The sequence below is a fragment of the Engystomops pustulosus genome, unplaced genomic scaffold, assembly GCF_040894005.1.
Source record: "Engystomops pustulosus unplaced genomic scaffold, aEngPut4.maternal MAT_SCAFFOLD_185, whole genome shotgun sequence".
Taxonomy (NCBI): domain Eukaryota; kingdom Metazoa; phylum Chordata; class Amphibia; order Anura; family Leptodactylidae; genus Engystomops; species Engystomops pustulosus.
In genome coordinates this window covers 13,454-85,542 of record NW_027285065.1, presented here as the reverse complement: position 1 = coordinate 85,542, position 72,089 = coordinate 13,454, and the positions used below count along the sequence as shown (strand labels likewise).

Here is a 72,089-nt window from a genome sequence, read left to right as displayed (position 1 = left end):
GCAGGTGCTCAATTATTGTCCTGGGTGATAACATTTCCATTCTATGAGGTTATATTGGGCACATTCCAGGTGATGTGACGCAGGCTGTGGGTGCGCCTGTGTCACCCTGTCAGCCTCTCTCTACACCTGGGAAACTGGTCCAACCTGTTTGGCCAACAGAGCAAGGAGAAGGACCTGCATATAAGGGGCTGGGAGCTGCAGGTGAGGGGTTGGGATCTACATATTAGAGGGAGGGAGCTGCAGGTGAGGGGGTGGGATCTGCATATAAGGGGCTGGGAGCTGCAGGTGAGGCGGTGGGATCTGCGTATTAGAGGGAGGGAGCGCAGGTGAGGGGGCCGGAGTAGTAGCAACAGGTATGGGGCTGATGGAGGGATCAGCAGGTGAGGGAGGGGTCATCAGGTGAGGGAGGGGTCATCAGGTGAGGGTGGGGTTAGGGAGGGGTTAGGGTTTTGTAGAAGGAAGTTATTTCACTTCTCAGTAACAAGCAGGAAATCGCAGGAGTCAGAGACATCAGCAGGTGAGTGTTAACACCCCAGGATCATAATATAACATTGCTAACCATTATAACCAAATCCTTTTATTCAATGTGCTTATACCCTGTGTGTAGCGTTGTACCGGTGTATACCCTGTGTGTAGGGCTGTGCCAGTGTATACCCTGTGTGTAGGGCTGTGCCGGTGTATACCCTGTGTGTAGCGTTGTACCGGTGTATACCCTGTGTGTAGGGCTGTGCTGGTGTATACCCTGTGTGTAGGGCTGTGCCGGTGTATACCCTGTGTGTAGCGTTGTACCGGTGTATACCCTGTGTGTAGGGCTGTGCCAGTGTATACCCTGTGTGTAGGGCTGTGCCGGTGTATACCCTGTGTGTAGCGTTGTACCGGTGTATACCCTGTGTGTAGGGCTGTGCTGGTGTATACCCTGTGTGTAGGGCTGTGCCAATGTATACCCTGTGTGTAGTGTTGTACCGGTGTATACCCTGTGTGTAGCGTTGTACCGGTGTATACCCTGTGTGTAGGGCTGTGCTGGTGTATACCCTGTGTGTAGTGTTGTACCGGTGTATACCCTGTGTGTAGCGTTGTACCGGTGTATACCCTGTGTGTAGGGCTGTGCCAATGTATACCCTGTGTGTAGCGTTGTACCGGTGTATACCCTGTGTGTGTAGCGCTGTGCCGGTGTATACCCTGTGTGTGTAGGGCTGTGCCGGTGTATACCCTGTGTGTGTAGGGCTGTGCCGGTGTATACCCTGTGTGTGTAGGGCTGTGCCGGTGTATACCCTGTGTGTGTAGGGCTGTGCCGGTGTATACCCTGTGTGTGTAGGGCTGTGCCGGTGTATACCCTGTGTGTACATATGGTCTTGCCCTGTATATATGGTCTGTATTGTCTTCTCATGACTCTGTATCGTGTGATGTTGTAGCGTTAGTCTTGTATTATGTCCCTGGTTTCTCTCCCCATGTTTGGGGCCTTCCTCAGGTGATGCTGGGGCATTAGTCCAGACCTCTGGGGTGATAGTTATGACCCATACAACTCTTCCCAATTATTGCACATTTGCTGCCATCATTTATCTCCTTCTAGAAGGTTACACAACCCCTGAAGGTCCTGAGACATCAAGGAGCCTTCACCCCAGGAGACCATTGTATAGACCTAAAGAGACAACAAAGGGCGGAGGGGGGTCCTAGTGAGATAAGGGGGGGGGGGTCCTAGTGAGATAAGAGGGGCATCTGACTGAGCTGCTATCACTGGAGATAAGGATGGAGAGGCTAATCTTCTACTAGAGCCAAAGAGCTGATGGGCCAGGGGCTGGGGTTGGGGGTTGGGGGCCGGTCTCCATCTGGACCAGAGGGACTTATTGACCAGAGGAGCGCTCCATGTTTTTGCTCTGTCTCATCTCTCACTATTTTATTGAGTAAATTGTCGCTAAATCTGCTCGCAGGTGTAAATCTACCACAGGATGTGGCTCCAACTATTCCGCACATGTAAAATATCTACAAATTATCTGCAGCTTCATGTATTTCTATTACAAAATAAAATACTGAGACCAATTCCCAAATACAAGAACCAACGAAAGCTCCAAACCAGAGGGAGACGTATGAGACGTGTGTGAATGGTTAGGTACCTGCAGTCCCCGGAGGCTGTTCCTTCTGGTTTGGCTTAACCCCCCATCATGTTTTAGACGTCCTGTAGGTCAGACTTGGTGGTAAAGGGGCGGCCGATCAAGGTAGCAAAAGGAGGCGTGGATTTCCATTTAACACCTTGGAAAACGTATTTGCATACTTCCCAGACCTGTAGGGGAGTTGTGCCCCTGCGACCTGTGGGGGACTTGTGCCCCTGCGACCTGTGGGGGACTTGTGCCCCTGCGACCTGTGGGGGAGTTGTGCCCCTGCGACCTGTGGGGGAGTTGTGCCCCTGCGACCTGTGGGGGAGTTGTGCCCCTGCGACCTGTGGGGGAGTTGTGCCCCTGCGACCTCTGGTGAGGGATGTAGAAGGGACTGAGGCGCCTGGATGCCACAGTTATTGCCACCATTTATCAGTAACGTGGTGGTGGTGGACCATGGACCAATGTCTGGTTCTTCTAGAAGATCTTCCATCTTTGTATAACATAGAGCAAATAGCTGCAATAATGGAGATGACAGAAGCATCTAGTGACGTGTAGTGACCGATGTTTCCTGTCAGCCACTTCCTCATTGCCACCACACATCACAGACCGATCACCCTGATACCAGCCACGTCCTGCGCCGTATCCTGGAGAGTGTCCTGCTGACGTTACCTGCAGCCTCCTGACACTGAGGTGGAAATGTATATATACAGTGCACAGTACTACTACTCATGTATATATGGACAGTGCACAGTACTACTTCTCCTGTGTATGTATATACAGTGCACAGTACTACTTCTCCTGTGTATATACAGTGCACAGTACTACTTCTCCTGTATATATACAGTGCACAGTACTACTTCTCCTGTGTATATGGACAGTGCACAGTACTACTTCTCCTGTGTATATGGACAGTGCACAGTACTACTTCTCCTGTATATATGGGCAGTGCACAGTACTAATTCTCCTGTGTATATATATACAGTGCACAGTACTACTTCTCCTGTATATATGGACCGTACCATTTGGTATTGTATGTTGATGATTATTAGGGGTATATAGTTCTGAATTCTAGTATATGGGGATCAGGTTTGTGGGGGACACCACATGTTTATCCTGTTCTTCTCATTGTAGCTGGACCAACCCTCCTTCTTCTCATTGTAGCTGGACCAACCCTCCTTCTTCTCATTGTAGCTGGACCAACCCTCCTTCTTCTCATTGTAGCTGGACCAACCCTCCTTCTCTTCCACCTCAATATTCAATGGCCGCTCTGCCTCCTGGGGTCCGCGTCTTCCTCTCGTTTTCTAGAGACCAGTGGTAAGTCGCCCCGCATCCCCTGCAGCGGTGGTAGGTCGCCCCGCATCCCCTGCAGCGGTGGTAGGTCGCCCCGCATCCCCTGCAGCGGTGGTAGGTCGCCCCGCATCCCCTGCAGCGGTGGTAGGTCGCCCCGCATCCCCTGCAGCGGTGGTAGGTCGCCCCGCATCCCCTGCAGCGGTGGTAGGTCGCCCCGCATCCCCTGCAGCGGTGGTAGGTCGCCCCGCATCCCCTGCAGCGGTGGTAGGTCGCCCCGCATCCCCTGCAGCGGTGGTGGGTCGCCCCGCATCCCCTGCAGCGGTGGTGGGTCGCCCCGCATCCCCTGCAGCGGTGGTAGGTCGCCCCGCATCCCCTGCAGCGGTGGTGGGTCGCCTCGCATCCCCTGCAGCGGTGGTAGGTCGCCCCGCATCCCCTGCAGCGGTGGTAGGTCGCCCCGCATCCCCTGCAGCGGTGGTAGGTCGCCCCGCATCCCCTGCAGCGGTTGTAGGTCGGCCCACATCCCCTGCAGCGGTGGTAGGTCGGCCCGCATCCCCTGCAGCGGTGGTAGGTCGCCCCGCATCCCCTGCAGCGGTGGTAGGTCGCCCCGCATCCCCTGCAGCGGTGGTAGGTCGCCCCGCATCCCCTGCAGCGGTGGTAGGTCGCCCCGCATCCCCTGCAGCGGTGGTAGGTCGCCCCGCATCCCCTGCAGCGGTGGTAGGTCGCCCCGCATCCCCTGCAGCGGTGGTAGGTCGCCCCGCATCCCCTGCAGCGGTGGTAGGTCGCCCCGCATCCCCTGCAGCGGTGGTAGGTCGCCCCGCATCCCCTGCAGCGGTGGTAGGTCGCCCCGCATCCTCTGCAGCGGTGGTAGGTCGCCCTTGTCCAGTGCGTCTCCTTCGGGTGGCTCATGGGTGACGGCTCCTGTTGGCTTTTTGCCCAGGTAACACATTCCGGTACGAGGAGCCTGACAATAACATTCACTCATTATTCTCTTCTTAGGTTTCGGGCCCTGGTTTTGTTCCTGACCTATTTGCTCTATTGTAGCTTCCATTTGTCCAGAAAGCCAATCACCATTGTTAAGGTATGTGGAGAAGGGGTGGGGGTGGGTGAGGAGAAGGCGCGGGGGTGGGTGCATGGTGGAATGTGATGGGTAGGTTTTGTATAGAATGGGTACGGTGAGATTGGAGGTCTTGTATACTATGGGTATGGTGAGATGAATGTGGAGGTCTTGTATACTATGGGACTGGTGAGATTGGTGAGATGAATGTGGAGGTCTTGTATACTATGGGTACGGTGAGATTGGTGAGATGAATGTGGAGGTCTTGTATACTATGGGTACGGTGAGATTGGTGAGATGAATGTGGAGGTCTTGTATACTATGGGTATGGTGAGATTGGTGAGATGAATGTGGAGGTCTTGTATACTATGGGTAGGGTGAGATTGGAGGTTTTGTATACTATGGGTACGGTGAGATTGGAGGTCTTGTATACTACGTGTCTGGTGAGATTGGTGAGATGAATGTGGAGGTCTTGTATACTATGGGTCTGGTGAGATTGGTGAGATGAATGTGGAAGTCTTGTATACTATGGGTCTGGTGAGATTGTAGGTCTTGTATACTATGTGTATGGTAAGATTGGTGAGATGAATGTGGAGGTCTTGTATACTATAGGTCTGGTGAGATTGTAGGTCTTGTATACTATGTGTATGGTAAGATTGGTGAGATGAATGTGGAGGTCTTGTATACTATGGGTCTGGTGAGATTGGTGAGATGAATGTGGAAGTCTTGTATACTATGGGTCTGGTGAGATTGTAGGTCTTGTATACTATGTGTATGGTAAGATTGGTGAGATGAATGTGGCGGTCTTGTATACTATAGGTCTGGTGAGATTGTAGGTCTTGTATACTATGTGTATGGTAAGATTGGTGAGATGAATGTGGAGGTCTTGTATACTATGGAGGTCTTGTATACTATGTGTATGGTAAGATTGGTGAGATGAATGTGGAGGTCTTGTATACTATGGGTACGGTGAGATGAATGTGGAGGTCTTGTATACTATGGGTACGGTGAGATGAATGTGGAGGTCTTGTATACTATGGGTACGGTGAGATTGGAGGTCTTGCATACTATGGTTACGGTGAGATTGGAGGTCTTGTATACTATGGGTACGGTGAGATTGGATGTCTTGTATACAATGGGTACGGTGAGATTGGAGGTCTTGTATACTATGGGTACGGTGAGATTGGAGGTCTTGTATACTATGGGTACGGTGAGATTGGAGGTCTTGTATACTATGGGTATGGTGAGATTGTAGGTCTTGTATACTATGGGTATGGTGAGATGAATGTGGAGGTCTTGTATACTATGGGTATGGTGAGATTGTAGGTCTTGTATACTATGGGTATGGTGAGATGAATGTGGAGGTCTTGTATACTATGGGTATGGTGAGATTGGTGAGATGAATGTGGAGGTCTTGTATACTATGGGTATGGTGAGATTGGTGAGATGAATGTGGAGGTCTTGTATACTATGGGTAGGGTGAGATGAATGTGGAGGTCTTGTATACTATGGAGGTCTTGTATACTATGGAGGTCTTGTATACTATGGAGGTCTTGTATACTATGGGTCTGGTGAGATTGGTGAGATGAATGTGGAGGTCTTGTATACTATGGGTACGGTGAGATGAATGTGGAGGTCTTGTATACTATGGGTACGGTGAGATGAATGTGGAGGTCTTGTATACTATGGGTACGGTGAGATGAATGTGGAGGTCTTGTATACTATGGGTACAGTGAGATGAATGTGGAGGTCTTGTATACTATGTGTACGGTGAGATTGGAGGTCTTGAATACTGTGGGTATGGTGAGATTGTTGAGATGAATGTGGAGGTCTTGTATGCTATGGGTACGGTGAGATGAATGTGGAGGTCTTGTATACTATGGGTATGGTGAGATTGGTGAGAAGAATGTGGAGGTCTTGTATACTATGTGTACGGTGAGATTGGAGGTCTTGAATACTGTGGGTATGGTGAGATTGTTGAGATGAATGTGGAGGTCTTGTATGCTATGGGTACGGTGAGATGAATGTGGAGGTCTTGTATACTATGGGCACGGTGAGATGAATGTGGAGGTCTTGTATACTATGGGTACGGTGAGATGAATGTGGAGGTCTTGTATACTATGGGTATGGTGAGATTGGTGAGAAGAATGTGGAGGTCTTGTATACTATGGGTACGGTGAGATTGGTGAGATGAATGTGGAGGTCTTGTATACTATGGGTACGGTGAGTTGAATGTGGAGGTCTTGTATACTATGGGTACAGTGAGATTGGAGGTCTTGTATACTATGGGTACAGTGAGATGAATGTGGAGGTCTTGTATACTATGGGTACGGTGAGATTGGTGAGATGAATGTGGAGGTCTTGTATACTATGGGTACGGTGAGATGAACGTGGAGGTTCTGTATACTATGGGTACGGTGAGATGAACGTGGAGGTCTTGTATACCATGGGTACGGTGAGATGAACGTGGAGGTCTTGTATACTATGGGTACGGTGAGATGAACGTGGAGGTTTTATATACTATGGGTACGGTGAGATGAGCGTGGAGGTCTTGTATACCATGGGTATGGTGAGATGAATGTGGAGGTCTTGTATACTATGGGTACGGTGAGATGAACGTGGAGGTCTTGTATACTATGGGTATGGTGAGATTGGAGGTCTTGTATACTATGGGTATGGTGAGATTAGAGGTCTTGTATACTATGGGTATGGTGAGATTGGTGAGATGAATGTGGAGGTCTTGTATACTATGGGTATGGTGAGATTGGTGAGATGAATGTGGAGGTCTTGTATACTGTGAGTATGGTGAGATTGGTGAGATGAATGTGGAGGTCTTGTATACTATGGGTACGGTAAGATTGGAGGTCTTGTATACTATGGGTACGGTAAGATTGGAGGTCTTGTATACTATGGGTACGGTGAGATTGGAGGTCTTGTATACTATGGGCACGGTAAGATTGGAGGTCTTGTATACTATGGGTACGGTAATATTGGAGGTCTTGGATACTATGTGTACGGTGAGATTGGAGGTCTTGTATACTATGGGTACGGTGAGATTGGAGGTCTTGTATACTATGGGTACGGTAAGATTGGAGGTCTTGTATACTATCTGTACGGTGAGATTGGAGGTCTTGTATACTATGGGTACGGTAAGATTGGGGGTCTTGTATACTATGGGTATGGTGAGATTGGTGAGATGAATGTGGAGGTCTTGTATATTATGGGTACGGTAAGAATGGAGGTCTTGTATACTATGGGTACGGTGAGATTGGATGTCTTGTATACTATGGGTACGGTAAGATTGGAGGTCTTGTATACTATGGGTACGGTAAGATTGGAGGTCTTGTATACTATGGGTATGGTGAGATGAATGTGGAGGTCTTGTATACTATGTGTACGGTAAGAATGGAGGTCTTGTATACTATGGGTACGGTAAGATTGGAGGTCTTGTATACTATGGGTCTGGTGAGATTGGTGAGATGAATGTGGATGTCTTGTATACTATGGGTACGGTGAGATTGGAGGTCTTGAATACTGTGGGTATGGTGAGATTGGTGAGATGAATGTGGAGGTCTTGTATACTATGGGTATGGTGAGATTGGTGAGATGAATGTGGAGGTCTTGTATACTATGAGTATGGTGAGATTGGTGTGATGAATGTGGAGGTCTTGTATACTATGGGTACGGTGAGATTGGAGGTCTTCTATACTGTGGGTATGGTGAGATTCGTGAGATGAATGTGGAGGTCTTGTATACTATGAGTATGGTGAGATTGGTGAGATGAATGTGGAGGTCTTGTATACTATGAGTATGGTGAGATTGGTGAGATGAATGTGGAGGTCTTGTATACTATGGGTATGGTGAGATTGGTTAGATGAATGTGGAGGTCTTGTATACGATGGGTAGGGTGAGATTGGTGAGATGAATGTGGAGGTCTTGTATACTATGGGTACGGTGAGATTGGAGGTCTTGTATACTATGGGTATGGTGAGATTGGAGGTCTTGTATACTATGGGTACGGTGAGATTGGAGGTCTTGTATACTATGGGTACGGTAAGATTGGAGGTCTTGTATACTATGGGTACGGTAATATTGGAGGTCTTGTATACTATGTGTACGGTGAGATTGGTGAGATGAATGTGGAGGTCTTGTATATTATGGGTACGGTAAGATTGGAGGTCTTGTATACTATGTGTACGGTGAGATTGGAGGTCTTGTATACTATGTGTACGGTAAGATTGGAGGTCTTGTATACTATGGGTACTGTAAGATTGGAGGTATTGTATACTATGGGTATGGTGAAATGAATGTGGAGGTCTTGTATACTATGTGTACGGTAAGAATGGAGGTCTTGTATACTATGGGTACGGTAAGATTGGGGGTCTTGTATACTATGGGTCTGGTGAGGTTGGGGGTCTTGTATACTATGGGTAGTGTGAGATTGGAGGTCTTGTATACTATGTTTATGGTAAGATTGGAGGTCTTGTATACTATGGGTCTGGTGAGATTGGTGAGATGAATGTGGAGGTCTTGTATACTATGGGTACGGTGAGATTGGAGGTCTTGAATACTGTGGGTATGGTGAGATTGGTGAGATGAATGTGGAGGTCTTGTATACTATGGGTATGGTGAGATTGGTGAGATGAATGTGAAGGTCTTGTATACTATGAGTATGGTGAGATTGGTGAGATGAATGTGGAGGTCTTGTATATTATGGGTACGGTAAGATTGGAGGTCTTGTATACTATGGGTACGGTAAGATTGGAGGTCTTGTATACTATGTGTACGGTGAGATTGGAGGTCTTGTATACTATGTGTACGGTAAGATTGGAGGTCTTGTATTCTATGTGTACGGTAAGATTGGAGGTCTTGTATACTATGGGTCTGGTGAGATTGGGGGTCTTGTATACTATGGGTAGTGTGAGATTGGAGGTCTTGTATACTATGGGTACGGTAAGATTGGAGGTCTTGTATACTATGGGTATGGTGAGATTGGTGAGATGAATGTGGAGGTCTTGTATACTATGGGTACGGTAAGATTGGAGGTCTTGTATACTATGTGTACGGTGAGATTGAAGGTCTTGTATACTATGGGTACGGTGAGATTGGAGGTCTTGTATACTATGGGTACGGTAAGATTGGAGGTCTTGTATACTATGGGTACGGTAAGATTGGAGGTCTTGTATACTATGTGTACGGTGAGATTTGAGGTCTTGTATACTATGGGTACGGTAAGATTGGAGGTCTTGTATACTATGGGTATGGTGAGATTGGTGAGATGAATGTGGAGGTCTTGTATACTAAGTGTACGGTAAGAATGGAGGTCTTGTATACTATGGGTACGGTGAGATTGGAGGTCTTGTATACTATGGGTATGGTGAGATTGGAGGTCTTGTATACTATGGGTACGGTGAGATTGGAGGTCTTGTATACTATGGGTACGGTAAGATTGGAGGTCTTGTATACTATGGGTACGGTAATATTGGAGGTCTTGTATACTATGTGTACGGTGAGATTGGTGAGATGAATGTGGAGGTCTTGTATATTATGGGTACGGTAAGATTGGAGGTCTTGTATACTATGTGTACGGTGAGATTGGAGGTCTTGTATACTATGTGTACGGTAAGATTGGAGGTCTTGTATACTATGGGTACTGTAAGATTGGAGGTATTGTATACTATGGGTATGGTGAAATGAATGTGGAGGTCTTGTATACTATGTGTACGGTAAGAATGGAGGTCTTGTATACTATGGGTACGGTAAGATTGGGGGTCTTGTATACTATGGGTCTGGTGAGGTTGGGGGTCTTGTATACTATGGGTAGTGTGAGATTGGAGGTCTTGTATACTATGTGTATGGTAAGATTGGAGGTCTTGTATACTATGGGTCTGGTGAGATTGGTGAGATGAATGTGGAGGTCTTGTATACTATGGGTACGGTGAGATTGGAGGTCTTGAATACTGTGGGTATGGTGAGATTGGTGAGATGAATGTGGAGGTCTTGTATACTATGGGTATGGTGAGATTGGTGAGATGAATGTGGAGGTCTTGTATACTATGAGTATGGTGAGATTGGTGAGATGAATGTGGAGGTCTTGTATACTATGGGTACGGTGAGATTGGAGGTCTTCTATACTGTGGGTATGGTGAGATTGGTGAGATGAATGTGGAGGTCTTGTATACTATGAGTATGGTGAGATTGGTGAGATGAATGTGGAGGTCTTGTATACTATGAGTATGGTGAGATTGGTGAGATGAATGTGGAGGTCTTGTATACTATGGAGGTCTTGTATACTATGGGTATGGTGAGATTGGTGAGATGAATGTGGAGGTCTTGTATACTATGGGTATGGTGAGATTGGTGAGATGAATGTGGAGGTCTTGTATACTATGGGTACTGTGAGATTGGAGGTCTTCTATACTGTGGGGATGGTGAGATTGGTGAGATGAATGTGGAGGTCTTGTATACTATGAGTATGGTGAGATTGGTGAGATGAATGTGGAGGTCTTGTATACTATGGGTACTGTGAGATTGGAGGTCTTCTATACTGTGGGGATGGTGAGATTGGTGAGATGAATGTGGAGGTCTTGTATACTATGAGTACGGTGAGATTGGAGGTCTTCTATACTGTGGGTATGGTGAGATTGGTGAGATGAATGTGGAGGTCTTGTATACTATGGGTACGGTGAGATTGGAGGTCTTCTATACTGTGGGTTTGGTGAGATTGGTGAGATGAATGTGGAGGTCTTGTATACTATGGGTACGGTGAGATTGGAGGTCTTCTATACTGTGGGTATGGTGAGATTGGTGAGATGAATGTGGAGGTCTTGTATACTATGGGTACGGTGAGATTGGAGGTCTTCTATACTGTGGGTATGGTGAGATTGGTGAGATGAACGTGGAGGTCTTGTATACTATGGGTACGGTGAGATTGGAGGTCTTGTATACTATGGGTTCGGTAAGATTGGAGGTCTTGTATACTATGGGTACGGTGAGATTGGAGGTCTTGTATACTAAGGGTTACGGTGACATTGGAGGTCTTGTATACTATGAGTACGGTGAGATTGGAGGTCTTCTATACTGTGGGTATGGTGAGATTGGTGAGATGAATGTGGAGGTCTTGTATACTATGGGTACGGTGAGATTGGAGGTCTTGTATACTATGAGTATGGTGAGATTGGTGAGAGTGATATGGGTTGGCTTGCTGGATCGATAAGACGAGGGCTGGTTAGTTGGCTGTAGGGTGGACATTACTCAATCATCTGAGATGGGTGAGTAGCTGGATAGATGGGACAAGAACTTAGTTGGTTAGTAGATGCTCAGGTAAGAGCGGCTCAGGTGTGGGACAGTTTGTGATGTTACCTGCTTCATTTCTAGGGAGAGTTACACAAGCACTGCTCCGAGCCTCATGAGGTTGAGCCACACAGCTACAAGGAGTTTGTCATCTTGAAGCCTCTGGCCCCATCCTCGCTCCACAATGCTTCCCGTTGTGGCTGGGCCCCGTTTGGTAAGTTCTGGGTCTTATTTACCCGATCAGGCAGGTACCTGGACTGTAGGAAATGTCTGACAAGTCTCGTCACCTTCTCTCAGATAAGAAGAATTATAAGCAGCTGCTCGGGGCCCTGGATTATTCCTTCCTGTGTGCATACGCCGTGGGGATGTACCTCAGGTGTGTATTATGTGTAGGTTAGTCTGTGTATAAGGCGTGTATGTGTAGTGCATGATGTATATCTATGCAGTATAAGGCCTCTTTACGGGCTCTAAGCCATTGTTTCCCATTTGTATGACATTGGGTATGAGTCGCTCGCATGCCGATATCCACAGAAAATGACTGCCCCGGATGCAAAACAGACAGGAATAGGACTGTCACAAGTGCTCCTGCGACCAACTGCACCCGTGCCCCTCTCTGTGATGCCCGCTCGCCCCAGGTTCACTCACCTCTCCACGCTCCTGTCCCGGCTTCCCAGCACTCATTCCCATTTCCTAGGGCGCCCGCTGGCACTTGTAGATTTAGCGCATTGCTGATTGGCGCTGGCCATTTCCTGGAATAGAATAAAAGCCGGCCTCTCCCAGCATTTCCCAACGGCTCCTCGTGCCATCTGACAGCTCCTCGTGCCATCTGGCGGCTCCTCGTGCCATCTGGCGGCTCCTCGTGCCATCTGGCGGCTCCTCGTGCCATCTGACGGCTCCTCGTGCCATCTGATCACTTGTTCTCTTGCCGTATATCTGCGTATTGATCTCCCGTTATGACCCCAGAGCTATTCCCGTTTACGCTCCTCCACTGCCAACCTCCTGCGTGTCCCCGACCACAGACTTACCTTCTGACTCTGTACCTCTCCCTGGCTGCCACCTGTGGAACGACCTGGTGGTGCCACGCCACAGCAAGTCCAACCCGCTTTGCGGCGGGCTCTGGCTGAGACCGGGTGCCACTTAGACTCCGGTCCCAGGTGTCGGTTTACGTCATCGTCCACAGTGGTCCAGGGGTCATTACATCTGAAGCCTGACAAGGACATGCTTTATCTTTGGCATCTCAGGCAGTCGGCTCATGCAGAGGGCGAATGAGGATATGTGCTTGATATAGAAAATACGACTAGCACACGTCTCCACGTCCTCGTTATGTACAGATGACCTAAGTGATTTATAATATCAGATACTTCACTGATGGACTATAAAAAGTAGTTGCATTAGCAAGAAACGTCTCGTGATGGGTAACACCAGGGAGCTGGCTCGAACCTTGTGATGGCGCTGGTTACAGAAGACTTTCCTTACCATTGAATGTACCAGTGATCGCTGCTGTAGCCATCATCCAGATCATTTCACCATTAACCAGCCAAGACCAGGAGCTCCACACAATATTTCACACGGAAGAGTTGTCAAAGAGCCAAGGAACCACGCGTGGTAGTTCCAGAAACTGGAATCAGCATCTACAACATTAAGTAGTGTCCCCATCGTCCACGGCTTGTAGGCACAAACACCATAACACACCATGTCTAGAGGCCAGAATGTCCCAGAAGTGGAGGTGAGAACGTCATGGTCCCTGTGTCACTTCTCTCTGTTATCATCTATGGGGATTTCTCTGCCAGTGTAGATAGGATGGGTTGTTACGGACATCTGGTGAGTATTTCTTGTCCGTAGCATCCTCAAGCCTCGTGTGATTTGGTCAAGAGCTGGCCGCAAAAACAGCCGCTAAATCCTGCACCATTGGTTTTTTATTCGGCTCGGTCCTGGTGCATGTAAACTACATCACCACCTGGTGGACATGCCGCCTGCCCGCAGGGCACTGATGTGACATTGGGGGGTGAGCTATCATGTGATGAGTCCGTACTCGCCAGCCGTGTGTAATACTATGTATATATGTAGCCTATAATGTGTGTGTATAGTTGGAGACCTTTCACTATATAGTTGCTTCTTCTCGGCCTAGTGGGATGATTGGGGAGCGCTTGCCCCTCCGCTATTTTCTGTCCTGTGGGATGGTAGCCAGTGGATTCTTCACCGCCCTCTTTGGACTGGGATATTTCTACAACATTCACAACCTGACATACTACATTGTCATCCAGGTGAGTTTATATCCCAGGTCTGGCCCTAAATAACCCCAACCCCCCCTCACTGGAGCTGTGGAACCACATAATTAGGCCATCTTATGAGTAAGTCTGGTAGAAGCTCGAGGAGGTGACCCATCCAAAGCAAAAGCTTCCAGGGTTTTCTGGTTGTTCAGGTAATATCTGGGTCAGATGCATCGTCCCTCCCTCCGGGTCACATCCCTGGATTTCGAGGAGGTATCCCGTGTAATGCTCTGTGTCACCGGGGTCAGATGACTCTTCTCATTTTCCATGTTCCCCTCATTCAGGTGATGAACGGTTTGGTACAGACCACGGGGTGGCCCAGCGTGGTCACCTGCATCGGCAACTGGTTTGGCAAAGGAAGGTGAGTAACTTATAACAGGAAAAAGATAACCCCCCCCCCCCCTCCCTGGTAGCAGCCGATGCACGGAAAGCCGTGTGGGATCAGCAACAATCAGGGAGAAATCCAAAAAGGAATCCAGCATCCCGGCAACACTGAGGACCAGGTCCGAAACGCCTCAGATCATGTGACTTCTCAGTATTAGGGTTTTAACCCTTTTTCAATAAAGTGCCGGATTTTATACTTTTACTTTTTGCCTGAATGCTGGATCCCTTTTTGGAGTAACTTATACCAAGATCTAAATCTGAATCATGTCCTTCCCTTTATACTAGGAGAGGTCTCCATATAGTATCAGGACTTGTCTCTTCACCCGTCTCCTCCTTCTCTCTGTATTAGGAGAGGTCTCCATATAGTATCACGATTTGTCTCTTCACCCGTCTCCTCCTTCTCTCTGTATTAGGAGAGGTCTCCATATAGTATCAGGACTTGTCTTCACCCGTCTCCTCCTTCTCTCTGTATTAGGAGAGGTCTCCATATAGTATCACGATTTGTCTCTTCACCCGTCTCCTCCTTCTCTCTGTATTAGGAGAGGTCTCCATAAAGTATCAGGACTTGTGTCTTCGCCCGTCTCCTCCTTCTCTCTGTATTAGGAGAGGTCTCCATATAGTATCAGGACTTGTCTTCACCCATCTCCTCCTTCTCTCTGTATTAGGAGAGGTCTCTATATAGTATCACGACTTGTCTCTTCACCCGTCTCCTCCTTCTCTCTGTATTAGGAGAGGTCTCTATATAGTATCAGGACTTGTCTCTTCACCCGTCTCCTCCTCTCTGTATTAGGAGAGGTCTCCATATAGTATCACGACTTGTCTCTTCACCCGTCTCCTCCTTCTCTCTGTATTAGGAGAGGTCTCATCATGGGAGTCTGGAACTCACACACCTCAGTGGGTAACATTTTGGGGTCCCTTATTGCTGGATTCTGGGTGTCCTCCTGTTGGGGGATGTCCTTTGTGGTCCCGGGGATCATTATCGCTGTCATGGGACTTATCTGCTTCCTGTTCCTCATAGAACGTAAGTCACATAATCCATTTGGGTTTGATGATTGGGTGAGGGGATAGAATGGACGGAAACATTTTAATTTCCTCTTTTCTTCCTTTATGTTTAGATCCTCGGGACATCAAGTCAGATTATCCTCCGCAGGTAACGGTCTGCTTCATCCTTCTGGCCGGGGTCTTGCCCTCCACCCACCATTGTCCACAATGTTTGAATAACTCTCATTCTTCTCCTCAGTCTCCTCCAAATGTTTCCTGTAATGGACTGAAGATCCAGAATCAGATCTTAAAAGCAGAAGAGACTTATCCAGAGAAGGTAAAGACTTGTAAGAGGGTTGGTATCTAGAGAGCAGTGGCGTAATAAGAGCCCAGTGGGGCCCCATGTACCTAAATCCTCACCACTGCCCCCATTTCACACAATATACATGTATTCTGCACAGACATATACACTATATGTGCATACATACATCATGTATACACACCATACATACATCATGTATACACACCATACATACATCGTATACACACCATACATACATCATATACATACCATACATACATCATGTATACACACCATACATACATCATATACATACCATACATACATCATATACACACCATACATACATCATATACACACCATACATACATCATTTACACACCATACATACATCATATACACACCATACATACATCATATACACACCATACATACATCATATACACACCATACATACATCATATACACACCATACATACATCATATACATACCATACATACATCATGTATACACACCATACATACATCATATACATACCATACATACATCATATACACACCATACATACATCATATACACACCATACATACATCATATACACACCATACATACATCATATACATACCATACATACATCATGTATACACACCATACATACATCATATACACACCATACATACATCATATACACACCATACATACATCATATACACACCATACATACATCGTATACACACCATACATACATCATATACACACCATACATACATCATATACACACCATACATACATCATATACACACCATACATACATCATATACACACCATACATACATCATATACACACCATACATACATCATATACACACCATACATACATCATATACACACCATACATACATCATATACACACCATACATACATTGTATACACACCATACATACATCATATACACACCATACATACATCATATACACACCATACATACATCATGTATACACACCATACATACATCATGTATACACACCATACATACATCATGTATACACACCATACATACATCATGTATACACACCATACATACATCATGTATACACACCATACATACATCATATACATATGCTACACACACATTTACACATTCTATATATGTATTAGAATACAATACAATCCACAGTTATGTGTACTCAATACAATACATAAATATCTGTACAATACTGAATGTATACCAGCAATAAATACACAAGACATTAATACCGATAGTGAATAAAGCACATAAATATATACCAGCAGGGAATATACTGCACAGCAGCTCAGCCGTCTGGCGGCCATAGACACTACTTACTGTATGAATCAGTCGCAGCTGTTGCCTTCTTCTTCTTTTCTGGCTTGGACAATTCTTCTCCATAAGGTATAGAATTCTTCTGGCCATTATTTATTGCTGCCCTGATGTGTCCAGCTCCATGCAGCACATGTCCTAAAGATGTCTAGTGCACCCCTCACCCCCTCATTTCTCTGTATTTACAGCAGCACTCAGAGTCATTAATATGTAGGACTACATCATGAAATATATATTGGCACAGCAGCAGACCCTTAGTAGTTAACGTAGCACAGCCCCCTCCAGTAATTAAAATGTAACCTCCGCCCATCAAATTATTTGTAACACAGAAACCCCGGCAAAGCCATAAAAAATCCGGATCTTCTAAATAATTTGAAGAAAAAGCAGCACATATAAAAATAAAGCTGAAAAAACGCTGCTTTAGAATCAATAGGTGGCGAGGTTTCAGCTCTTAGACTGAACTCATCAACTCAAATTGATGTAAGAGCTGAAACGTTGCCATCTATGGATTAATAACCAGCGTTTTTTCAACTTTATTAATTAATAGTGATTTCATCAGCCTTGTTAGTTTAGGAGAACCCTTTAAATAATCCTAAATTCATCAGCTCCTCTATTATAAATTAAAGTCAAGCAACAGCCCCTCTGGCTCACCCTCATTGTAACCCCAACGCAGGGCAGACCCGAGATGACATGCAAGGATGTATCAGGAGATTAGGAGAGATGTATGGAGGGGCAGGTCATGGACAGTTTTCTAAGGCATTCTTCTCTCCTTAGACCTGGGAAACGCAGGACATGCTGGGACCCACCCCCGTGTACCCCACACATCACGTGGTCATTCTACAGAGGGACACCAGTGCTGGGAAGAGTGGAACATCTGCTATTAGCTTCTTTGGTGCTCTACAAATACCAGTAAGTGTAAAAGGGTGGTCATAAAACCTGCCCTGGTCATAATGTCACTCACGATTATATCCCCCAAGCTGGAAATAAGACAAGATTTTGGTTCCCGAGCAGCAATTTGACATCACACGTAAAATTCAGATTTCCCTACTCCATATATTTACCATTGTGAGTAAGTACATGTGTTATTCATATCCCTAATAGGAAGGTCCAGAATTTTTTGTCAGTAGATAAGAATTCTGGATCTGTCCTGTGGGGCACCAGGACATCTGAGCTAGATATCCATTGTGATCCTGCAATCTCTTCTTCTAGAACGAGCTATGAGGTGATAACGCTGTGGGGGTGGGCAGCACCCTCGTCAGCAGGTGGTAACGTGTGCTCGGCTTGTCTCCTCTAGGGCGTCGTAGAGTTCTCCATGTGTTTGCTGTTTGCTAAGTTGGTCAGTTACACCTTTCTGTTCTGGTTGCCGCTCTACATGACCAGTGTGGGTAAGTATTACTTCCATGTAGCACCCTCTGTCTCCATATATCTCCACACAACCGTCATGCAGGACACCTGACCAGACCTTGACGTCCCTGATACACCATCCATTCTCCCTCAGTATGTTTGGCATCCTCCATTTCCCCCATTTCTTTATCTGTGTATGTCCCTTACACAACCTCCAGTTTCCATCCTTACGGCTCTTACATGTTCTCTGTCCTGATTCTTTATTTCAGCCTTACAAATCCTCCATTATTTCTTTGATCCCTAAAATTCTCCTGGGTTATCGCTCCACTATCTCCAGCCTCCATCCATCCACAATCCCTCCTCACATCCACAAGTCTTCTGTCCTTCCACATGGTCCATCAATACCTTTCCTCTGAACTCTCCATGTCCTCTGACCCCACACATTCCGCTGTAGTCTCTTTCATCCTCATAACTCTTGGTAACCCCAATCTTCAGGTAACTCTGTTGGGTGTATTTGTCTCCTTGCAGGTCATATGGACACTCGTCATGCCGGAGACTTATCAACATTGTTTGATGTTGGAGGAATTATTGGTGAGTTTCATAAACTGTTATGAGACCTTCCACAAAGGCAGAATATCATGGAAATACTTGGACTGCTTTTTAGGGTTGAACATGAGGAGTCCCCAAGTGGAAGACTAAACTTCTCTTTTTAATCAGGTGGAATTCTGGCAGGGGTTGTCTCTGATAAGTCCCACAAGCGGGCGACCACCTGTGGACTCATGTTGTTGCTTGCTGCACCCACAGTGAGTATAGCCAGGGAGGTGTTGATGTCGGCACTCTATCTCATCACTTGTGGTGATTCTCACTTGTGGACTCTTGTGTTTCAGCTTTACTTCTTCTCTGCTGTCAGTAAGACCGGCCCAGTATACGCTGTGTGTAAGTAGAGCTCTCCTGCCCGCACCTTCCCAGTCTTCTATGGTTCTTATGTATTTACTGTGTGATCCTCTCTCCCTCTAGTAATGCTTCTGGTGTGCGGAGCGCTGGTCAATGGACCTTATTCCCTCATTACAACAGCCGTGTCTGCCGACCTTGTAAGTGCAAACTTCTGGGAGCACAATATCAATGGCTGAACTGCCAACTCATTCCTATGTGATGATAACCCTAATTTCATGCTCCTTCACAGGGAACTCACAAGTCTTTAAAAGGAAATGCCCATGCCCTATCCACTGTGACCGCCATCATTGATGGGACGGGCTCTGTGGGTGAGACTATTATATCATTATGATGAAGCATGATCCACTCCTCCATTCTTCTCTTGTATCCCAAACTTCTATACCAACTTTTCTCTATTCAACAAAACCCAGAACTATCCTCCATCTCGCCTAAATGACCCAGATCCATCATCCGTCTCCCTTACACAACCTGACACCATCCTCCTCCTCACCTATACAACCCTGAGCCTGAAACCAACCTCTACCTCCTCAATCCAACACCATGGTGGTAACTGACTGGTAACCCTCTGCCTTTCCATCCCAGGAGCTGCCCTTGGTCCTCTTCTGGCTGGCCTCCTGTCTCCATATGGCTGGCACAACGTCTTTTTTATGCTCATGATCAGCGATGCATTTGCCTTGTTGGTGAGTGATCTGGACTTTAGTTCCATCATACATTTCACGTGCCAAGTATTTCAATAGGATTGAACTGCTGTAGATGACACACGTGGTCCTGTAGCTATCTGTCTGTCTGGTATTGGGGTGGGTTCTTTACAGAAGACATAAATTTACTTCAGAAGGGTCCCCAGTGTCCTCAATGATCCTTGACTCATACTCCGTTATTTTTTTATATTCAGTTTTTACTGCGTCTTATCAAGAAAGAATTGAAATGTGTCAGACAACCTGTTGTGGAGCAGACGGAGTAAGTGATGTCTCCTTCTTTGGTACAAATTGTGTGCATCTAAAATCGCTATTACTACCACCTAAGACGATGCAATATTCGCCCTTTTATGTTATCTATTACTTTGGGTCTTATAAAATAATCCTCAATAAATAAACACGGTTTTCCTCACCTCCAACAACATCCCATTACCCCACTAATATTACTCTGATCCCTCATGTTATTAATGCTGTATGAACTGATAATCATCCTGATCCATCACACCGTTACCTCAGTATGTCCCAGTGTTCTCCTCCCCTGATCCATCACACCGTTACCTCAGTATGTCCCAGTGTTCTCCTCCCATGATCCATCACACTGTTACCTCAGTATGTCCCAGTGTTCTCCTCCCCTGATCCATCACACCGTTACCTCAGTATGTCCCAGTGTTCTCCTCCCCTGATCCATCACACCGTTACCTCAGTATGTCCTAGTGTTCTCCTCCTCTGATCCATCACACTGTTACCTCAGTATGTCCCAGTGTTCTCCTCCCATGATCCATCACACTGTTACCTCAGTATGTCCCAGTGTTCTCCTCCCCTGATCCATCACACCGTTACCTCAGTATGTCCTAGTGTTCTCTTCCCCTGATCCATCACACCGTTACCTCAGTATGTCCTAGTGTTCTCCTCCTCTGATCCATCACACCGTTACCTCAGTATGTCCCAGTGTTCTCCTCCCCTGATCCATCACACCGTTACCTCAGTATGTCCCAGTGTTCTCCTCCCCTGATCCATCACACCGTTACCTCAGTATGTCCTAGTGTTCTCCTCCTCTGATCCATCACACTGTTACCTCAGTATGTCCCAGTGTTCTCCTCCCTTGATCCATCACACCGTTACCTCAGTATGTCCCCGTGTTCTCCTCCCCTGATCCATCACACCGTTACCTCAGTATGTCCCAGTGTTCTCCTCCTCTGATCCATCACACCGTTACCTCAGTATGTCCTAGTGTTCTCCTCTCCTGATCCATCACACCGTTACCTCAGTATGTCCTAGTGTTCTCCTCTCCTGATCCATCACACCGTTACCTCAGTATGTCCTAGTGTTCTCTTCCCCTGATCCATCACATTGTTACCTCAGTATGTCCTAGTGTTCTCCTCCTCTGATCCATCACACCGTTACCTCAGTATGTCCCAGTGTTCTCCTCCCCTGATCCATCACACCGTTACCTCAGTATGTCCCAGTGTTCTCCTCCCATGATCCATCACACTGTTACCTCAGTATGTCCCAGTGTTCTCCTCCCCTGATCCATCACACCGTTACCTCAGTATGTCCCAGTGTTCTCCTGATCCATCACACCGTTACCTCAGTATGTCCCAGTGTTCTCCTCCCCTGATCCATCACACCGTTACCTCAGTATGTCCTAGTGTTCTCCTCTCCTGATCCATCACACCGTTACCTCAGTATGTCCCAGTGTTCTCCTGATCCATCACACCGTTACCTCAGTATGTCCTAGTGTTCTCCTCCTCTGATCCATCACACCGTTACCTCAGTATGTCCCAGTGTTCTCTTCCCCTGATCCATCACACCGTTACCTCAGTATGTCCTAGTGTTCTCCTCCTCTGATCCATCACACCGTTACCTCAGTATGTCCCAGTGTTCTCCTCCCATGATCCATCACACCGTTACCTCAGTATGTCCCAGTGTTCTCCTCCCATGATCCATCACACCGTTACCTCAGTATGTCCTAGTGTTCTCCTCCCATGATCCATCACACCGTTACCTCAGTATGCCCCAGTGTTCTCCTCCCCTGATCCATCACACCGTTACATCAGTATGTCCCAGTGTTCTCCTCCCCTGATCCATCACACCGTTACCTCAGTATGTCCTAGTGTTCTCCTCCCCTGATCCATCACACCGTTACCTCAGTATGTCCCAGTGTTCTCCTCCCCTGATCCATCACACCGTTTCATCAGTATGTCCCAGTGCTCTCCTCCCCTGATCCATCACACCGTTACCTCAGTATGTCCCAGTGTTCTCCTCCCCTGATCCATCACACCGTTACCTCAGTATGTCCTAGTGTTCTCCTCCCCTGATCCATCACACCCTTACCTCAGTATGTCCCAGTGTTCTCCTCCCCTGATCCATCACACCGTTACCTCAGTATGTCTCAGTGTTCTCCTCCCCTGATCCATCACACCGTTACCTCAGTATGTCCCAGTGTTCTCCTCCCCTGATCCATCACACTGTTACCTCAGTATGTCCTAGTGTTCTCCTCCCCTGATCCATCACACTGTTACCTCAGTATGTCCCAGTGTTCTCCTCCTCTGATCCATCACACCGTTACCTCAGTATGTCCTAGTGTTCTCCTCTCCTGATCCATCACACCGTTACCTCAGTATGTCCCAGTGTTCTCCTCCCCTGATCCATCACACCGTTACCTCAGTATGTCCTAGTGTTCTCCTCTCCTGATCCATCACACCGTTACCTCAGTATGTCCTAGTGTTCTCCTCCTCTGATCCATCACACCGTTACCTCAGTATGTCCTAGTGTTCTCCTCCCCTGATCCATCACACCGTTACCTCAGTATGTCCTAGTGTTCTCCTCTCCTGATCCATCACACCGTTACATCAGTATGTCCCAGTGTTCTCCTCCCCTGATCCATCACACTGTTACCTCAGTATGTCCCAGTGTTCTCCTCCCCTGATCCATAACATTGTTACCTCAGTATGTCCCAGTGTTCTCCTCCCCTGATCCCTCACACCGTTACCTCAGTATGTCCCAGTGTTCTCCTCCTCTGATCCATCACACCGTTACCTCAGTATGTCCTAGTGTTCTCCTCCTCTGATCCATCACACCGTTACCTCAGTATGTCCCAGTGTTCTCCTCCCCTGATCCATCACACCGTTACCTCAGTATGTCCTAGTGTTCTCCTCTCCTGATCCATCACACCGTTACCTCAGTATGTCCTAGTGTTCTCCTCCTCTGATCCATCACACCGTTACCTCAGTATGTCCCAGTGTTCTCCTCCTCTGATCCATCACACCGTTAACTCAGTATGTCCCAGTGTTCTCCTCCCCTGATCCATCACACCCTTACCTCAGTATGTCCCAGTGTTCTCCTCCCCTGATCCATCACACCGTTACCTCAGTATGTCCCAGTGTTCTCCTCCCCTGATCCATCACACCGTTACCTCAGTATGTCCTAGTGTTCTCCTCCCCTGATCCATCACACCCTTACCTCAGTATGTCCCAGTGTTCTCCTCCCCTGATCCATCACACCGTTACCTCAGTATGCCCCAGTGTTCTCCTCCTCTGATCCATCACACCGTTACCTCAGTATGTCCCAGTGTTCTCCTCTCCTGATCCATCACACCGTTACCTCAGTATGTCCCAGTGTTCTCCTCCCCTGATCCATCACACCGTTACCTCAGTATGTCCTAGTGTTCTCCTCTCCTGATCCATCACACCGTTACCTCAGTATGTCCTAGTGTTCTCCTCCTCTGATCCATCACACCGTTACCTCAGTATGTCCCAGTGTTCTCTTCCCCTGATCCATCACACCGTTACCTCAGTATGTCCCAGTGTTCTCCTCCCCTGATCCATAACATTGTTACCTCAGTATGTCCCAGTGTTCTCCTCCCCTGATCCATCACACCGTTACCTCAGTATGTCCCAGTGTTCTCCTCCTCTGATCCATCACACCGTTACCTCAGTATGTCCTAGTGTTCTCCTCCTCTGATCCATCACACCGTTACCTCAGTATGTCCTAGTGTTCTCCTCCTCTGATCCATCACACCGTTAACTCAGTATGTCCCAGTGTTCTCCTCCCCTGATCCATCACACCCTTACCTCAGTATGTCCCAGTGTTCTCCTCCCCTGATCCATCACACCGTTACCTCAGTATGTCCCAGTGTTCTCCTCCCCTGATCCATCACACCGTTACCTCAGTATGTCCTAGTGTTCTCCTCCCCTGATCCATCACACCCTTACCTCAGTATGTCCCAGTGTTCTCCTCCCCTGATCCATCACACCGTTACCTCAGTATGCCCCAGTGTTCTCCTCCTCTGATCCATCACACCGTTACCTCAGTATGTCCCAGTGTTCTCCTCTCCTGATCCATCACACCGTTACCTCAGTATGTCCCAGTGTTCTCCTCCTCTGATCCATCACACCGTTACCTCAGTATGTCCTAGTGTTCTCCTCCTCTGATCCATCACACCGTTACCTCAGTATGTCCCAGTGTTCTCCTCCCCTGATCCATCACACCGTTACCTCAGTATGTCCTAGTGTTCTCCTCCTCTGATCCATCACACCGTTACCTCAGTATGTCCCAGTGTTCTCCTCCCCTGATCCATCACACTGTTACCTCAGTATGTCCTAGTGTTCTCCTCCCCTGATCCATCACACTGTTACCTCAGTATGTCCCAGTGTTCTCCTCCCCTGATCCATCACACCGTTACCTCAGTATGTCCTAGTGTTCTCCTCCCCTGATCCATCACACCCTTACCTCAGTATGTCCCAGTGTTCTCCTCCCCTGATCCATCACACCGTTACCTCAGTATGCCCCAGTGTTCTCCTCCTCTGATCCATCACACCGTTACCTCAGTATGTCCCAGTGTTCTCCTCTCCTGATCCATCACACCGTTACCTCAGTATGTCCCAGTGTTCTCCTCCCCTGATCCATCACACCGTTACCTCAGTATGTCCTAGTGTTCTCCTCCCCTGATCCATCACACCCTTACCTCAGTATGTCCCAGTGTTCTCCTCCCCTGATCCATCACACCGTTACCTCAGTATGCCCCAGTGTTCTCCTCCTCTGATCCATCACACCGTTACCTCAGTATGTCCCAGTGTTCTCCTCCCCTGACCCATCACACCGTTACCTCAGTATGTCCTAGTGTTCTCCTCCCCTGATCCATCACACCGTTACCTCAGTATGTCCTAGTGTTCTCCTCCTCTGATCCATCACACTGTTACCTCAGTATGTCCTAGTGTTCTCCTCCCCGATCCATCACACCGTTACCTCAGTATGTCCTAGTGTTCTCCTCCCCTGATCCATCACACCGTTACCTCAGTATGTCCCAGTGTTCTCCTCCCCTGATCCATCACACCGTTACCTCAGTATGTCCCAGTGTTCTCCTCCTCTGATCCATCACACCGTTACCTCAGTATGTCCTAGTGTTCTCCTCCTCTGATCCATCACACCGTTACCTCAGTATGTCCCAGTGTTCTCCTCCCCTGATCCATCACACCGTTACCTCAGTATGTCCTAGTGTTCTCCTCCCCTGATCCATCACACCGTTACCTCAGTATATCCTAGTGTTCTCCTCTCCTGATCCATCACACCGTTACCTCAGTATGTCCTAGTGTTCTCCTCCTCTGATCCATCACACCGTTACCTCAGTATGTCCCAGTGTTCTCCTCCCCTGATCCATCACACCGTTACCTCAGTATGTCCCAGTGTTCTCCTCCTCTGATCCATCACACCGTTACCTCAGTATGTCCCAGTGTTCTCCTCCTCTGATCCATCACACCGTTACCTCAGTATGTCCTAGTGTTCTCCTCTCCTGATCCATCACACCGTTACCTCAGTATGTCCCAGTGTTCTCCTCCCCTGATCCATCACACCGTTACCTCAGTATGTCCTAGTGTTCTCCTCCCCTGATCCATCACACCGTTATCTCAGTATGTCCTAGTGTTCTCCTCCCCTGATCCATCACACCGTTACCTCAGTATGTCCTAGTGTTCTCTTCCCCTGATCCATCACACCGTTACCTCAGTATGTCCCAGTGTTCTCCTGATCCATCACACCGTTACCTCAGTATGTCCCAGTGTTCTCCTCCTCTGATCCATCACACCGTTAACTCAGTATGTCCTAGTGTTCTCCTCCCCTGATCCATCACACCGTTACCTCAGTATGTCCTAGTGTTCTCCTCCCCTGATCCATCACACCCTTACCTCAGTATGTCCCAGTGTTCTCCTGATCCATCACACCGTTACCTCAGTATGTCCCAGTGTTCTCCTCTCCTGATCCATCACACCGTTACCTCAGTATGTCCCAGTGTTCTCCTCCCCTGATCCATCACACCGTTACCTCAGTATGTCCCAGTGTTCTCCTCCCCTGATCCATCACACTGTTACCTCAGTATGTCCTAGTGTTCTCCTCCCCTGATCCATCACACCGTTACCTCAGTATGTCCCAGTGTTCTCCTCCCCTGATCCATCACATAATGTATTGTCTCCCCTTATTTTTGTAGTCACCTCATCTAATCTCCTGTTCCTCTTGATTTTATGTCTTTTTATAGGTGGAAGGAACATTAAGAGTCAATGTTCCAGAGTGAATTTCAGAGTCAAAGTTACAATATGAAGATGTGACTCCTTCAACCATCTGCCTGGTGTCTTCATCGACTTCTCGCTGCTAATGTCCCATATTTATTACTGATCCTGCATCTCTCTTTGCTGAGTAATTGAAGTTGAATAGTGATTTTGAATTTCACCCATGATGGGGTGAGGCTGTTTAGTGGTGGGATCCCCGAACCCTCACAGCTAAGTACAGGGAAATTCTTTACCTCATTATCAAGGAGAAGGTTTCTGTAGGGTCACCGAGGTACAATATGAAGTGTATGAATGGCTGCTATTTCCTAAGGTGATATTTAATGAATTGTCTGCTTTTCTATTGTGAGGGATGATTGTGAGGGATGATTGATTGTGAGGGGTGATTGATTGTGAGGGATGATGACCAGTGATTGGATGTGGTAGTTGTGCATCTGTTGTGTGTGATCAGGAAAACGTCCTGCCTGTGTGTACGGGCAGATGGAAGGTCAATCGCCTTTTTATACCTTGTGTGTATATATATATCATTTTATACTTCTGTATAACTCCCCCAGGTGTTTACATTTGGCAGACGGCTCGCCCCACTGTCCGGTGGGGTTTCTATAGAGTAGATCACTCCGGGCACCCAGGGCACGTAACACTGCTGTGCGTGAGGCCAGAGCTCAGGTTACATATGAAGTGAAATGTCTTTAGTCTTTTCTCGTTGTTTGTTAGCCAAGAGGGCGGGCTTAGAGGTTAATGTGTTTTACCTTGCAGAAAGAAATTGTGACTAAATATATTGAGGAATATTTATCACACGTTCTACCCAAGAATTCTGGAGCCATTTGTGCAGAAAACTGTGTGAAATGCCTTGCGCCTCATTTATTAAGTGTTTTGGACCATTTTTAGGCAATTTTCTGACTTCACATCAAAAAGGGGCCACAATTTTAATTTTTTTTTTTATTAATTCAGTGCCTTAAACTCGACCAAGTAACAATTGGTAGAAAGTGCAACTGGAAAGTCTCGTTACTACTGCAGGTTTATCATCCGGCATCAGACACCGCGATAAATCTCCCCAATCGTAACAAGTGTATAATGAGATTTATCATTGGCTCTGCTCGGCTTTTTTGGTGTATAAAAGTTGCTTAAAGGGTTTTGTGTTACGTATACTGTGTCCCATTGTCTGTATACGAGCCATATGTTGCGTATACTGTGTCCCATTGTCTGTATACGAGCCATATGTTGCGTGTACTGTGTCCCATTGTCTGTATACGAGCCATATGTTGCGTGTACTGTGTCCCGCTGTCTGTATACGAGCCATATGTTGCGTGTACTGTGTCCCATTGTCTGTATACGAGCCATATGTTGCGTGTACTGTGTCCCATTGTCTGTATACGAGCCATATGTTGCGTGTACTGGGTCCCATTGTCTGTATACGAGCCATATGTTGCGTGTACTGTGTCCCATTGTCTGTATACGACCCATATGTTGCGTGTACTGTGTCCCGCTGTCTGTATACGAGCCATATGTTGCGTGTACTGTGTCCCGCTGTCTGTATACGAGCCATATGTTGCGTGTACTGTGTCCCATTGTCTGTATACGAGCCATATGTTGCGTGTACTGTGTCCCGCTGTCTGTATACGAGCCATATGTTGCGTGTACTGTGTCCCATTGTCTGTATACGAGCCATATGTTGCGTATACTGTGTCCCGCTGTCTGTATACGAGCCATATGTTGCGTGTACTGGGTCCCATTGTCTGTATACGAGCCATATGTTGCGTGTACTGGGTCCCATTGTCTGTATACGAGCCATATGTTGCGTGTACTGTGTCCCATTGTCTGTATGCGAGCCATATGTTGCGTGTACTGGGTCCCATTGTCTGTATACGAGCCATATGTTGCGTGTACTGTGTCCCGCTGTCTGTATACGAGCCATATGTTGCGTGTACTGTGTCCCATTGTCTGTATACGAGCCATATGTTGCGTGTACTGTGTCCCATTGTCTGTATACGAGCCATATGTTGCGTGTACTGTGTCCCGCTGTCTGTATACGAGCCATATGTTGCGTGTACTGTGTCCCATTGTCTGTATACGAGCCATATGTTGCGTGTACTGGGTCCTATTGTCTGTATACGACCCATATGTTGGGTATACTGGGTCCCGTTGTCTGTATACGAGCCATATGTTGCGTATACTGTGTCCCGTTGTCTGTATACGACCCATATGTTGCGTGTACTGGGTCCCGTTGTCTGTATACGACCCATATGTTGCGTGTACTGGGTCCCGTTGTCTGTATACGACCCATATGTTGCGTGTACTGTGTCCCACAGCCGGCTGCTGATCTATATGAAGGATACGTATGTTCTATATGTTTACATGACCTCAGATGTGAGAAAAATCTATTATATTCTGAATAAAGTGACTTATTATCCTAATTCTGGGTTCTTGTTTCATGCAGTTTTCACCCCATGAGGTCCAGGACACTCATCTATACAAAACCTTCAGTTTACCAGAACATTACATAAGCGAAGCAGCGCTCCTTAAAAAGTATTCCTTTATTCCACCATAATAAAAAAAAGCAACGTTTCCCCTCTATGAAGGCTTTATCCAGCCACAATGTAAGTGCAATGTGCTAATCCACATCACGTCAGCTGTAGTGATACCCCAAAAGACATCACAAGTGTATACAATAAAGTGCAATACATGTAATAAATATTATATATATATAAAGGGTCTGTGGACTCACTGGACCACCGCGGACCAGGACCGGAATCTAAGTGGCACCCGGTTTTCACCAGGCGCGGCGTAGCACCTCCAGGTTCCACAGGTGCGACTTGTCTGCAAGGCGAGGTACAAAAACGGAAGACAAGTTCGTGGTCAGGGACAGGCAGGAGGTCAGGACAGGCAGCACGGGATCAACGTCAGAGGCAGAGCAGAAGGTTGGGCTGGCAGTGGAGGAGCGGAAACGGGAACTGGTCCGGGGTCACAAGAGGAAGTCAATTCTAGCTTTCTCAAAGGCATATAGCACAAAGACCCGGCAGGGTGATAGGGGAGAGGTTGGGTTAAACAGTATTCTGCACAAGGCCAGCGCCAATTAACGGCACGCTGGCCATTTAAATCTTTCAAAGCCGGCGCAAGCGCTCCCTTGGAGACGGGAAAGCATGGGCATGGCAGCAGGACAAGAAGTGGGAACGAGGAGGGGTGAGTAGATGTCTTGGGGCATAGGGGCACACGGAGAGGCTTGGGTGAGCCCGCGACCCGAGACAAAGGGGTTTTCTAACACAAGAAAATTCTCACATTTCAATCCCCTAGTGATGTTAAAGGGAACCTACCACCACAAATCTATCTATAAAGGTAGATTGGGTGGTAGGTGGATCAATGGGACGTGAGGATAGCCCTTTTAAGGGCTAATCCTCACGTCCCCACACTTTTTATTAGACATATATTCAAATTTACTTATGCGCGTGGAGTAGCCGCATCTGAGGTTACACGAGGCGGCTACTCCACGCCCCGGTAGCCTCTTTTCCCCTCCTACTCACCCATCTTCGGCGCGCAGCTCCGCGCCCTCGTCCGGCAATCCTGCCGTCTGCGCATGCGCAGAACAGCAGGCCCGCGCGTGTTTCGGAGCAGTGACCACGCAGGCGCATGCGCAGACGGCAGGATCGCCGGACGAGGGCGCGCAGCTACGCGGAGCTGCGAGCCGAAGATGTGTGAGTAGGAGGGGAAAAGTGGCTACCGGGGCGTGGAGTAGCCGCCTCGTGTAACCTCAGATGAGGCTACTCCACGCCCCAGTAGCCGCATAAGTAAATTTGAATATATGTCTAATAAAAGTTAACAAAAAAGTGTGGGGACGTGAGGATTAGCCCTTAAAAGGGCTATCCTCACGTCCCATAGATTTGTGGTGGTAGGTTCCCTTTAAAGCAGAACTGTAAAGCTATAGTCATTTCTCCAAATTATTACCTGTGATACCCCCTTTGAAAACAAAGAGAACGATGCCTACTTTGTGCTGCTCATCCTTTTCTTTCCAAAGTTCTAACATTTTTTTTGTTCTGAAAGTGTTTGACAAAAATCTGGAGTGGGTGGAGACTAATGTCTATCAGTCTGTGCCCTCAAGCTGAGGCCAATTAGCTTGCCCACAGATCGCATGATGCCTTGTGTTCTCTCTCTAAGTAATTTAGCATTAAATTCGTTTAGTTTCCCACAAGTAAATCCACTGAACGCTGCACAGTATGTATATGGTGACAGCCTGCCAGCTTCCATCACATGGAGGAGCAGTGAACATGTAATAAGTAGTAGAAATCATAAGTAAACCACTTACACGCAGTGTATAGTCAGTGCTGTGTAAGCACTAAGGGCTAATAGCTTCTCTGCACAGTGCACAAAGTGACGATGACGAGGTGTGGAAGGGGAGCAGCATGAGGTGCAGAGAGAGACTCACAAAGTTCTGCAGAATCATATACTGGGATTGAGGGACTGATAGGGAACAGGAAGATCTTGTACCTCACTATTCTGTGCAGAATACATCTGCATTTACTGTTCTGTACACTTCCAGCTCTGCTACATTCACTGTTATGAATAATGACCTCCCCTGTGAGCAGGGAGCAGCAGCTTCTCCACTCCCATGAATCCGACCAGAAACAAAGAGTAAACAAGAAACGGTCTCATAGGGCAGTGGTGGCGAACCTATGGCACGGGTGCCAGAAGTGGCACACAGAGCCCTTTCTGCGGGCACTCAGGCCATCGCCCCGGGACAGAGTTCACCAAACACTGCATCTTCCTGCAGTCTCGGTCAACTTAATTCTATTTTTAAGCGACACTTCTTTGGCTGTTTGGAACTGCGGGAAAAGTGAGACGGTTTTGACAGAACTGCGTTATCTTTGGAGATCATTCTGCTGGACCCACCATTCTTCCTGTACAGAGACCCTGGAGAGAAGCTACAATGATGGTCTGAATTTGCCCTCCTTTTTCAACTGTATTGGTTGCCTCCAGGGGCCGGTAAAATTGAAAGATGTGTAAGAACAGGGAGCAATAAGTTACTACTTAAAAAGGTTGGCACTTCACAGTAATTAAGTGGATTTTGGTTGTAGTTTGGGCACTTGTTCTATAAAAGGTTCGCCATCACTGTCATAGGGCTTATCAGCACAAGATAATAGGCAAAGTTGTTTGACATCCCAAGAGCTATTGATTTATGGAAAAAAAAACCTTTACAGTTACTCTTTAACACAATAAAGATCATTTTAACCCCTTACTTTACAATGTTACTCAGTGTTATTGCTGTTTTAGCTCCTATCACTCCCTAGGCTGCTCAGTGTAAAATCCCTGGGTGTGGGCGGGGCCTCTCTTACAGACACATTATAATCCATCTAGTTCTGTGGGGTGACAATGTGAGTACATTATCCAGGTACAGGTGTATATACACTCTCATCTGGCTTCTGACATTGTACTAACACACTGACACATAGAAATAGATGAGACCGATCACAGATGCATGAGATTATACAAAGGCTGACAGACTTTTACATTGTAGCAGAGCTCATATCTCACATATATTGCATGCCTCCCCCTTCCCCCGGATCACTTATCTTCTTGTAGTTTGTAGCCTCTCTCTGCTCACATTGTCTCTGAGCTCCGTGCAGGGGGCGGAGCTGGACTGCAGGGGGCAGGGCTACAGGATCAGATCAGAGACAGAAATCTCATCTGCAGGATCTCACACAGGAATCCAAGATGACTTTCCCGATCCTAAGTCAGAAGTTGATCTCAAGATGGTACTGGGTTCCGGCCTGACTCCATGCAATTCATCATCCTTGTCCAGCAGAACGCTGGAGACGTAGACGGGCACCAGGCACTATGACGCACAGGGGCTCGTGCCCCGGATCTCCCCTGCGCATCCTCCTCTCTCTCATCACCATCTCCACAGATGCTGATGAGAAGGAGTGCAGTCACTGTTTTCCCCAGCAGGAGCTGCAGCCTCTGGAGGAATAATGCTCTGAAGGACCTGTGATGATGTCATGGTCACATGACCTGCCGGGGAAACACACAGTGAACACATAGACCTGCATCATTGAGGTAAGTGGGGCTGTGTGGGGGACATTACCTACTGGGGGGGCTGTGTGGGGGACATTACCTACTGGGGGGGCTGTGTGGGGGACATTACCTACAGGGGGGCTGTGTGGGAGACATTACCTACAGGGGGGGCTGTGTGGGGGACATTACCTACAGGGGGGGCTGTGTGGGGGTCATTACCTACAGGGGAGGCTGTGTGGGGGTCATTACCTACAGGGGGGGCTGTGTGGGGGACATTAGATACTGTGGGGGCTGTGTGGGGGACATTACTTACTGGGGGGGGGCTGTGTGGGGGACATTACTTACTGTGGGTCCTGTGTGGGGGACAATACTTACTGTGGGTCCTGTGTGGGAGACATTACTTACTGGGGGGGGGGGGGGGGCTGGGGGGGGACATTAGCTACTGGGGGGGCTGTGTGGGGGACATTAGCTACAGGGGGGGCTGTGTGGGGGACATTAGCTACAGGGGGGGCTGTGTGGGGGACATTAGCTACAGGGGGGGCTGTGTGGGGGCACATTAGCTACTGGAGGGGCTGTGTGGGGGCACATTAGCTACTGGGGGTGCTGTGTGGGGGACATTAGCTACTGGGGGGGCTGTGTGGGGGACATTAGCTACTGGGGGGGCTGTGTGGGGGACATTAGCTACAGGGGGGGCTGTGTGGGGGCACATTAGCTAATGAGGGTAGCTGTGTGGGGGACATAGCGGCTCGGGCCCTGGTCCCCAGACTCTGGAAGACTATGAGGACTCCTTGCGCTACAGAACTTCTACAAGAAATGCTGCCCCCCAGAGCATGGAGGAGCTCGCGCTGACTCACCCTCTACAGTGGAAAAATATCTTCGGACTGGGGACCATGACTCAACTCCTACCGCTCCCCCAACTTCTCCGCCTTCCGGTAAGTGGGGGACTTGCCTCCCATAGGGTTTGTCTTTGAACATATCATACCTGACTGTCTTGCACCCCCCTTCGCCAAGTGCCGTCCCTGCAGGTAGGCTGGAGGTCATAAAGACCTCATGTAGCGGGTCTCCTCCCGATCGTTACCCCATTTCTCCTCAAGCGAGTGTAAAGCAAATGAATAAAAATCGAGCCTAGAACTTATTATAGAAAGGAGAATCGAGAATCTCACCCTGGGACATCGGACAAGACGGGAGTCATTTACTAAGGGCCCGATTCACGTTTTCCCGACGTGTTACCTGAATATTTCCGATTTGCGCTGATTTGCCCCGGGTTTTTGCCGTACGCGATCGGATTGTGGTGCATCGACGCCGGAAATCGGGGGGCGTGGCTGTATGAAAACCCGACGGATTCGGAGAAACCGCCGCATTTAAAAAAAAAAAGTGTTGCGGGACACGCGCTTACCTTCACCCAGCAATCGATCGTGAAATCGGGCGCAGAAGCGACACCTGGTGGACGTCGGAGGAACTGGCTTAGTGAATCGCCGGAAGACCCGAATCCACCGCAGAGAACGCACCGCTGGATCGCGAATGGGCCGGGTAAGTAAATCTGCCCCTATGTGTCCCTTGTTCTGTTTCAGTAATTTCTCCCTGTCGCCCACTCTTTAAGGGGGGGAACTCTGTCCAGAATGGCAAACCTCAACTCATCAACCCAACTCAATGTCTTGGCACCAGAAGATCGTGTTCATTATTACGGATACTTGATTTATGGTTATTAAACCGAATCTGAATTCAGTGGTCGTCTCCCCAATACTCGGATAATTACAGGGGCGCCGGAACAGGCAAAAGCCACTTCTGCAGCTCGAAAAAGAATCGATGTGATGAACTCCATGGGAAACTGGATAGGTGTTGCCCTGTAACATCAATGAACAATTGTCACATGACAGTTTTAGCTTTCTGGTTGTGAGTCCTGGTGGTTACTAAAAAAACCCTCAAGTTTTTGTTTCTTCTGTAAGAGATGACGGGTGGAAATTCCTGTATATGCCTATAAAAATTGCCCAAAATCAACAGTTTTTTTCAGATCAGTGAGGCCATCTTCTCATATTGTGGCCTCTCATCCCCCCCTCATATTGTGACTTCTCATCTCCCCATCATATTGTGACTTCTCATCTCCCCATCATATTGTGGCCTCTCATCTCCCCCTCATATTGTGGCCTCTCATCTCCCCATCATATTGTGGCCTCTCATTTCCCCCTCATATTGTGGCCTCTCATCTCCTCCTCATATTGTGGCCTCTCATCTCCCCCTCATATTGTGGCCTTTCATCTCCTCCTCATATTGTGGCCTCTCATCTCCCCCCATATTGTGACTTCTCATCTCCCCCTCATATTGTGTCCTCTCATCTCCTCCGCATATTGTGGCCTCTCATCTCCTCCTCATATTGTGGCCTCTCATCTCCCCCTCATATTGTGTCCTCTCATCTCCTCCTCATATTGTGGCCTCTCATCTCCTCCTCATATTGTGGCCTCCTCATATTGTGGCCTCTCATCTCCTCCTCATATTGTGGCCTCTCATCTCCTCCTCATATTGTGGCCTCTCATCTCCTCCTCATATTGTGGCCTTTCATCTCCCCCTCATATTGTGGCCTCTCATCTCCCCTCATATTGTGGCCTTTCATCTCCCCCTCATATTGTGGCCTCTCATCTCCCCCTCATATTGTGGCCTCTCATCTCCCCCTCATATTGTGGCCTCTCATCTCCCCCTCATATTGTAGCCTCTCATCTCCCCCTCATATTGTGGTCCTCATCTCCCCCTCATATTGTGGCCTCTCATCTCCTCCTTATATTGTGGCCTCTCATCTCCTCCTTATATTGTGGCCTCTCATCTCCCCCTCATATTGTGGCCTCTCAACCCCCCTCATATTGTGGCCTCTCATCCCCCCCTCATAGTGTGGCCTCTCATCTCCCCCTCATATTGTGGCCTCTCATCTCCCCCTCATATTTTGGCCTCTCATCTCCCCCTCATATTTTGGCCTCTCATCTCCCCCTCATATTGTGGCCTCTCATCTCCCCCTCATATTGTGGCCTCTCATCTCCCCCTCATATTGTGGCCTCTCATCCCCCCTCATATTGTGGCCTCTCATCCCCCCTCATATTGTGGCCTCTCATCCCCCCCCTCATATTGTGGCCCCTCATCTCCTCCTCATATTGTGGCCTCTCATCTCCCCCTCATATTGTGGCCTCTCATCTCCCCCTTATATTGTGGCCTCGCATCTCCCCCTCATATTGTAACCTCTCATCTCCCCCTAATATTGTGGCCTCTCATCTCCCCCTCATATTGTAGCTTCTCATCTCCTCCTCATATTGTGGCCCCCTCTCATCTCCCCCTCATATTGTGGTCTCTCATCTCCCCCTCATATTGTGGTCTCTCATCTCCCCCTCATATTGTGACCTCTCATCTCCCCCTCATATTGTGGCTTCTCATCTCCTCCTCATATTGTGGCCCCCTCTCATCTTCCCCTCATATTGTGGTCTCTCATCTCCCCCTCATATTGTGGCTTCTCATCTCCTCCTCATATTGTGGCCTCTCATCTCCCTCTCATATTGTGGCCTCTCATCTCCCCCTTATATTGTGGCCTCTCATCTCCCCCTCATATTGTGGTCTCTCATCTCCCCCTCATATTGTGGCTTCTCATCTCCCCCTCATATTGTGGCTTCTCATCTCCCTCTCATATTGTGGCCTCTCATCTCCCCCTCATATTGTGGCCTCTCATCTCCCCCTCATATTGTGGTCTCTCATCTCCCCCTCATATTGTGGCTTCTCATCTCCCCCTCATATTGTGGCTTCTCATCTCCTCCTCATATTGTGGTCTCTCATCTCCCCCTCATATTGTGGTCTCTCATCTCCCCCTCATATTGTGGCCCCTCTCATCTCCCCCTCATATTGTGGCCTCTCATCTCCTCCTCATATTGTGGCCTCTCATTTCCCCCTCATATTGTGGTCTCTCATCTCCCCCTCATATTGTGGTCTCTCATCTCCCCCTCATATTGTGACCTCTCATCTCCTCCTCATATTGTGGCCCCTCTCATCTCCCCCTCATATTGTGGCCTCTCATCTCCTCCTCATATTGTGGCCTCTCATTTCCCCCTCATATTGTGGTCTCTCATCTCCCCCTCATATTGTGGTCTCTCATCTCCCCCTCATATTGTGACCTCTCATCTCCTCCTCATATTGTGGCCTCTCATCTCCTCCTCATATTGTGGCCTCTCATCTCCCTCTCATATTGTGGCCTCTCATCTCCCCCTCATATTGTGGCCTCTCATCTCCCCCTCATATTGTGACCTCTCATCTCCTCCTCATATTGTGTCCTCTCATCTCCTCCTCATATTGTGGCCTCTCATCTCCTCCTCATATTGTGTCCTCTCATCTCCCTCTCATATTGTGGCCTCTCATCTCCCCCTCATATTGTGGCCTCTCATCTCCTCCTCATATTGTGTCCTCTCATCTCCCTCTCATATTGTGGCCTCTCATCTCCCCCTCATATTGTGGCTTCTCATCTCCTCCTCATATTGTGGCCTCTCATCTCCTCCTCATATTGTGGTCTCTCATCTCCCCCTCATATTGTGGTCTCTCATCTCCCCCTCATATTGTGGCCCCTCTCATCTCCCCCTCATATTGTGGCCTCTCATCTCCTCCTCATATTGTGGCCTCTCATTTCCCCCTCATATTGTGACCTCTCATCTCCCCCTCATATTGTGACCTCTCATTTCCCCCTCATATTGTGGTCTCTTATCTCCCCCTCATATTGTGGCTTCTCATCAGTTTGGCCGGATCCGTTATCCATGCGTCCATCTTTCCAATGGATCCTGCCTAAACGGAACATAGTGGATGACAGAACATTTACACCGATGTCGACGGGATGTGTAATTGATGTGTTAAACTGAGGTCTGAACAGGGAGCAATACTTTTTTTCCAACACTTTTCAGTGAACAAGCCGGGCGTATTAATGGCTGGACGCCCCCTGATATTCCTTAACCCTACCCCCCCCCCCCATCAGCCCAGAATCAGACTGCAGCACTTTGTGGATGTGGACTTTTATTTCAACAAATTTACTTAACTTCTGGGAGACCCTGATCTATCACCTGGCAGGCCGGGCCCCGTTTCTGCGGCAAGGCATTCACAGGAAGTGCCCAGGGCCCCCATTCAATAAATGGTGGTGGTGGGGGGGGGGTCGTTTGTGTGGGTAAATGGAGCAGCCGTCCGAGTCACCCACCATGAGTACCGGCCATCCGGCACAGAACCATAGAGCCGGCCTACTCCTATGCGGAGACCCGTGTGTCTGCACCGCTCTGTATTTTGTGGGGGACACAGGCGACGTATGATGATATTATTTTGTTAATTGCTCATGTTTAAAAACTAAGGACGGAGGGGGGGGGGCGGCTGGTAACAAAAAGGCATTTGGAGGGGACTGTATATAGACTGGACATCAGGGGCAGACTGGCCATGTAACCCCCGGGGAAATCTTGTATACTGGGATTGGCTGGCTATATACTGGGTGGGGGAGGGGGGACTGGCTGTTATATGGCATAGTACTTATAGCAGTAATATTCCTGTACATAGGGGGCAGTATTATAGTAGTTATATTCCTGTACATAGGGGGCAGTATTATAGTAGTTATATTCCTGTACATAGGGGGCAGTATTATAGTAGTTATATTCCTGTACATAGGGGGCAGTATTATAGTAGTTATATTCTTGTACATAGGGGGCAGTATTATAGTAGTTATATTCTTGTACATAGGGGGCAGTATTATAGTAGTTACATTCTTGTACATAGGGGGCAGTATTATAGTAGTTATATTCCTGTACATAGGGAGCAGTATTATAGTAGTTATATTCTTGTACATAGGGGGCAGTATTATAGTAGTTACATTCTTGTACATAGGGGGCAGTATTATAGTAGTTACATTCTTGTACATAGGGGCAGTATTATAGTAGTTACATTCTTGTACATAGGGGGCAGTATTATAGTAGTTATATTCCTGTACATAGGGGCAGTATTATAGTAGTTATATTCCTGTACATAGGGGGCAGTATTATAGTAGTTATATTCTTGTACATAGGGGGCAGTATTATAGTAGTTATATTCTTGTACATAGGGGGCAGTATTATAGTAGTTATATTCTTGTACATAGGGGCAGTATTATAGTAGTTATATTCTTGTACATAGGGGGCAGTATTATAGTAGTTATATTCTTGTACATAGGGGGCAGTATTATAGTAGTTATATTCTTGTACATAGGGGGCAGTATTATAGTAGTTATATTCCTGTACATAGGGGGCAGTATTATAGTAGTTATATTCCTGTACAGAGGGAGCAGTATTATAGTAGTTATATTCTTGTACATAGGGGGCAGTATTATAGTAGTTATATTCTTGTACATAGGGGCAGTATTATAGTAGTTATATTCTTGTACATAGGGGGCAGTATTATAGTAGTTATATTCTTGTACATAGGGGGCAGTATTATAGTAGTTACATTCTTGTACATAGGGGGCAGTATTATAGTAGTTATATTCCTGTACATAGGGGGCAGTATTATAGTAGTTATATTCCTGTACATAGGGGGCAGTATTATAGTAGTTATATTCCTGTACATAGGGGGCAGTATTATAGTAGTTATATTCTTGTACATAGGGGGCAGTATTATAGTAGTTATATTCTTGTACATAGGGGGCAGTATTATAGTAGTTATATTCTTTACATGGGGGCAGTATTATAGTAGTTATATCCCTGTACATAGGGGGCAGTATTATAGTAGTTATATTCTTGTACATAGGGGGCAGTATTATAGTAGTTATATTCTTGTACATAGGAGGCAGTATTATAGTAGTTATATTCCTGTACATAGGGGGCAGTATTATAGTAGTTATATTCTTGTACATAGGGGGCAGTATTATAGTAGTTATATTCCTGTACATAGGAGGCAGTATTATAGTAGTTATATTCTTGTACATAGGGGGCAGTATTATAGTAGTTATATTCCTGTACATAGGGGGCAGTATTATAGTAGTTATATTCCTGTACATAGGGGCAGTATTATAGTAGTTATATTCTTGTACATAGGGGCAGTATTATAGTAGTTATATTCTTGTACATAGGGGGCAGTATTATAGTAGTTATATCCCTGTACATAGGGGGCAGTATTATAGTAGTTATATTCCTGTACATAGGGGGCAGTGTTATAGTAGTTATATTCCTGTACATAGGGGGCAGTATTATAGTAGTTATATGCCTGTACATAGGGGGCAGTATTATAGTAGTTATATGCCTGTACATAGGGGGCAGTATTATAGTAGTTATATGCCTGTACATAGGGGGCAGTATTATAGGAGTTATATTCTTGTACATAGGAGGCAGTATTATAGTAGTTATATGCCTGTACATAGGGGGCAGCATTATAGGAGTTACATTCTTGTACATAGGAGGCAGTATTATAGTAGTTATATGCCTGTACATAGGGGGCAGCATTATAGTAGTTATATTCTTGTACATAGGGGGCAGTATTATAGTAGTTATATTCCTGTACATAGGGGAAAGTATTATAGTAGTTATATTCCTGTACATAGGGGGCAGTATTATAGTAGTTATATTCCTGTACATACGGGGCAGTATTATAGTAGTTATATCCCTGTACATAGGGGGCAGTATTATAGTAGTTATATTCCTGTACATAGGGGGCAGTATTATAGCAGTTATATTCCTGTACATAGGGGGCAGTATTATAGTAGTTATATTCCTGTACATAGGAGGCAGTATTATAGTAGTTATATTCCTGTACATAGGGGGTAGTATTATAGCAGTTATATTCCTGTACATAGGAGCAGTACTATAGTAGTTATATTCCTGTACATAGGGGGCAGTATTATAGTAGTTATATTCCTGTACATAGGGGGCAGTATTATAGTAGTTATATTCCTGTACATAGGGGGCAGTATTATAGTAGTTATATTCCTGTACATAGGGGGCAGTATTATAGTAGTTATATCCCTGTACATAGGGGGCAGTATTATAGTAGTTATATCCCTGTACATAGGGGGCAGTATTATAGTAGTTATATCCCTGTACATAGGGGGCAGTATTATAGTAGTTATATCCCTGTACATAGGGGGCAGTATTATAGTAGTTATGAGAGGGAAACAGGTATAAGCGCTCACACACCTGGACATGTAGTCTGTAATCCAGTCTCCACTCCTCTGGGATGCAAGAGAGCCTAGTCCGCCGGCCACGGACACAAATAGTGAAAATTCAAATTCAAGGAATAGCTCAGCATCAGTAGTAAAAATCCATTCTTCTTTATTTCATTTAAATTAAAAAGTCCATAGCAAAGACCAACGCGTTTCAGGAGAATAATCTCCCTTAATCATGGTAACATTTTGCTCAATGCACAACCATATTTAAAAGAAAAGAGGACTGACATGGGCGGGTACATGGGCGGGTACACCCAAGTCTGGACATCACTTCCTCTTTGCACAGCAGATACAATTACAAATACACAGTGGATACAATTGTCATTACAAAACATTTTATACATTTCTTTAAAAAATCATCATAAGGTCTTCCCTAAAATTCATGCCTGAGGGGATCCTAGTGTTTAAATTCATAATCCAATAAGCCTCTCTTTTTCTTAATGCTTTTAGCCAGTCACCACCTCTTTCTGGTTGATTAACCCTCTCTACACCAAAGAATTTCAAAAAATTTGTTGTTCTATTGTGTTTTTCTACAAAGTGCTTTGTCGCCCCTGATATTCCCTTACTTTTCTTTGACACATCCCCTATATCAGTGAAGGCGAACCTTTTAGAGACCAAGTGCCCAAACTTCAACAAAGACCCACTTATTTATCGCAAAGTGCCAACACAGAAATTTAATTTTTGATTTATACTCCCTTCTCTGTCACAGTTTTCATTGATACCAGCACCTGAGGACAACAATAATGCAGAAAATAGTCCCAGGTAGAACTGTCACTTTAAAATAGCTCTGTGCACAGCAAGTCCTGGGCTGTCTGGGACTACAGGAAGATACGTGGAGTCATCTCTGGTGATGGCCTGAGTGCCCACAGAAAGGGCTCTGAGTGCCACCTCTGGCACCCGTGCCATAGGTTAGCCATCACTGCCCTATATGTTCACTTATTCTGTCCTTTATTTTTCTTTTTGTGCTGCCCACATATTTTATGCAGCAAGCTGTGCATTCAATGACATAAATCGCATAGTCTGAATTGCAATTAATAAATGTTTCAATATCAAAGGATCTGTCATTGCTTTTCACAGTGTTACATTTTTTGGCATATGCGCACATATTGCACCTACTCCCATGACAAGGAAAAAAGCCCTTCTGTGAGAGCCAAATTTTTTTGTTTTTTTGTTCTTTGTAAAGACTAGGGGACACTATGCTTCCAATGGTTCTACCTCGCCTGGCTACAAATTGCACTCCCTCCTTTAAGATAGTTCGTAATTTTATGTCACTATTCAGCATTGGCAGATATTTTTTTACTATATTACACACTTGCCCATAGTTGCTGTTAAAATTTGTTGAAAAGGTGATTTTTTCCTTTTTTTGTTTTTTTCTTATTGCACCCTGTTCAGACTCTAATAAAGTGCTTGTACCCTCTAGACTTTAAGTTTTGGGCTAATTTCTCACATTCTACTTGAAAAGCCTTATCTTCAGTACAGTTTCTTTTTAGTCTGTGCATCTGACCTAGTGGGATTGCTTTTATCGTGTGGCTCGGATGACAGCTATCAGCCTGTAAAATTGAATTGACTGCTTGTGGTTTACTGTATGTCTCTGTGAGGATTGATCTGCATTTAGGATCTCCTGTGAGGAGCAGATCCAAAAATGATATCTTATCCTTTGCCATATCTCCTGTGAACACCAGATTGCAGGAATTATTATTAATATATTGCCTGAATTAATGATTATGCCACAAATACAGTATATGAGTGGAAAAGAAAAGAACAGAGGGGACGTTTAAGATCTATTTTGAGGAAATCTAGGGAAAAACATGTATCCTTTACATCATCAGAGTTGGAGACATCGGACTCAAATGTTGATTTATCCGATAATGACAATGCTAGTAAAAAGAATAAAAAACAACAAAAAAATAAACAGGCATCAAAAAACGGAGGAGAGGTGGCAGAAGATGGAGGAGGTCGAAGGTATACTACAAGGAAAACCACTATCCAATCAAACCAAGCCCAAACAACTTAAATATGGACTGTGTGAACAATGTCATAAACTTGTCTGCCACGGTTTTGAATGAATATCAGATAGAGGTTCTAAACAAGGGCTTGGGGTTTGTTCCCACTAATACGTTTAACATGTTTGACACCCTGATGGATTTAAATAAATTTATTAGGTTATTAACCATAAAAAAACATTTTTTTGATGATGAATGTGCAAGCAATAATATGCCGGTTGAGGTGTCAAACATGCCAAATGAATATGCGGATATGCTGTTTGCAGAACAGAATACTTTATGTGACTTACAAGATCTATCTAGGTTGAATACTGATACTGCCCCTCTAACTCCAGGTATTCTAATGACTCCCAACCCCCACTTCTATCCCATCAAGTCTAGAGCTTCTGTTCTGGAGGACTTTCATGCTCTGATTGAGGGAGAGCTGAGAGACCTACATGAGCAGAACCTAAAGACTGATACAATTCCATCTAGGAATTTAACTAAGAAACAAAGTGTTGCCTTGTATGACATAAAGAGGAATCCTAACATTGTAGTCCGCAGTGCGGATAAGGGGGGTGCAGTGGTCATTTTAGATGCTAAATTATATGAGAAGATTGTATACACAATGCTTGATAGAGAGTCTACCTACAGAAAACTTAAAGAAGACCCAGTAGAGTCTTTTTCAGAGCATCTTCTGAGATTGTTAGAGGAGGGTAAAGCTCTAGGAGTTTTTTCCCAAAAAGAAGCTAATTTTTTGTTTAATAAAAACCCCATCACACCTATCTTTCATGGATTGCCAAAAATCCACAAACCTGTTTTCCCACCTCCGCTAAGACCCATTATTGCGGGTATTGGATCCCTGAATGAGGGGCTGAGTAACTGGGTGGATTTGCACCTTCAGCCCCTTCAGCCCCAGAGAGCCCCAGGATATCTAAGAGATACAACATCTGTACTTCAGGCAATGCGCAATATTGCGTGGGATGAGGGATGCAGGTGGGTGACTTGTGATGTCACAGCTTTATACTCCTGCATCCCCCATCACCTGGCTATGGAAGCACTCAAACACCACCTATACAAATACAGTGGGTATGAGAATAATTTGAAGGAGTTTCTTTTGTCAGCTGTATTCCACTTGTTTCAGACTAACTACTTTTGCTTTAATGGTGATTTTTTCCTACAAACAGAGGGAGCCCCGATGGGGTCAAAATTCAGTCCATCAATAGCCAATCTATATATGTCCTGGTGGGAGGAGGGTGTCATCTATGGATCTGCCAACCCTTTTATAGGTGATATACTGTGGTATGGCAGATTCATGGATGACATCCTCATTATTTGGAAGGGACCAGAGGACAGAATAAGTTCATTCAGGCAATATATTAATAATAATTCCTGCAATCTGGTGTTCACAGGAGATATGGCAAAGGATAAGATATCATTTTTGGATCTGCTCCTCACAGGAGATCCTAAATGCAGATCAATCCTCACAGAGACATACAGTAAACCACAAGCAGTCAATTCAATTTTACAGGCTGATAGCTGTCATCCGAGCCACACGATAAAAGCAATCCCACTAGGTCAGATGCACAGACTAAAAAGAAACTGTACTGAAGATAAGGCTTTTCAAGTAGAATGTGAGAAATTAGCCCAAAACTTAAAGTCTAGAGGGTACAAGCACTTTATTAGAGTCTGAACAGGGTGCAATAAGAAAAAAACAAAAAAAGGAAAAAATCACCTTTTCAACAAATTTTAACAGCAACTATGGGCAAGTGTGTAATATAGTAAAAAAATATCTGCCAATGCTGAATAGTGACATAAAATTACGAACTATCTTAAAGGAGGGAGTGCAATTTGTAGCCAGGCGAGGTAGAACCATTGGAAGCATAGTGTCCCCTAGTCTTTACAAAGAACAAAAAAACAAAAAAATTTGGCTCTCACAGAAGGGCTTTTTTCCTTGTCATGGGAGTAGGTGCAATATGTGCGCATATGCCAAAAAATGTAACACTGTGAAAAGCAATGACAGATCCTTTGATATTGAAACATTTATTAATTGCAATTCAGACTATGCGATTTATGTCATTGAATGCACAGCTTGCTGCATAAAATATGTGGGCAGCACAAAAAGAAAAATAAAGGACAGAATAAGTGAACATATAGGGGATGTGTCAAAGAAAAGTAAGGGAATATCAGGGGCGACAAAGCACTTTGTAGAAAAACACAATAGAACAACAAATTTTTTGAAATTCTTTGGTGTAGAGAGGGTTAATCAACCAGAAAGAGGTGGTGACTGGCTAAAAGCATTAAGAAAAAGAGAGGCTTATTGGATTATGAATTTAAACACTAGGATCCCCTCAGGCATGAATTTTAGGGAAGACCTTATGATGATTTTTTAAAGAAATGTATAAAATGTTTTGTAATGACAATTGTATCCACTGTGTATTTGTAATTGTATCTGCTGTGCAAAGAGGAAGTGATGTCCAGACTTGGGTGTACCCGCCCATGTACCCGCCCATGTACCCGCCCATGTACCCGCCCATGTCAGTCCTCTTTTCTTTTAAATATGGTTGTGCATTGAGCAAAATGTTACCATGATTAAGGGAGATTATTCTCCTGAAACGCGTTGGTCTTTGCTATGGACTTTTTAATTTAAATGAAATAAAGAAGAATGGATTTTTACTACTGATGCTGAGCTATTCCTTGAATTTGAATTTTCATTATAGTAGTTATATTCTTGTACATAGGGGGCAGTATTATAGCAGTTATATTCCTGTACATAGGAGCAGTACTATAGTAGTTATATTCCTGTACATAGGGGGCAGTATTATAGTAGTTATATTCCTGTACATAGGAGGCAGTATTATAGTAGTTATATTCTTGTACATAGGGGGCAGTATTATAGTAGTTATATTCCTGTACATAGGGGGCAGTATTATAGTAGTTATATTCCTGTACATAGGGGGCAGTATTATAGTAGTTATATTCCTGTACATAGGGGGCAGTATTATAGTAGTTATATTCTTGTACATAGCGGGCAGTATTATAGTAGTTATATCCTGTACATAGGGGGCAGTATTATAGTAGTTATATTCCTGTACATAGGGGGCAGTATTATAGTAGTTATATTCCTGTACATAGGGGGCAGTATTATAGTAGTTATATTCCTGTACATAGGGGGCAGTATTATAGTAGTTATATTCCTGTACATAGGGGGCAGTATTATAGTACTTATATTCCTGTACATAGGGGGCAGTATTATAGTAGTTATATTCTTGTACATAGGGGGCAGTATTATAGCAGTTATATTCCTGTACATAGGAGCAGTAGTATAGTAGTTATATTCCTGTACATAGGGGGCAGTATTATAGTAGTTATATTCTTGTACATAGGGGGCAGTATTATAGTAGTTATATTCCTGTACATAGGGGGCAGTATTATAGTAGTTATATTCTTGTACATAGCGGGCAGTATTATAGTAGTTATATCCTGTACATAGGGGGCAGTATTATAGTAGTTATATTCCTGTACATAGGGGGCAGTATTATAGTAGTTATATTCCTGTACATAGGGGGCAGTATTATAGTAGTTATATTCTTGTACATAGGGGGCAGTATTATAGTAGTTATATTCCTGTACATAGGGGGCAGTATTATAGTAGTTATATTCTTGTACATAGCGGGCAGTATTATAGTAGTTATATCCTGTACATAGGGGGCAGTATTATAGTAGTTATATTCCTGTACATAGGGGCAGTATTATAGTAGTTATATTCCTGTACATAGGGGACAGTATTATAGTAGTTATATTCCTGTACATAGGGGGCAGTATTATAGTAGTTATATTCCTGTACATAGGGGGCAGTATTATAGTAGTTATATTCCTGTACATAGGGGGCAGTATTATAGTAGTTATATTCCTGTACATAGGGGGCAGTATTATAGTAGTTATATTCCTGTACATAGGGGGCAGTATTATAATATTTATATTCCTGTACATAGGGGGCAGTATTATAGTAGTTATATTCTTGTACATAGAGGGCAGTATTATAGTAGTTATATTCCTGTACATAGGGGGCAGTATTATAGTAGTTATATTCCTGTACATAGGGGGCAGTATTATAGTAGTTATATTCCTGTACATAGGGGGCAGTAATATTGTAGTTATATTCCTGTACATAGGGGGCAGTATTATAGTAGTTATATTCCTGTACATAGGGGGCAGTATTATAGTAGTTATATTCTTGTACATAGGGAGCAGTATTATAGTAGTTATATTCTTGTACATAGGGGGCAGTATTATGGTATTTATATTCCTGTACACCTAGAGGAGAGGAGGTTCTACCATCACCATAGACAGGGGCATCCTCTACACCTAGAGGAGAGGAGGTTCTACCATCACCATAGACAGGGGGCATCCTCTACACCTAGAGGAGAGGAGGTTCTACCATCACCATAGACAGGGGGCATCCTCTACACCTAGCGGAGAGGAGGTTCTGCCATCACCATAGACCTGGTGCATCCTCTACACCTAGAGGAGAGGAGGTTCTACCATCACCATAGACAGGGGGCATCCTCTACACCTAGAGGAGAGGAGGTTCTACCATCACCATAGACAGGGGGCATCCTCTACACCTAGAGTAGAGGAGGTTCTACCATCACCATAGACAGGGGGCATCCTCTACACCTAGAGGAGAGGAGGTTCTACCATCACCATAGACAGGGGTATCCTCTACACCTAGAGGAGAGGAGGTTCTATCATCACCATAGACAGGGGCATCCTCTACACCTAGAGGAGAGGAGGTTCTACCATCACCATAGACAGAGGCATCCTCTACACCTAGAGGAGAGGAGGTTCTATCATCACCATAGACAGGGGACATCCTCTACACCTAGAGGAGAGGAGGTTCTACCATCACCATAGACAGGGGGCATCCTCTACACCTAGAGGAGAGGAGGTTCTACCATCACCATAGACAGGGGACATCCTCTACACCTAGAGGAGAGGAGGTTCTACCATCACCATAGACAGGGAGCATCCTCTACACCTAGAGGAGAGGCGATTCTACAATCACCATATACAGGAGGCATCCTCTACACCTAGAGGAGAGGAGGTTCTACCATCACCATAGACAGGGGGCATCCTCTACACCTAGAGGAGAGGAGGTTCTATCATCACCATAGACAGGGGGCATCCTCTACGCCTAGAGGAGAGGAGGTCCTCGCATCACCATAGACAGGGGGCATCCTCTACACCTAGAGGAGAGGAGGTTCTACCATCACCATAGACAGGGGGCATCCTCTACGCCTAGAGTAGAGGAAGTCCTACCATCACAATAGACAGGGGGCATCCTCTACACCTAGAGGAGAGGAGGTTCTACCATCACCATAGACAGGGGGCATCCTCTACACCTAGATGAGAGGAGGTTCTACCATCACCATAGACAGGGGGCATCCTCTACACCTAGAGGAGAGGAGGTTCTACCATCACCATGGACAGCAGGCATCCTCTACACCAGAAATAGAGGGAGTTCTACTATCACCATAGACAAAGGGCATCCAGTTACACCACTGGTAGCTGTGACCTCTGTTATAATACCGGTGGTAGCTGTGACCTCTGTTATTATACATGTGGTAGCTGTGACCTCTATTATTATACCGGTGGTAGCTGTGACCTCTGTAATGAGACCGGTGGTAGCTGTGACCTCTGTTATTATACCGGAGGTAGCTGTGACCTCTGTAATGAGACCGCTGGTAGCTGTGACCTCTGTTATAATACCGGTGGTAGCTGTGACCTCTGTTATAATACCGGTGGTAGCTGTGACCTCTGTTATAATACCGGTGGTAGCTGTGACCTCTGTAATGATACCAGTGGTAGCTGTAACCTCTGTAATGATACCGGTTGTAGATGTGACCTCTGTTATTATACCGGTGGTAGCTGTGACCTCTGTAATGAGACCGGTGGTAGCTGTAACCTCTGTTATTATACCGGTGGTAGCTGTGACCTCTGTTATGATACCAGTGGTAGCTGTGACCTCCGTAATGATACCGGTGGTAGCTGTGACCTCTGTAATGATACCAGTGGTAGCCGTGACCTCCGTAATGATACCGGTGGTAGCTGTGACCTCTGTAATGATACCGGTGGTAGCTGTGACCTCCTTAATGATACCGGTGGTAGCTGTGACCTCCGTAATGAGACCGGTGGTAGCTGTGACCTCTGTTATAATACCGGTGGTAGCTGTGACCTCTGTAATGATACCAGTGGTAGCTGTGACCTCTGTAATGATACCGGTGGTAGCTGTGACCTCTGTTATTATTCCGGTGGTAGCTGTGACCTCTGTAATGAGACCGGTGGTAGCTGTGACCTCTGTTATTATACTGGTGGTAGCTGTGACCTCTGTTATAATACCGGTGGTAGCTGTGACCTCTGTAATGATACCAGTGGTAGCTGTGACCTCTGTTATGATACCAGTGGTAGCTGTGACCTCCGTAATGATACCGATGGTAGCTGTGACCTCTGTAATGATACCAGTGGTTGCTGTGACCTCCGTAATGATACCGGTGGTAGCTGTGACCTCTGTAATGATACCAGTGGTAGCTGTGACCTCCTTAATGATACCGGTGGTAGCTGTGACCTCCTTAATGATACCGGTGGTAGCTGTGACCTCCGTACTAAGAACGGTGGTAGCTGTGACCTCCGCAATGAGACCGGTGGTAGCTGTGACCTCTGTAATGAGACCGGTGGTAGCTGTGACCTCCGTAATGATACCGGTGGTAGCTGTGACCTCTGTAATGAGACCGGTGGTAGCTGTGACCTCCTTAATGATACCGGTGGTAGCTGTGACCTCTGTAATGAGACCGGTGGTAGCTGTGACCTCTGTAATGAGACCAGTGGTAGCTGTGACCTCCGTAATGATACCGGTGGTAGCTGTGACCTCTGTAATGAGACCGGTGGTAGCTGTGACCTCCTTAATGATACCGGTGGTAGCTGTGACCTCCGTACTAAGAACGGTGGTAGCTGTGACCTCCGCAATGAGACCGGTGGTAGCTGTGACCTCTGTAATGATACCAGTGGTAGCTGTGACCTCCTTAATGATACCGGTGGTAGCTGTGACCTCCGTACTAAGAACGGTGGTAGCTGTGACCTCCGCAATGAGACCGGTGGTAGCTGTGACCTCTGTAATGAGACCGGTGGTAGCTGTGACCTCCGTAATGATACCGGTGGTAGCTGTGACCTCCTTAATGATACCGGTGGTAGCTGTGACCTCCGTAATGAGACCGGTGGTAGCTGTGACCTCTGTTATAATACCGGTGGTAGCTGTGACCTCTGTAATGATACCAGTATTAGCTGTGACCTCTGTAATGATACCAGTGGTAGCTGTGACCTCTGTTATTATTCCGGTGGTAGCTGTGACCTCTGTAATGAGACCGGTGGTAGCTGTGACCTCCTTAATGATACCGGTGGTAGCTGTGACCTCTGTTATTATACTGGTGGTAGCTGTGACCTCTGTTATAATACCGGTGGTAGCTGTGACCTCTGTAATGATACCAGTATTAGCTGTGACCTCTGTAATGATACCAGTGGTAGCTGTGACCTCTGTTATTATTCCGGTGGTAGCTGTGACCTCTGTAATGAGACCGGTGGTAGCTGTGACCTCTGTTATTATACTGGTGGTAGCTGTGACCTCTGTTATAATACCGGTGGTAGCTGTGACCTCTGTAATGATACCAGTGGTAGCTGTGACCTCTGTTATGATACCAGTGGTAGCTGTGACCTCCGTAATGATACCGATGGTAGCTGTGACCTCTGTAATGATACCAGTGGTAGCTGTGACCTCCGTAATGATACCGGTGGTAGCTGTGACCTCTGCAATGATACCGGTGGTAGCTGTGACCTCCGCAATGAGACCGGTGGTAGCTGTGACCTCTGTAATGAGACCGGTGGTAGCTGTGACCTCCGTAATGATACCGGTGGTAGCTGTGACCTCCGTAATGAGACCGGTGGTAGCTGTGACCTCCTTAATGATACCGGTGGTAGCTGTGACCTCCGTAATGATACCGGTGGTAGCTGTGACCTCCGTAATGATACCGGTGGTAGCTGTGACCTCCTTAATGAGACCGGTGGTAGCTGTGACCTCCGTAATGAGACCGGTGGTAGCTGTGACCTCCGTAATGAGACCGGTGGTAGCTGTGACCTCTGTAATGAGACCGGTGGTAGCTGTGACCTCCTTAATGATACCGGTGGTAGCTGTGACCTCCGTAATGAGACCGGTGGTAGCTGTGACCTCCGTAATGAGACCGGTGGTAGCTGTGACCACTCTCTTAACACCGGCAGTAGGAGCCCAGATATTGAACTATATTTCTACATTAAAGTCTAACTACACTCCATAGTAAAGTGTAAAACCATCATTCTATAGAAGCTATAATCCCACATGTAAGTAGATTTACTACAATCATAGCTGTACCCTAAACTATATCATTGCATATTGAAAGAATTTTGAGTGTGAAATATAAATCAACCTTGTCACAAAATGGAGTCGCACTATAACGATGAATAATCTTGGACAAGGAGGTGGATTCCTACAGACAGAGCCATTGACCAGTACACACAACAGTGGAGATAGGCGAAACGTAGAGTGGTGTTGGCTGTTTCCAAGGTAATGGTGCACACATAGTCATGCTGTATACTTTACTCTGTGTGTTGGATACAGTGGAAATTCCAGATTTGCTGCTTAGTATCCCTCACTAGTGGAGCAGAATGGGCGAGGAATGAGGTACAACCAGTTCCCCCTGGTTACCGCACTGTTTCCAGTAACAATGCTGGAAGAGTCTGGACTATGGCATAACTCCGATGAGACACACAGGCGTAAGGATGTTCTGCAGCAGGTGAGTGCCACACTATCACATCAGACTTAGAAAGGGCTGAGTAGCCTGTATCACAATAGAAGGCTTAGATACAGAACATGAGAAGACAGCAATATGCACAATAATATTAGATACATCTGCAGAGCGATCCAGGTGATCTAAATACTGAACACGCTCTTTGAAAGGTTCTACTGACCTGAAATTCTCCCCACATTGGACCTAACCATCAAAGTCAATAAATGAGGGATGACAAAGGTAAAATGTATTGAACACATGAAGAAAGAGAGGTGGAAAAATCCGGAAAGTCATGACACCAGCTGAAATCTATCAGTAATTAGAAAGCAATCCTGACACTTAGCGATACGTAATATCAGCTGCTTCTCCTGATGGACTATGAATGGAACCACATAAGAAACATCTCACGATGGGTAACACGAGTGGACAGTCTCACTGTGAAACCTCATTATTGTCAAACCAGTGTCATGACACTGGTTACAGAAGAATTTATATAACATCGAAAATACCGGAGATTGCTGAAATGGAGAGAACATCATCTCACCATAAACCGTCCAGACCAGGGGCTGGTGGAAGACTTCACACAGAGAAGTGAGAGGAACTATCACTAGAGTTGTCCAAGAGCCAAGGACCATGTGTGGAAGTTCCAGAAAGACCGGGAATCAGCAGTAACTAAGTAACGTCCTCACCCTCCAGGCACGGCACAAGACTCCATCGATGAACCCAAAGCAGTTCGAGGGAAGTTTATGAGAAATTGGAGATTATTGTCTGCTCAGACACAGAGGCCGTAACACAACATGCCTGACGACCAAAAGGCACCGCATGTGACCCCAAAAACACCAGAACAAGAGTTAAGTGTGGAGAAGGGAATGTCAAGGTCGGGGGGGGGGGGGGGGGCTTTCTCTGTGTTTCACTTCTCATGATAAGGAAAAAAAGATTTGTACATTTCTCGTCAGTCATAAAAAAAATCTTGATGCTTTCAGTTTGCAAAATAAAATAACCCTGAGATTGTGTTTTACTGGTAACTGAAACAGTGGACGTTAGAAGCTTCCGGGACTCTTCCATCTCATCATGAAGCTTAACCACCTAGATGTATGTGCAAAAGAGAAATAATTACATATAATGAACTAAGATTCCGTGTGATAGGATCCTGCTCTGTACACCCGCTCAGCACTAGCACTCCCCGATGGCTGTAATATATTGTAATAGTAGTGGGTGGAAGATGAGTGGGAGCGGTTCCTTCCTCTGTTATCTGTGTGATAGGATCCTGCTCTGTACACCCGCTCAGCACTAGCACTCCCAGATGGCTGTAATATATTGTAGTAGTAGAGGGTGGAAGCAGAGGGGAGCGGGTCCTTCCTCTGTTATCTGAGTGATAGGATCCTGCTCTGTACACCCGCTCAGCACTAGCACTCCCAGATGGCTGTAATATATTGTAATAGTAGTGGGTGGAAGCAGAGGGAGAACTGGTCCTTCCTCTGTTATCTGTGTGATAGGATCCTGCTCTGTACACCCGCTCAGCACTAGCACTCCCAGATGGCTGTAATATATTGTAATAGTAGTGGGTGGAAGCAAAGGGAGTGCAGGTCCTTCCTCTGTTATCTGTGTGATAGGATCCTGCTCTGTACACCCGCTCAGCACTAGCACTCCCAGACAGCTGTAATATATTGTAATAGTAGTGGGTGGAAGCAGAGGGAGAGCAGGTCCTTCTTCTGTTATCTGAGTAATAGGATCCTGCTCTGTACACCTGCTCAGCACTAGCACTCCCAGATGGCTGTAATATATTGAAATATTAGTGGGTGGAAGCAGAGGGAGAGCAGGTCCTTCCTCTGTTATCTGTGTGATAAGATCCTGCCCTGTACACCCGTTCACCACTAGCACTCCCAGACAGCTGTAATATATTGTAATAGTAGTGGGTGGAAGCAGAGGGAGAACTGGTCCTTCCTCTGTTATCTGTGTGATAGGATCCTGCTCTGTACACCCGCTCAGCACTAGCACTCCCAGATGGCTGTAATATATTGTAGTAGTAGTGGGTGGAAGCAGAGGGGAGCGGGTCCTTCCTCTGTTATCTGAGTGAAAGGATCATGCTCTGTACACCCGCTCAGCACTAGCACTCCCAGACAGCTGTAATATATTGTAATAGTAGTGGGTGGAAGCAGAGGGAGAGCAGGTCCTTCTTCTGTTATCTGAGTGATAGGATCCTGCTCTGTAAACCTGCTCAGCACTAGCACTCCCAGACGGCTGTAATATATTGAAATAGTAGTGGGTGGAAGCAGAGGGAGAGCAGGTCCTTCCTCTGTTATCTGTGTGATAGGATCCTGCCCTGTACACCCGTTCACCACTAGCACTCCCAGACAGCTGTAATATATTGTAATAGTAGTGGGTGGAAGCAGAGGGAGAGCAGGTCATTCCTCTGTTATCTGAGTGATAGGATCCTGCTCTGTACACCCGCTCAGCACTCTCACTCCCAGACGGCTGTAATATATTGTAATAGTAGTGGGTGGAAGATGAGGGGGAGCGGGTCCTTCCTCTGTTATGTGTGTGATAGGATCCTGCTCTGTACACCCGCTCAGCACTTGAATTCCCAGACGACTGTAATATATTGTAATAGTAGTGGGTGGAAGCAGAGGGAGAGCAGGTCCTTCCTCTGTTATCTGAGTGATAGGATCCTGCTCTGTACACCCGCTCAGGACTAGCACTCCCAGACCGCTGTAATATATTGTAATAGTAGTGGGTGGATGCAGAGGGAGAGCGGGTCCTTCCTCTGTTATGTGAGTGAAAAAATCCTGCTCTTTACACCTGCTCAGCACTTGCACTCCCAGATGGCTGTAATATATTGTAGTAGTAGTGGGTGGAAGCAGAGGGGGGCGGGTCCTTCCTCTGTTATCTGTGTGATAGGATCCTGCTCTGTACACCTTCTCAACACTTGCACTCCCAGATGGCTGTAATATATTGTAGTAGCAGTGGGTAGAAGCAGAGGGAGAGCAGGACCTTCCTCTGTTATCTGTGTGATAGGATCCTGCTCTGTACACCTGCTCAGCATTTGCACTCCCAGATGGCTGTAATATATTGTAGTAGTAGTGGGTGGAAGCAGAGGGGGAGTGGGTCCTTTCTCTGTTATCTGTATGATAGGATCCTGCTCTGTACACCCGTTCAGCACTAGCACTCCCAGATGACTGTAATATATTGTAATAGTAGTGGGTGGAAGCAGAGGGAGAGCAGGTCATTCCTCTGTTATCTGAGTGATAGGATCCTGCTCTGTACACCTGCTCAGCACTTGCACTCCCAGATGGCTATAATATATTGTAGTAGAAGTGGGTGGAAGCAGAGGGGGGCGGGTCCTTCCTCTGTTATCTGTGTGATAGGATCCTGCTCTGTACACCCGCTCAGCACTAGCACTCCCAGATGGCTGTAATATATTGTAGTAGCAGTGGGTGGGAGCAGAGGGAGAGCAGGTCCTTCCTCTGTTATTTGAGTGATAGGATCCTGCTCTGTACACCTTCTCAGCACTAGCACTCCCAGATGGCTGTAATATATTGTAGTAGTAGTGGGTGGAAGCAGAGGAGGGCAGGTCCTTCCTCTGTTATGTGTGTGATAGGATCCTGCTCTGTACACCAGCTCAGCACTTGCACTCCCAGATGGCTGTAATATATTGTAGTAGTAGTGGGTGGAAGCAGAGGGGGAGTGGGTCCTTCCTCTGTTATCTGTGTGATAGGATCCTGCTCTGTACACCCGTTCAGCACTAGCACTCCCAGATGGCTGTAATATATTGTAATAGTAGTGGGTGGAAGCAAAGGGAGAGCAGGTCATTCCTCTGTTATCTGAGTGATAGGATCAGGCTCTGTACACCTTCTCAGCACTTGCACTCCCAGATGGCTGTAATATATTGTAGTAGTAGTGGGTGGAAGCAGAGGGGGAGCGGGTCCTTCCTCTGTTATCTGTGTGATAGGATCCTGCTCTGTACACCCGCTCAGCACTTGCACTCCCAGACGGCTGTAATATATTGTAATAGTAGTGGGTGGAAGCAGAGAGGTAGAGCAGGTCCTTCCTCTGTTATGTGAATGATAGGATCCTGCTCTGTACACCCGCTCAGCACTAGCACTCCCAGACGGCTGTAATATATTGTAATAGTAGTGGGTGGAAGCAGAGGTAGAGCAGGTCCTTCCTCTGTTATGTGAGTGATAGGATCATGCTCTGTACACCCGCTCAGCACTAGCACTCCCAGATGGCTGTAATATATTGTAATAGTAGTGGGTGGAAGCAGAGGGGGAGCGGGTCCTTCCTCTGTTATCTCGGTGAAATGTTCCTGCTCTGTACACCCGCTCAGCACTAGCACTCCCAGACGGCTGTAATATATTGTAATAGTAGTGGGTGGAAGATGAGGGGGAGTGGGTCCTTCCTCTGTTATCTGTGTGATAGGATCCTGCTCTGTACACCAGCTCAGCACTAGCACTCCCAGATGGCTGTAATATATTGAAGAAGCAGTGGGTGGAAGCAGAGGGAGAGCAGGTCCTTCCTCTGTTATGTGAGTGATAGGATCCTGCTCTGAGGGAAATTTTCCTGCTCTGTTCACCCGCTCAGCACTAGCACTCCCAGATGGCTGTAATATATTGTAATAGTAGTGGCTGGAAGCAGAGGGGGAGCGGGTCCTTCCTCTGTTATCTGAGTGATAGGATCATGCTCTGTACACCCGCTCAGCACTAGCACTCCCAGATGGCTGTAATATATTGTAATAGTAGTGGGTGGAAGCAGAGGGGGAGCAGGTCCTTCCTCTGTTATCTGTGTGATAGGATCCTGCTCTGTACGCCCACTCGGCACTAGCACTCCCAGATGGCTGTAATATATTGTAACAGTAGTGGGTGGAAGATGAGGGGGAGTGGGTCCTTCCTCTGTTATCTGTGTGATAGGATCCTGCTCTGTACACCCGCTCAGCACTAGCACTCCCAGATGGCTGTAATATATTGAAGAAGCAGTGGGTGGAAGCAGAGGGAGAGCAGGTCCTTCCTCTGTTATCTGAGTGATAGGATCATGCTCTGTACACCCGCTCAGCACTAGCACTCCCAGACAGCTGTAATATATTGTAATAGTAGTGGGTGGAAGATGAGGGGGAGTGGGTCCTTCCTCTGTTATCTGAGGGAAATTTTCCTGCTCTGTTCACCCGCTCAGCACTAGCACTCCCAGACAGCTGTAATATATTGTAATAGTAGTGGTTGGAAGATGAGGGGGAGTGGGTCCTTCCTCTGTTATCTGTGTGATAGGATCCTGCTCTGTACACCAGCTCAGCACTAGCACTCCCAGATGGCTGTAATATATTGTAGTAGCAGTGGGTGGAAGCAGAGGGAGAGCAGGTCCTTCCTCTCTTATCTGAGTGATAGGATCCTGCTCTGTACACCTTCTCAGCACTTGCACTCCCAGATGGCTGTAATATATTGTAGTAGTAGTGGGTGGAAGCAAAGGGGGAGCGGGTCCTTCCTATGTTATCTGTGTGATAGGATCCTGCTCTGTACACCCGCTCAGCACTAGCACTCCCAGACGGCTGTAATATAATGTAATTGTAGTGGGTGGAAGCAGAAGGGGAACGGGTCCTTCCTCTGTTATCTGTGTGATAGGATCCTGCTCTGTACACCCGCTCAGCACTAGCACTCCCAGACGGTTGTAATATATTGTAGTAGCAGTGGGTGGAAGCAGAGGGAGAGCAGGACCTTCCTCTATTATTGGTGTGATAGGATCCTGCTCTGTACACCCGCTCAGCACTAGCACTCCCAGACGGCTGTAATATATTGTAGTAGCAGTGGGTGGAAGCAGAGGGAGAGCAGGTCATTCCTCTGTTATCTGTGTGATAGGATCCTGCTCTGTACACCTGCTCAGCACTAGCACTCCCAGATGGCTGTAATATATTGTAGTAGCAGTGGGTGGAAGCAGAGGGAGAGCAGGTCCTTCCTCTCTTATCTGAGTGATAGGATCCTGCTCTGTACACCTTCTCAGCACTTGCACTCCCAGATGGCTGTAATATATTGTAGTAGTAGTGGGTGGAAGCAAAGGGGGAGCGGGTCCTTCCTATGTTATCTGTGTGATAGGATCCTGCTCTGTACACCCGCTCAGCACTAGCACTCCCAGACGGCTGTAATATAATGTAATTGTAGTGGGTGGAAGCAGAAGGGGAACGGGTCCTTCCTCTGTTATCTGTGTGATAGGATCCTGCTCTGTACACCCGCTCAGCACTAGCACTCCCAGACGGTTGTAATATATTGTAGTAGCAGTGGGTGGAAGCAGAGGGAGAGCAGGACCTTCCTCTATTATTGGTGTGATAGGATCCTGCTCTGTACACCCGCTCAGCACTAGCACTCCCAGACGGCTGTAATATATTGTAGTAGCAGTGGGTGGAAGCAGAGGGAGAGCAGGTCATTCCTCTGTTATCTGTGTGATAGGATCCTGCTCTGTACACCCGCTCAGCACTAGCACTCCCAGATGGCTGTAATATATTGTAGTAGTAGCGGGTGGAAGCAGAGGGAGAACAGGTCCTTTCTCTGTTATCTGTGTGATAGGATCCTGCTCTGTACACCCGCTCAGCACTTGCACTCCCAGACGGCTGTAATATTTTGTAATAGTAGTGGGTGGAAGCAGAGGGAGAGCAGGTCCTTCCTCTGTTATCTGTGTGATAGGATCCTGCTCTGTACACGCGCTCAGCACTAGCACTCCCAGATGGCTGTAATATATTGAAATAGCAGTGGGTGGAAGCAGAGGGAGAGCAGGTCCTTCCTCTGTTATGTGAGTGATAGGATCCTGCTCTGTACACCTGCTCAGCACTTGCACTCCCAGCTGGCTGTAATATATTGTAGTAGTAGTGGGTGGAAGCAGAGGGGGAGCGGGTCCGTCCTCTGTTATCTGTGTGATAGGATCCTGCTCTGTACACCCGCTCAGCACTAGCACTCCCAGACGGCTGTAATATATTGTAGTAGCAGTGGGTGGAAGCAGAGGGAGAGCAGGTCCTTCCTCTGTTATCTGTGTGATAGGATCCTGCTCTGTACACCCGCTCAGCACTATCACTCCCAGATGGCTGTAATATTATGTAGTAGTAGTGAGAGGAAGCAGAGGGAGAGCAGGTCCTTCCTCTGTTATCTGTGTGAAAGGATCCTGCTCTGTACACCTGCTCAGCACTTGCACTCCCAGATGGCTGTAATATATTGTAGTAGTAGTGGGTGGAAGCAGAGGGGGAGCATGTCCTTCCTCTGTTATCTGTGTGATAGGATCCTGCTCTGTACACCCGCTCAGCACTTGCACTCCCAGACGGCTGTAATATTTTGTAATAGTAGTGGGTGGAAGCAGAGGGAGAGCAGGTCCTTCCTCTGTTATGTGTGTGATAGGATCCTGCTCTGTACACCCGCTCAGGACTAGCACTCCCAGATGGCTGTAATATATTGTAATAGTAGTGGGTGGAAGCAGAGGGGGAGCGGGTACTTCCTCTGTTATCTGAGTGAAAGGATCCTGCTCTGTACACCCGCTCAGCACTAGCACTCCCAGACGGCTGTAATATATTATAATAGTAGTGGGTGGAAGCAGAGGGGGAGCGGGTCCTTCCTCTGTTATTGGTGTGTTAGGATCCTGCTCTGTACACCCGCTTAGCACTAGCACTCCCAGACGACTGTAATATATTGTAATAGTAGTGGGTGGAAGCACAGGGGGAGTGGGTGCTTCCTCTTTTATCTGAGTGAAAGGATCCTGCTCTGTACACCTGCTCAGCACTAGCACTCCCAGACGGCTGTAATATATTGTAGTAGCAGTGGGTGGAAGCAGAGGGAGAGCAGGACCTTCCTCTGTTATGTGTGTGATAGGATCCTGCTCTGTACACACGCTCAGCAATAGCACTCCCAGACGGCTGTAATATATTGTAATAGTAGTGGGTGGAAGCAGAGGGAGAACTGGTCCTTCCTCTGTTATCTGTGTGATAGGATCCTGCTCTGTACACCTTCTCAGCACTTGCACTACCAGATGGCTGTAATATATTGTAGTAGTAGAGGGTGGAAGCAGAGGGGAGCGGGTCCTTCCTCTGTTATCTGTGTGATAGGATCCTGCTCTGTACACCTGCTCAGCACTTGCACTCCCAGATGGCTGTAATATATTGTAGTAGTAGTGGGTGGAATCAGAGGGGGAGCAGGTCCTTCCTCTGTTATCTGTGTGATAGGATCCTGCTCTGTACACCCGCTCAGCACTTGCACTCCCAGATGGCTGTAATATAGTGTAATAGTAGTGGGTGGAAGCAGAGGGGGAGCAAGTCCTTCCTCTGTTATCTGAGTGAAAGGATCCTGCTCTGTACACCCGCTCAGCACTAGCACTCCCAGATGGCTGTAATATATTGTAGTAGTAGTGGGTGGAAGCAGAGGGGGAGCATGTCCTTCCTCTGTTATCTGTGTGATAGGATCCTGCTCTGTACACCAGCTCAGCACTTGCACTCCCAGACGGCTGTAATATATTATAATAGTAGTGGGTGGAAGCAGAGGGAGAGCAGGTCCTTCCTCTGTTATGTGTGTGATAGGATCCTGCTCTGTACACCCGTTAAGCCGCTGTGATGCAGGTTAGACAAAGTGACTTTGAACCCAGTAAAGAACATTGTTGCATTCATGGTATATAGTTCTCTTTGAAGTCTAAATATTTAGACTCCAAAGTGTCTACAAATAATGTAATAATTTATATACATCCTTCCCCTAATTGGGACTGATCACAAGAGCTTACAGTCTGAGGATGAGGGGAGGACACAAGAGCTTACAGTCTATGAGGATGAGGGGAGGACACAAGAGCTTACAGTCTGAGGATGAGGGGAGGACACAAGAGCTTACAGTCTATGAGGATGAGGGGTGGACACAAGAGCTTACAGTCTATGAGGATGAGGGGTGGACACAAGAGCTTACAGTCTATGAGGATGAGGGGGTGACACGAGCTTACAGTCTATGAGGATCAGGGGGTGACACAAGAGCTTACAGTCTATGAGGATCAGGGGTGACACAAGAGCTTACAGTCTATGAGGATGAGGAGATGACACAAAAGCTTACAGTCTATGAGGATCAGGGGTGACATAAGAGCTTACAGTCTATGAGGATGAGGGGTGACACAAGAGCTTACAGTCTATGAGGATGAGGGGGAACACAAGAGCTTACAGTCTATGAGGATGAGGGGTGACACAAGAGCTTACAGTCTATGAGGATCAGGGGTGACACAAGGGCTTACAGTCTATGAGGATGAGGGGGTGTGACACAAGAGCTTACAGTCTATGAGGATGAGGGGTGACACAAGAGCTTACAGTCTATGAGGATCAGGGGTGACATAAGAGCTTACAGTCTATGAGGATCAGGGGGTGACACAAGTGCTTACAGTCTATGAGGATAAGGGGTGACACAAGAGCTTACAGACTATGAGAATGAGGGGGGGACACAAGAGCTTACAGTCTATGAGGATGAGGGAGGACACAAGAGCTTACAGTCTATGAGGATGAGGGAGGACACAAGAGCTTACAGTCTATGAGGATGAGGGGGGACACAAGAGCTTACAGTCTATGAGGACGAAGGGGAGACACAAGAGCTTACAGTCTATGAGGATGAGGTGGTGACACAAGAGCTTACAGTCTATGAGGATGAGGAGAGGACACAAGAGCTCACAGTTTATGAGGATGATGGGGGACACAAGAGCTCACAGTCTATGAGGATGAAGGGGGACACAAGAGCTTACAGTCTATGAGGATGATGGGGGACACAAGAGCTTACAGTCTATGAGGATGAGGGAGTGACACAAGAGCTTACAGTCTATGAGGATGAGGGGGGACACAAGAGCTTACAGTCTATGAGGATGAGGAGGTCACAAGAGCTTACAGTCTATGAGGATGAGGGGAGACACAAGAGCTTACAGTCTGAGGATGAGGGGAGGACACAAGAGCTTACAGTCTGAGGATGAGGGGAGTGACACAAGAGCTTACAGTCTATGAGGATGAGGGAGGACACAGGAGCTTACAGTCTATGAGGATGAGGGAGGACACAAGAGCTTACAGTCTATGAGGATGAGAGGGGACACAAGAGCTTACAGTCTATGAGGATGAGGGGGTACACAAGAGCTTACAGTCTATGAGGATGAGGGGGGACACAAGAGCTTACAGTCTATGAGGATGATGGGGGACACAAGAGCTTACAGTCTATGAGGATGAGGGGGACACAAGAGCTTACAATCTATGAGGATGAGGGGTGACACAAGAGCTTACAGTCTATGAGGATGAGGGGGGACACAAGAGCTTACAGTCTATGAGGATGAGGAGGATACAAGAGCTTACAGTCTATGAGGATGAGGGGGGACACAAGAGCTTACAGTCTATGAGGATGAGGGGGACACAAGAGCTTACAGTCTATGAGGATGGGGGGGGGGACACAAGAGCTTACAGTCTATGAGGATGAAGGGGGACACAAGAGCTTACAGTCTATGAGGATGAGGGGGGACACAAGAGCTTACAATCTATGAGGATGAGGGGTGACACAAGAGCTTACAGTCTATGAAGATGAGGGGGGACACAAGAGCTTACAGTCTATGAGGATGAGGAGGATACAAGAGCTTACAGTCTATGAGGATGAGGGGGGACACAAGAGCTTACAGATTCAATAGTAGTGAGGGAAAAATGGTATACTTTTTATTGGGGACGTCCCTCACTAGTGGGCTGAGTGGGGCATTACACAAACCCACGGTGGTGATCAGTGAGAGTAACCAATACACTCTCTAGAAAATATAAAAAGGGGCTCAATAACCCATTTCTTTTTATAGGAGTTCAATAAAAGTTATGTTTTAAAAGACACACTTGTACCTTTTCCATTCTTGGTGCGAAATGCATTGGTCAAGCCTCCCAGTATACAGCCAGCCAGTCCACTGTAGTATATAGCCAGCCCTTGTAGTATATAGCTTGCAGCCCCTGCCCCCCAGTATATAGTCTGCCAGCCCCCAGTAGTATATAGCCAGCCAGCCCCCTGTAGTATATAGCCAGCCAGCCCCCAGTAGTATATAGCCAGCCAGCCCCATGTAGTATACAGTCAGCCAGCTCCCATGTAGTATACAGCCAACCAGCCCCCTGTAGTATATAGCCAGCCCCAGTAGTATATAGCCAGCCTCCAGTCGTATACAGCCAGCCCCCATGTAGTATATAGCCAGCCAGCCTCCATGTAGTATACAGCCAGCCCCCATGTAGTATATAGCCTGCCAGTCCCCTGTAGTATTTAGCCTGTCTGCCCCCCTGTGGTATATAGCCTTCCAGCCCCTGTAGTGTATAGCCAGCCTGCCCTCCGCAGTATATAGCCTGCCAGTCCCTGTAGTATTTAGCCTGTCTGCCCCCCTGTGGTATATAGCCTTCCAGCCCCTGTAGTGTATAGCCTGCCAGCCCCCCTATAGTATATAACCAGCCCCCTATAGTATATAGCCAGCCAGCCCCCTATAGTATATAGCCAGCCCCCTGTAGTATATAGCCTGCCAGCCCCTTGTAGTATATAGCCAGCCAGCCCCCTGTAGTATATAGCCTGCCAGTCCCCTGTAGTATATAGCCTGCCAGCCCCCAGTAGTATATAGCCAGCCAGCCCCCTGTAGTATATAGCCAGCCAGCCCCATGTAGTATACAGTCAGCCAGCTCCCATGTAGTATACAGCCAACCAGCCCCCTGTAGTATATAGCCAGCCCCAGTAGTATATAGCCAGCCTCCAGTCGTATACAGCCAGCCCCCATGTAGTATATAGCCAGCCAGCCTCCATGTAGTATACAGCCAGCCCCCATGTAGTATATAGCCTGCCAGTCCCTGTAGTATATAGCCTGCCAGTCCCTGTAGTATATAGCCTGTCTGCCCCCCTGTGGTATATATCCTTCCAGCCCCTGTAGTGTATAGCCTGCCAGCCCCTGTAGTGTATAGCCAGCCTGCCCCCTGTAGTATATAACTTGCCCCCTGTAGTATACAGCCTGCCAGCCCCCAGTCGTACACAGCTTGCCAGATCCTGTAGTATACAGTCTGCCAGCCCGCCTGTAGTATATAGCCAGCCCCCTATAGTATATAGCCAGCCAGCCCCGTTATATATAGCCTGCCAGCCCCCTGTAGTATATAGCCAGCCAGCCCCATGTAGTATACAGTCAGCCAGCTCCCATGTAGTATACAGCTAACCAGCCCCCCGTAGTATACAGCCAACCAGCCCCCTGTAGTATATAGCCAGCCCCCAGTAGTATACAGCTAGCCAGCCTACAGTAGTATACTGCTAGCCCCCATGTAGTATATAGCCAGCCCCCATGTAGTATATAGCCTGCCAGTCCCTGTAGTATATAGCCTTCCAGCCCCTGTAGTGTAAAGCCAGCCTGCCCCCCGTAGTATATGGCCTGCCAGCCCCCAGTAGTACACAGCTAGCCAGATCCTGTAGTATACAGCCTGCCAGCCCCCCTGTAGTATATAGCCAGCCCCCTGTAGTATATAGCCAGCCAGCCCCCTGTAGTATATAGGTATATAGCCAGCCAGCCCCCTGTAGTATATAGCCTGACAGCCCATGTAGTATATAGCCAGCCAGACCCATGTAGTATATAGCCAGCCAGCCCCATGTAGTATACAGCCAGCCAGCTCCCATGTAGTATACAGCCAGCCAGTTCCCATGTAGTATACAGCCAGCCAGTTCCCATGTAGTATACAGCCAGCCAGCCTCCAGTAGTATACAGCTAGACAGCCCCTGTAGTATATAGCCTGACAGTCCCTGTAGTATATAGCCTGTCTGCCCCCTGTCAGCCCCCAGTAGTATACAGCCAGCCAGCCTCCAGTAGTATACAGCCTGCGAGCCCCTGTAGTGTATAGCCTGCCAGCCCCTGCCCCCCAGTATATAGCCTGCCGGCCCCCTGTAGTATATAGTCAGCCTGTCTCCCGTAGTATATGGCCTGGCAGCCCCCTGTAGTATATAGCCTGCCTGCCCCCTGTATTATATAGCCAGCCCCCAGTAGTGCACAGCCTGCCAGATACTGAAGTATATAGCCTGCAAGACCCTCTAGTATATAGCCAGCCAGCCCCCCTGTAGCATATAGCCAGCCCCCATGCAGCATATAGCCAGCCCCCATGCAGTATATAGCCTGCCAGGCCCTGTAATGTATAGCCAGCCATTTAAAGTATATTGCCAGCCCACCCTTTAGTATATAGCCAGCCCCCTGTAGGATATAACATGTCAGTAAAAAAACAAAACAAAAAACTGACTACTCCCCATCCCGACGATCGAGGCAGCTCCTCTTCTATCTTCATGTGTGCGGCAGGTCTGCGACAGCTCCGTGGGCAGCGCCTCTTCTTTCTTCAGAAGGATAGAGGACAGGGGGCTACAGGAGGAGGCTGGAGGACAGGGGGCTACAGGAGGAGGCTGGAGGACAGGGGCAGAGGCTGGGGGACAGGAGGATACAGGAGGAGGCTGGAAGACAGGGGGCTACAGGAGGAGGCTGGAGGACAGGGGGCTACAGGACGAGGCTGGAGGACAGAGGCAGAGGCTGGGGGACAGGAGCATACAGGAGGAGGCTGGAGGACAGGGGCTACAGGAGGAGGCTGGAAGACAGGGGCTACAGGAGGAGGCTGGAAGACAGGGGGCTACAGGAGGAGGCTGGAGGACAGGGGGCTACAGGAGGAGGCTGGAGGACAGGGGAGGAGGCTGGGGGACAGGAGGATACAGGAGGAGGCTGGAGTACAGGAGGGTACAGGAGGAGGCTGGAGGACAGGGGGATACAGGAGGAGGCTGGAGGACAGGGGGCTACAGGAGGAGGCTGGAGGACAGGGGCTACAGGAGGAGGCTGGGAGACAGGAGGCTACAGGAGGAGGCTGGGAGACAGGAGGCTACAGGAGGAGGCTGGGAGACAGGAGGCTACAGGAGGAGGCTGGAGGACATGGGGCTACAGGAGGCGGATAGAGGACAGGAGGTGATCGCACCGACCCAAAGAATAAAGCAGACCTGTCATTTGGGGCGCACAGTAAAAGTCGTAAAATCCAGGCCCACAAGAAAATGGCGCAAATGCGTTTTTTCACCAATTTCACTGTATTAGGAATTTTTTCCCTCTTCCAGGACACGGCAGGGAATATTCAATACCGTCACTATGAAGTGCAATGTGTCACAGAAAACAAGCCCCCGCACATGGGAAAATAAAAAAAGTTATAGATTTTTGAAGGTGGGGAGTGAAAAATGAAAACGCAAAAAAGGACCTAGACGGGAAGGGGTTAAAGCCGTCCCTCTCCTCCAGCCTGATTGGCCAGTAATATCCAGGACCTGAGCTTGTGAGTGACGGAGCTTCGCTTTCATTCTTGTTTGTAGATACATGGCTGAGTAGGGTGTCTGGTGCAGCAGAAACGCGGCTGCTTTTATGGAGGTTTCAACCCTTTTTCTTTGAGAACTTTACAACCGGCTGAGGACTGTGGCCACGCTTTATGGACTGGTGGCACATGTGCCACGCTGCAGACACCCTTTGGGATGGCCTTGGTTTCCAGAGGGCAGTAGCAGAGGGCGGAGAGCTTTGCTTGTTGTGGTGGCTGCCTGTGGCTCGCTGGCCACCACTTCTTCGTCTGCAGTAACACTGCCTCTACCCGTGTCTGGTCTAGGACCTCATCATCTCACCTTGCTTCTTCTACCAGCGGGTCCTCATCCCATCGCAGAAAACCACAGCCATCAGTTGTATTTCATTGTTATCATAAGTCTCTTCCGACCTTCTGTTCTTGGGAACATTGGAAATATCTCTGCTACAGGTGCAGATGGAGCACTTTTAGGGTTAGGGATGAGCGTGATGAAGATAATCCCATGGAAGTTGAACTGTTTGCCATGTAAGTGAGCAATGTCTCGGCTTGGTGCGGCTACCAGTACACAGCACATAACCAGTGCAAAAATCCTGCTCCTGTCAGGGCAAATCACAACGTTATTCGCTTCACAAACCGGACCGTTTCACGCGGCTTCTGATAGATGCATTTACCCTAAACTTCTCTTACTATGCTTAGCCATCTCATATGAGGACTTGTAACTAGGTATTATGGGTAAGAGTTACCTCTCTCTTTCAGTGCCGAAACAAGGGACTCCGACTGCAAGGGGCAAGATCTGGTGAAGGTAAGATGAAGTGTCACCACAAAGGAGGTGCCACCAGGAGAGGTAGAGCTGACCTTACCAAACGTCTCCTTTCCTCCCCATACTGTATATTCAAGGTTCCTCAAGACATTCAAGAAGATCTGAAGAAACCAACATTCAATGTTTGGTCATTACAGGATGGAGAGGTAGGAGTACCCACAAGGAGGGCCATGTCATTTTGGGAGAGGATATGGCTTTAGATCAATATAACTTTCCTTAATGTATGCTTGGCAGATGTTGACCCTTCTGGAGCACATGTTTCTCAATCTGAATCTGGTGGAGCGTTTTACGATCGAGATGGCGGCACTTCAGCAATTTCTGGTGAGAAGAGACGATTAGCTTGTGTGGTACACAGCAGTGATGGGATATGAGGTATGGAGTCCATGGTGACTGCCCATCAGGCAATACCTTTTTGAGGCTGACTATATGTGAAGCGCAGCTTATGAGAATACTAGTTCGTGATCATTCCTGACATAGAGAATTGCTATCCTCGAAAGTTCCCAAACAAAATATACAATATGGGCCTCATTAGTTTGGAGTCTTTGTGAAGTTGTCCTTGTTTCTGCTTCTCCAGCTCAGCGTCCAGGACCACTACCGGCAGAACCCTTTCCATAACTTCAGGCATGGCTTCTGCGTCACACAGATGATGTACAGTGTGATACATCTGTGCCACCTACAGGTGCGTCTCCCATCCACCAATTCTCCTATCACACAGGTAGCGGGAATCTCCAGAACAGGAATCTTCATGGAGTCTCCTCTTCGACTTCTTTCTGTACTCCTCCCAAATGTCACTTTACGCTGAGAGCGCTCACACGTTGTAGCTCATTGTGGAATAACATCAGTGATCTCCCAGATAACCCCTAATAAAATCTTGGTGTCTTCTAGGACCTTCTCAGTCCCCAGGACATAATCAGCCTGATGATTGCGGCGCTCTGCCATGATGTTGACCATCCAGGCCTCAACAATAAGTGAGTTTGGGCGATTGGGATCACAAGTTGCTCAGCAGTTTCCAGAGCATCAGTCCTTCTCCACCCCAGGCTACGAGCCATAAACAACCTGCGCCTGGGGATATTCTTGGTGTCAGCTCCTCAGTTTTCAGGACTTCTGCTTTCTATCATCTTAGAAGCGCCTTCTCTAATCTGTCCCCGTCCTTACTGTGCTTCACATAACCAGAACAGAGTTTTGGAAGGAGATAGTAAAGACTGATGGTGTAATTGGAGGACAGCATTAGCTCCTGAATATCCAGCCCCAGGAGTAATTAGAAGGGATCAATGGGATCAGGAACCCTCTCCAGTCTCTTCTTTAAAGGAAATCTACCATCAAACTTCATCTTGATAAACCAGGGACATTACTCATAGACCGAGGGAATCTTCTCCCATTGGTTTTCCGTGGCCTCCGTCCTCCTAAAAAGATTATCACAGTCCCAGTGACTGGTTCTAGGAGTATTGTCCCTGGATTACCATGACGGATTTTGATGGGATTTTCCTGATCCTGAGATTAAAGCCAGAAGCCACAGCGCCCCTTTTGTCCATGACAGGTACTAAATCTCTACCCCACACCAAATACAAAGAGATTCCACCCAAAGTCTGAGAGAAGAACTGTAGAAATTCCTATATACCGTTCTCCCTGGTAGGTGGAGGAGGCCCCATGATATGAATATTTTATGGTACAAATCACCATGAAGTGGGAGATCATTAGGAGGGTGAGGAGCACGGTCCAACGCCCCTGATGGAAGTACTTCTGTGCTGTGCTCATAACCATTTCCTCTGCTCGCAGTTATCAAGTCAATGCACAAACAGAGTTGGCATCCAGGTACCAAAATAAGTCGCCCCTGGAAAATCATCATTGTGCCGTCACCATGGAAATCCTAAGCCAAATGCAATGCAACATCTTCCTACACAGTGAAGAGGCCAGCAGCATCCTGGAGGTGAGAGGATAGCGCCGATATAACGGCTGTAAGCAACCCTGAAGTTGGGGGGGGGGCCCTATCCCCAACCTGCTTCCTCATATTAAACAGATTGCAGGACAGCAGGAGGAAACGCGGATCTCTGGCTGAGAGGCCCTGCTGCTGGTCTCCATCCCCGGCATCACCAGCATAACACCATCATCTCCATCCCCGGCATCACCAGCATAACACCATCATCTCCATCCCCGGCATCACCAGCATAACACCACCATCTCCATCCCCGGCATCACCAGCATAACACCACCATCTCCATCCCCGGCATCACCAGCATAACACCACCATCTCCATCCCCGGCATCACCAGCATAACACCACCATCTCCATCCCCGGCATCACCAGCATAACACCACCATCTCCATCCCCGGCCTCACCAGCATAACACCACCATCTCCATCCCCGGCATCACCAGCATAACACCACCACCTCCATCCCCGGCATCACCAGCATAACACCACCACCTCCATCCCCGGCATCACCAGCATAACACCACCACCTCCATCCCCGGCATCACCAGCATAACACCACCACCTCCATTCCCGGCATCACCAGCATAACACCACCATCTCCATCCCCGGCATCACCAGCATAACACCACCATCTCCATCCCTGGCATCACCAGCATAACACCACCATCTCCATCCCCGGCATCACCAGCATAACACCACCATCTCCATCCCCGGCATCACCAGCATAACACCACCATCTCCATCCCCGGCATCACCAGCATAACACCATCATCTTCTCCCAGGAGATCAGCGAGTTGATCTTGGCCACAGACATGGCCCATCACCCCCAGATCCTGCAGGCCTTACAAGACATCCAGACCTTCAGCCCCTCAAATAAAGATCACGTAACTCTGGTGAGTAGTGGGCACAGCCATGTGACCAGGGGCCAGAGCCCGACAACATGTGACCAGGGGCCCGACAACATGTGACCAGGGGCAGAGCCACAGGAGAGCCTGACATCAGCAGTTCACTAGGGGGGGGGGGGGTAGGTTGGGGAGTCATTTGACTATGGCCCCTCACCCCTCGTCATTTCCCTTATAAGACTTTATCCCTTCTTTCCGGTGAGAGACACAGATCTGATTGTCATTTCTTTTATCACAGCTGAAGAAAGGTCTCATTAAATTCTGTGACATATCGAACGAGGTGCGTCCTGCGGTAGAGGCCGAGCGCTGGGCAGACGAACTGATGGAGGAGTACTTCCTACAGGTGCAGAAGATGATTGGTCAGAGGTAGTTTGGCCTGGACATAACGTGCTGCTGCGTCTGTATGGGGGGTGCTAGATGCATCAGGCGAGGCGGGACCACAGCGGCGAGGCGGGACCACAGCGGCGAGGCGGGACCACAGCGGCGAGGCGGGACCACAGCGGCGAGGCGGGACCACAGCGGCCGCTGGGTGTAAGGGAAGGGATCTGGGCATCTTCTGGGTTTAGGATTTTGCTTTCTACACACCGATACAAAATATTAACTGTGTGAATCAAGACACCTGTAGCTCCAGCGCCTCCACCCTGACACTTATGTCCTCTGCCAGAGTGACCGTGAGAAGTTAGAGAATCTCCCCGTCACCAAGTACATGGACCGAGACACCGTGACCAAAGTCCAATCACAGAGATCCTTCATCACGTTCCTGCTCATCCCCCTGTGTGATGCCCTCAGCCAGGTAAGTGAAGCCGAGCACAGGCTGTACACCCCCCCCCCCCCCCCCCATGGACCCTCAGAACCGTGTAGGACAGTACCTGTCCCTCTGAACCCTCACCATGTGTCTTTCAGATCCTCCCTCAGATGAAGTTATGGATGTTAAAACCTCTGCAGGAGGCCAAGCTGCGATACGAGCTTCAGACGGAGGCCGTGAGCTTCCAGCCACCAGAGACCCCCATCACAGAGCGGACAGTGGAGGCAGGCAACATGGCCTGATGCATGAGATCGCAGCCGACCAGTACTGGAGGGGATACACCTCAGATGAGGCGTCTAACGTAAAGTCCTTTATTGCTTTAAATAAAAGGTCTCCTTTACTACAACTGGTACATGCAGACCAGGCCGGGTCACAGCCACCATCAGGGTGGGCAGCACATACCATCGAGATCAATGATACTGCTACTCCACCGTTGTGAGAATACAATATAACAACACTACAACAAGCACCCACCAGATTCACAGATTAGGGAGTAAAGACATGGTCATTTCACCAAGAGGTGATGTAGTGAGAATAGGACAGGGTGGGCAACGAGTCAGTGAATGGGGAGAAGGGAGGCTCCATATCCCGGCACACTCAGTCCAGAAGTTACTCGTCTCTCACCCCTTTCAGGGTCTAATGCTGCGCTTGACAATCATCCCTCTGGTGGGCAGAGCGAGGAGTCCACACTGTTGGCGATTCTTCATCTCTTGTGAACTTTGCCAGCAGGCTCTGCTTGTACTGTAGAAAATTTCCTTTTCTCTGTCTGGATTCGCACCTCCTTCTTCTGCAGGTAAGAGGCCATGTTGTCAAACCCAGCCTTGTACAAAGCACTGAAGCGGTTCTCCAGATTCACAGATCCTGAGGGATTAACACAGGAACATTCATTGTATGGATAGAAAATACTATCACTGCCCCGTCACTACCTGGAGGAATAAGTCCTCCTCCTCTGGCACCAACAATGGCTACTGAAGGAGAAATCAGCACCATTACCATCCATCCATCTCTCTCAGATGCCACCACTGGCTGAAGGAGAAATCATCTACCACAGGCGCCAGCACCATTACCATCCATCTCTCTCAGATGCCACCACTGGCTACTGAAGGAGAAATCATCCACCCCAAGCGCCAGCACCATTACCATCCATCTCTCTCAGATGCCACCACTGGCTGAAGGAGAAATCATCCACCCCAGGCGCCAGCACCATTACCATCCATCCATCTCTCTCAGATGCCACCACTGGCTGAAGGAGAAATCATACACCCCAGGCGCCAGCACCATTACCATCCATCCATCTCTCTCAGATGCCACCACTGGCTGAAGGAGAAATCATACACCCCAGGCGCCAGCACCATTACCATCCATCCATCTCTCTCAGATGCCACCACTGGCTGAAGGAGAAATCATCTACCACAGGCGCCAGCACCATTACCATCCTTCCATCCATCTCTCTCAGATGCCACCACTGGCTAAAGGAGAAATCATCTACCCCAGGCGCCAGCACCATTACCATCCATCCATCCATCCATCTCTCTCAGATGCCACCACTGGCTGAAGGAGAAATCATCTACCACAGGCGCCAGCAGCATTACCATCCATCCATCTTTCTCAGATGCCACCACTGGCTACAGAAGAAGAATTCAGCACCATTACCATCCATCCATCTCTCTCAGATGCCACCACTGGCTGAAGGATAAATCATCTACCCAAGGCGCCAGCACCATTACCATCCTTCCATC

At 47.4% G+C, this 72,089-nt stretch overlaps 2 protein-coding genes across 8 annotated transcripts; both read left to right on the top strand.

Annotated features, from left to right (window-relative positions):
• The first annotated feature begins 429 nt into the window (after window positions 1–429).
• LOC140108810 (glucose-6-phosphate exchanger SLC37A1-like) lies at window positions 430–28,970 on the top strand. 5 transcript variants are annotated; one of them, XM_072131968.1, is made up of 20 exons: window positions 430–517; window positions 3,225–3,407; window positions 4,380–4,461; window positions 11,815–11,944; window positions 12,028–12,106; window positions 13,859–13,994; window positions 14,285–14,361; window positions 15,239–15,405; window positions 15,500–15,534; window positions 15,625–15,702; window positions 17,781–17,915; window positions 18,301–18,391; window positions 18,879–18,941; window positions 19,068–19,153; window positions 19,238–19,286; window positions 19,368–19,441; window positions 19,534–19,612; window positions 19,887–19,984; window positions 20,197–20,261; window positions 26,529–28,970. In XM_072131968.1, the coding sequence occupies exons 2-20, from the start codon at window positions 3,352–3,354 to the stop codon at window positions 26,542–26,544; spliced, it is 1,596 nt and encodes a 531-aa protein (XP_071988069.1). In that variant the 5' UTR covers window positions 430–517; window positions 3,225–3,351; the 3' UTR covers window positions 26,545–28,970. The 5 variants fall into 5 exon arrangements, with proteins under 5 accessions (XP_071988069.1, XP_071988071.1, XP_071988070.1 ...); XM_072131970.1 differs by having other exon boundaries at window positions 447–517; window positions 3,285–3,407; XM_072131969.1 differs by having other exon boundaries at window positions 447–517; window positions 3,255–3,407.
• A 22,520-nt stretch (window positions 28,971–51,490) lies between these two features.
• LOC140108807 (high affinity cGMP-specific 3',5'-cyclic phosphodiesterase 9A-like) lies at window positions 51,491–70,654 on the top strand. Of its 3 annotated transcripts, none has more exons than XR_011851271.1 (11): window positions 51,493–51,599; window positions 66,649–66,694; window positions 66,790–66,858; window positions 66,947–67,033; window positions 67,287–67,391; window positions 67,598–67,680; window positions 68,489–68,639; window positions 69,426–69,536; window positions 69,784–69,911; window positions 70,210–70,338; window positions 70,449–70,581. XR_011851271.1 is itself a non-coding variant. In XM_072131963.1 (11 exons), exons 1-11 carry the CDS (start codon window positions 51,565–51,567, stop codon window positions 70,590–70,592), a joined length of 1,065 nt encoding a protein of 354 aa, XP_071988064.1. In that variant the 5' UTR covers window positions 51,541–51,564; the 3' UTR covers window positions 70,593–70,654. The 3 variants fall into 3 exon arrangements, 2 of the variants coding, with proteins under 2 accessions (XP_071988065.1, XP_071988064.1); XM_072131963.1 differs by having other exon boundaries at window positions 51,541–51,599; window positions 69,784–69,888; window positions 70,449–70,654; XM_072131964.1 differs by lacking the exon at window positions 69,426–69,536 and having other exon boundaries at window positions 51,491–51,599; window positions 69,784–69,888; window positions 70,449–70,654.
• Window positions 70,655–72,089: the final 1,435 nt, after the last annotated feature.

What these genes read in the sequence shown, in the direction of transcription:
- LOC140108807 (XM_072131963.1), top strand. Translation starts at nt 51,565, where the DNA reads ATGAGACACACAGGCGTAAGGATGTTCTGCAGCAG. An exon ending in TGGAGGAGTACTTCCTACAG is followed by an intron (nt 69,889 to 70,209) that starts GTGCAGAAGATG and finishes GTCCTCTGCCAG; the next exon opens with AGTGACCGTGAGAAGTTAGA. An exon ending in TGTGTGATGCCCTCAGCCAG is followed by an intron (nt 70,339 to 70,448) that starts GTAAGTGAAGCC and finishes TGTGTCTTTCAG; the next exon opens with ATCCTCCCTCAGATGAAGTT.
- LOC140108810 (XM_072131968.1), top strand. Translation starts at nt 3,352, where the DNA reads ATGGCCGCTCTGCCTCCTGGGGTCCGCGTCTTCCTCTCGTTTTCTAGA. An exon ending in AGCCAATCACCATTGTTAAG is followed by an intron (nt 4,462 to 11,814) that starts GTATGTGGAGAA and finishes CTTCATTTCTAG; the next exon opens with GGAGAGTTACACAAGCACTG. An exon ending in AAGAGACTTATCCAGAGAAG is followed by an intron (nt 15,703 to 17,780) that starts GTAAAGACTTGT and finishes TTCTCTCCTTAG; the next exon opens with ACCTGGGAAACGCAGGACAT.